Source organism: Puma concolor, chromosome A1 (genome assembly GCF_028749965.1).
Source record: "Puma concolor isolate L17-30 chromosome A1, mPumCon1.1.hap2, whole genome shotgun sequence".
Classification (NCBI taxonomy): Eukaryota; Metazoa; Chordata; class Mammalia; order Carnivora; family Felidae; genus Puma; species Puma concolor.
In genome coordinates this window covers 158,297,842-158,369,930 of record NC_141667.1, presented here as the reverse complement: position 1 = coordinate 158,369,930, position 72,089 = coordinate 158,297,842, and the positions used below count along the sequence as shown (strand labels likewise).

At 36.6% G+C, this 72,089-nt stretch overlaps 1 protein-coding gene and 1 pseudogene across 1 annotated transcript; one reads left to right on the top strand and one right to left on the bottom strand.

Moving 5' to 3' along the window:
- Positions 1-22,744: 22,744 nt before the first annotated feature.
- Positions 22,745-33,233, bottom strand: LOC112856828 (ADP/ATP translocase 2 pseudogene; annotated as a pseudogene).
- A 13,636-nt stretch (positions 33,234-46,869) lies between these two features.
- LOC112856829 (olfactory receptor 2T2-like) lies at positions 46,870-47,775 on the top strand. Its single transcript, XM_025920137.2, has one exon. The coding sequence runs from the start codon at positions 46,981-46,983 to the stop codon at positions 47,773-47,775; it is 795 nt and encodes a 264-aa protein (XP_025775922.2). The 5' UTR covers positions 46,870-46,980.
- Positions 47,776-72,089: the final 24,314 nt, after the last annotated feature.

Genomic DNA, 72,089 nt, shown 5'->3' with positions numbered 1-72,089 from the left:
TTCATTTTCTTTGAGTAAATGCCTAGTAGTAGAAGTATTGAATCATATGGTATTTCTATTGTTAATTTTTGAGAAACCTCCATAGTGTTTTCCACAATGGTTACAACAATTTGCATTCCCACAAGCAATGTACAAGAGTTCCTTTTTCTCCACATCCTTGCCAACATTTGTTATTTATTGTCTTGTTGATTCTAGCTATTCTGACAGGTGTAAAGTGAGATCTCCTGTGGTTTTATTTCCATTTCCCTGATAATTAATAATGTTGAGCTTGTTTTCTTGCATCTGTTGGCCATCTGTATGGTTTGTATGTCTCCTTTGGAAATATGTCTATTCAGGTCCTCTGCTCACTTTTATTCACATTATTTCCCCCCCTGGTGTTCATTTGTATGAATTTTTAAATATATTTTGGATAGTAACCCCTTAATAGATATATCATTTGGAAATATCTTCTCCCATTCAGTAGGTTGTTTTGTTGATGATTTTCTTCACTATTAATTTTCTGTAAAATTTTGGTGTAATTCAAATAGTTTAATTTTGCTTCTGCTCCCTTCTCTGAAAAAAGTCCCTATGCTGATTTCAAAGAAATTATTAACTATGTTATCTTCTGGGAGTTTTATGGTTTCATATTTCATACTTAAATCCTTAATCCATTTTGACTTATTTTTTGTGTGTTGTGTAAGAAAATTGTCCAATTTCATCCTTTTGCATTTAGCTGTCCATTTTTTCAAGCACCATTTATTGAAGAGACTGCTTTTTCCCTATTGTATATTGTTGCCTCCTATGTCATAGATTAACTGACCATGTAAGCATGGGCTTCGTTTTGGGTTCTCTATTCTGGCCCATTGATTTATGTGTCTATTTGTGTACTAGTACAATTCTCTTGATTACTACAGCTTTGTAAAGTATCGTGATATCTGGGATTGTGATGGACCCAGCTCTCTGCTCTTCATTCTCAATTTGCTTTGACTACTCAAGGTCTTTTGTGGTTCCATGTGAATTCTAAAATTATTTGTTATATATCTGTGAAAAATGTTATTGGTGTTTTCATAGGGATTATATTAAATCTGTAGATTGCATTGGGTAATATAGTAGTTTTAACAGTAATACATAAGCATGTAATATATTTTCATCTGTGTCATCTTCAACTTCTTTCATCAATGTTTTATACTTTTCAGAATATATAGGTCTTGCACCACTTTATTTAATTTTATCCCTAGATATTTTATTCTTTTGGGGGAAATTGTAAACAGAATTTTTTTTTAATTTCTCTTTTTACCATGTCATTACTATGTTTAAAGACCCAATTAATTATTGTGTATTAATTTTGTATCCTGAAACTTTAATGAATTAATGTATCACTTCTAATAGTGTTTTATTTAAGTTTTTAGGGTTTTCTATGTATAGTATTTTGTTATCTACAATCGATGGCACTTTAACTCCTTCATTAACAATTCAGATAACTTTTATTTATTTTCTTGACTGATTGTTGCAACTAGTAATTCTAGAACTATGTTGGAAAGAAGGTGGCAAGAGTGAGCATTTTTGTCTTTTTCTTGATGTTTAAGGAAAATTTCAGTTTTTAACAATGGTATATGATGTTAGCTGTCTTGCTGTTGTTGTCATTATATACTTGTTTCTTTTTGTATATGGCCTTTATTATGTTGAGGTATGTTCCCTCTAAACCCACTTTGTTTAGTTTTTATTATGAATGAATGTTCTATTATAAATGAATTTTTGTTAATTTTTTTCTCTGAACTTACTGAGATGATCACATGATTTCTATTCTTTGTTTTGTTGATGTAGTATATCACATTGACTGATTGCAAATACTGAACAATTGGTCCATCCTTGGTATACATTTCACTTGATCATGGTGAATTATCACTTTAATGTATTGTTAAATGTGATTTGTTAATGTTCTGCTGAGGATTTTTGCTTCTGTGTTCAATTGGGGTATTGGCCTATATTTTTCATATTTTGCAATGACTTTGTCTAGTCTTGGTATTAGGGTAATATTGGTCTAACAGAATTAATTGGAAGTTTTATAGTTTTATTTATTTATTTATTTATTTATTTATTTTAATATGAATTTTATTGTCAAATTGGTTTCATACAATACCCAGTGCTCAAACAGGTGCCATCTTCAATACCCATCACGCACCCTCCCTTCCCTCCAACCCCCCCATTAACCCTCAGTTTGTTCTCAGTTTTTAAGAGTCTCTTATTTTTTTTTTGGCACCATCCCTCTCTAACCTCTTTTTTTTCCTTCCCCTCCCCATGGGTTTCTGTTAAGTTTCTCAGGATCCACATAGGAGTGAAAACATATGGAATCTATCCTTCTCTGTATGACTTATTTCACTTAGCATAACACTCTCCAGTTCCATCCATGTTGCTACAAATGGCCAAATTTCATTCTTTCTCATTGCTACGTAGTATTCCATCGTGTATATAAACCACAATTTCTTTATCCATTCATAGGTTGATGGACATTTAGGCACTTTCCATAATTTGGCTATTGTGAAAGTGCTGCTATAAACATTGGGGTACAAGTGCCCCTATGCATCAGCACTCCTGTATCCCTTGGAGAAATTCCTAGCAGTGCTATTGCTCAGAGATATGGTAGATCTATTTTTAATTTCTTGAGGAACCTCCACACTGTATTCCAGAGTGGCTGCACCAGTTTGCATTCCGACCAACAGTGCAAGAGGGTTCCTTTTTCTCCACATCCTCGCCAGCATCTATAGTCTCCTGATTTGTTCATTTTAGCCACTATGACTGGCATGAGGGGGTATCTGAATGTGGTTTTAATTTGTATTTCCCTCATGAGGAGCAACGTTGAGCATCTTTTCATGTGCCTGTTGGCCATCTGGATGTCTTCTTTAGAGAAGTGTCTCTTCATGTTTTGTGCCCATTTCTTCACTGGATTATTTGTTTTTTGGGTGTGGAGTTTGGTGAGCTCTTTATAGATTTTGGATACTAGCCCTTTGTCTGATATTTCATTTGCAAATGCCTTTTCCCATTCCGTTGGTTGCCTTTTAGTTTTGTTGATTGCTTCTTTTGCAGTGCAGAAGATTTTTATCTTCAATAGATCCCAATAGTTCATTTTTGTTTTTAATTCCCTTGCCTTTGGAGATGTGTTAAGTAAGAAATTGCTGTGGCTGAGGACAGAGAGGATTTTTTCCTGCTTTATCCTCTAGGGTTTTGATGGTTTCCTGTCTCACATTTCAGGTCCTTCCTCCATTTTGAGTTTATTTTTGAGAATGGTGTAAGAAAGTGGTCTAGTTTCAACCTTCTGCACGTTGCTGTCCAGTTCTCCCAGTACTATTTGGTAAAGAGACTGTCTCTCTTCCATTGAATATTCTTTCCTTCTTTGTCAAAGATTAGTTGGTAATATTTTTGTGGGTCTAATTCTGGGGTTTCTATTCTATTCCATTGGTCTATGTGTCCGTTTTGTGCCAATACCATGCTGTCTTGATGATGACAGCTTTGTAGTAGAGGCTAAAGCCTGAGATTGTGATGACTCCCGCTTTGGTCTTCTTCTTCAATATTACTTTGGCTCTTTGGGGTCTTTTGTGGTTCCACACAAATTTTAGGATGGTTTGTTCTAGCTTTGAGAAGAATGCTGGTGCAATTTTGATTGGGATTGCATTGAATGTGTAGATAGCTTTGGGTAGTATTGACATTTTGACAATATTTATTCTTCCAATCCATTAGCATGGAATATTTTTCCATTTCTTTATATCTTCTTCAGTTTCCTTCATGCACTTTCTATAGTTTTCAGCATACAAATTTCTACATCTTTGGTTAAGTTTATTCCTAGGTATTTTATAGTTCTTGGTGCAATTGTGAATGGGATCAGTTTCTTTGTCTTTCTCTTGCTTCATTTTTAATGTATAAGAATGCAACTTATTTCTGTACATTGATTTTGTATCCTGAGACTTTGCTGAATTCATGTATCAGTTCTAGCAGACTTTTGCTGGAGTCTATTGGGTTTTCCATGTATAATATCATGTCATCTGCAAAAAATGAAAGCTTGACTTCATCTTTGCCAGTTTTGATGCCTTTGATTTCCTTTGTCGTCTGATTGCTGATGCTAGCACTTCCAACACTATGTTAGACAACAGCAGTGAGAGTGGACATTCCTGTCATGTTCCTGATCTCAGGGGAAAGCTCTCAGTTTTTCCCCATTGAGGATGATGTTAGCTGTGGGCTTTTCATAAATGGCTTTTATGATGTTTAAGTATGTTCCTTCTATCCCAACTTTCTCGAGGGTTTTATTAAGACAGGATGCTGAATTTTGTCAAATACCTTTTCTGCATCAATGGAGAGGATCATACGGTTCTTTTCTTTTAGTAATGTGATGGATCACATTGATTGATTTATGAATGTTGAACCAGCCCTGCAGCCCAGGAATGAACCCCACTTGATCATGGTAAATAGTTCTATTTTGTATGTTGCTGAATTCGATTTGCTAGTATCTTATTGAGAATTTTTGCATCCATATTCATCAGGGATATTAGCCTGTAGTTCTCTTTTTTTTGCTGGGTCTCTGTTTTAGGAATCAAAGTATTGCTGGCTTCATAGAATGAGTCTGGAACTTTCCCCTCCCTTTCTATTTTTTGAAACAGCTTGAGAAGGATAGGTATTATCTCTGCTTTAAATGTCTGGTAGAATTCCCCTGGGAAGCCATCTGGTCCTGGACTTATTAGTTGGGAGATTTTTGAAAACTGATTCAATTTCTTCACTGGGTATGGGTCTGTTCAAGTTTTCTCTTTCTTCCTGTGTGAGTTTTGGAAGTGTGTGGGTGCTTAGGAATTTGTCCATTTCTTTCAGGTTGTCCAGTTTGTTGGCATATAAATTTTCATGGCATTCCCGTATAATTGCTTGTATTTCTGAGGGATTAGTTGTAATAATTTCATTTTAATTCATAGTTTTATCTATTTGGGACATCTCCCTTTTCTTTTTGAGCAGCCTGGCAAGAGGTTTATCAATTTTGTTCATTTTTTTCAAGAAAACATTGGTTTCATTGGTTTTATTGATCTGCTCTACAATTTTTTTTAGATTCTATATTGTTGATTTCTGCTCTGATGTTTGTTATTTGTCTTCTTCTGCTGGGTTTTGGGTGTCTTTGCTGTTGTGCTTCTATTTCCTTTAGGTGTGCTGTTAGATTTTGTATTCGGGATTTTTCTTGTTTCTTGAGATAGGCCTGCATTGCAATGTATTTTCCTCTCAGGACTGCCTTCGCTGCATCCCAAAGCATTTGGATTGTTGCATTTTCATTTTCATTTGTTTCTGTATGTTTTTACATTTCTTCTGTAATTGCCTGGTTGACCCATTCATTCATTAGTAGGGTGTTCTTTAACCTCCATGCTTTTGGAGTTTTTCCAGACTTTTTCCTGTGGTTGATTTCAAGCTTCATAGCATTGTGGTCTGAAAGTATGCATGGTATGATCTCAATTTTTATACTTATGAAGGGCTGTTTTGTGACCCAGTATGTGATCTATCTTGGAGAATGTTCCATGTGGACTCTAGAAGAAAGTATCTTCTGTCGCTTTGGGTTGCAGGGTTCTAAACTTATCTGTCAAGTCCATCTCATGCAGTATATCATTCAGGGCCCTTGTTTCTTTATTGATCCTGTGTCTAGATGATCTATCCATTGTTGTATGTGGAGTATTAAAGTCCCCGCAATTACCACATTCTCATCAATATGGTGGCTTATGTTTGTGATTAATTGTTTTTTATATTTGGGACTCCAGTTTTCAGTGCATAGACATAATTGTTAGCTCTTCCTCATGGATAGACCCTGTAATTATTTTATAATGCTCTTCTTCATCTCTTGTTACAGCCTTTAATTTAAAGTCTAGTTTGCCTGATATATGTATGGCTACTCTGGCTCTCTTTTGACTTCCAGTAGCATGATAGATAGTTCTGCATCCCCTCACTTTCAATCTGAAGGTGTCCTCAGGCCTATAATGAGTCTCTGGTAGACAGCAAATAGATGGGTCTTAGTTTTTTATCCATTCTGATATCCTATGTTTTTTGGAGCATTTTGTCCATTTACATTCAGTGTTATTATTGAAAGATATGGTTTTAGAGTCATTGTGATGTCTGTAGGTTTCATGCTTGTAGTGATGTCTCTGGTACTTTGTGGTCCTTGCAACATTTCACCCACAGAATCCCCCTTAGGATCTCTTGTAAGGTTGTTTTAGTAGTGATGAATTCTTTCAGTTTTTTTTTTTTGTTGGGAAGACTGTTATCTCTCCTTCTATTCTGAATGACAGACCTGCTGGATAAAGGATTCTCTGCTGCATATTTTCTTTGTTCATCACATTGAAGATTTCCTGCCATTCCTTTCTGGCCTGCCAAGTTTCAATAGATAGGTCTGCCACTAGTCTTATGGTTCTCCCTTTATATGTTAGAGCGTGTTTATCCCACCTGCTTTCACAATTTTCTCTTTATCCTTGTTTTTGCCAGTTTCACTATGATATGGCATGCAGATCAATTGAAGTTATGTCTGAAGGGAGTTCTCTGTGACTCTTGGATTTCAATGCCTTTTTCCTTCCCCAGATTAGGGAAGTTCTCAGCTATGATTTGTTCAAGTACACTTTCAGCCCCTTTATCTCTCTCTTCCTTTTTGGAATCCCTATTATGTGGATATTGTCCCATTTGATTGCATCATTTAGTTCTGTAATTCTCCCCACATACTCCTGGATTTTTTTATCTCTCTTTTTCTCAGCTTCCTTTTTTTCCATAGTTTTATCTTCTAATTCACCTATTCTCTCCTCTGTCTCTTCAATCTGAGCTATGGTCACCCCCATTTTATTTTGCACCTCGTATAGCATTTTTAAGCTCCCCTGACTATTTCTTAGTCCTTGATCTTTGTAGCAATAGATTCTCTGCTGTCCTCTATACTTTTTTCAAGCCCATTGAATAATTTTATGATTATTTTTCTAAATTCTTGTTCTTTTATATTGCTTAAATTGTTTTTGATGAATTTGTTAGCTGTCACTACTTCCTGGAGTTTGTTTTGAGGAGAATTCTTCCGTTTTGTCATTTTGGATAGTCCCTGGGGTGGCGCGGAACTGCAGGGCACTTCCCCTGTGCTGTCTGGAGTAACTTGTGTTGGTGGACGGGCTGCACTCAGACCTAATGTCTGTCCCCAGCCCACTGCTGGGGCCATAGGCAGTGATGTGTACCTTATCTTCCCCTCTCCCAGGGGCAGGACTCAACTGTGGAGTGGTGTGGCCCCTGTCTGGGCTACTTGTACACAGCCAGGCTTGTGGTTCTGTTTTGATGGGATCTGGCATATTAGCTGGGGTGGATCTACAATATGCACAGGAGTGGGCGGGGCAGGGTTAGCTCACTTTGCCATAGGTGTCCCCAGCAGGAGGGGCCCTGCTGCACTGGGAGGGAGGCAGACCATTCAGAGAGATGATCCACAGAAGCACAGCTTTGGGTGTTTGCGCAGTGCAAACACGTTTGGTGAGGGAACTGGTTTCTTTTGGAATTTTGGCTGCAGGATGGGAGAGGGAGATGGCGCTGGCCAGTGCCTTTGTTCCCTGATGAGCTGAGCTCTGTCTTCCAGGGTTCAACACCTCTCCCTCCTAGTGTCCTTTTGCCCTCCTGTTCTCTGAGAAGAGTTGTTGACTTATAACATTCTAGATGTTAAGTCCCAGTGGCTGTCAGAACTCATGCATTCCAGCCCCGCTGGTTTCCAAGCCAGACTTCGAGGGCTCTGCCTTGCTGGGCGGGCTGCCCCTCCACCGCCCTGGCTCCCTCCAGCCAGTCGTGCAGGGTGCACCACCTCTCCACCCTTCCTACCCTCTTCAATGGGCCTCTTGTCTATGCTTGGCCCCAGAGACTCCATTCTGCTAGTCTTCTGGTGGTTTTCTGGCTTATTTAGGCAGATGTGGGTGGAATCTAAGTAAACAGCAGGATGCGGTGAGCCCAGAATCCTCCTATGCCGCCATCTTCTCTCCACTCCTGAATTTGGAAGTTTTAAGTGCTTGGTATAATTTACCAGTGAAATCAATTGATCCTGGGCTCTCATTTGTCAGGAGGTTCTGTGTTTTAATTTTTTTTTTTTTTTTTTTTTTACATTTTGAGTATACTTGACACAATGCAACATTATGTCATGTGTACAGCATAGTGATTTGACAAATTTATATATCATGTTATGGTCACCATGAGTGTAGCTACCATCTGTCCCCATACATTGCTATTATGGTATCATTGACTAAACTCCTTACATCATGCATTTTATTCCCATAATTTATTCATTTAATAACTGAATGCATTCATTCATTTAACCAATACCCTGCTCCACCCATGTTAAAAATAGAATTACTGTATGATCCATTAATATCACTATTTACTCAAAGAAACAGAAATACCAATTTGAAAAGATACTTATGCTCCTGTATTTATTTCAGCATTATTTACAATAGCCAATACCTGGAAGCAACCTAAGTGTTTGTCAACAGGCTAACCAATACCATATCTACCTTATCTAGGTTGCTATATATATATGTGTGTGTGTGTGTGTGTGTACATACATATATATAGAGAGAGAGAGAGTGAGAGAGAGAGAGAGAGAGACAGAAATAACAATTTGAAAAGATATATGTGTGTATATATATATATATATACCCAGACAGGTTTTGTTTTGATTACTGATTCAATTTAATTGCTAATAATTAGTCAATTCAAATTTTCTTGCTGTTCAGTATTGGAAGATTGTACCTTTTTTAAAGGGATTTATCCATTTAGTTTGGGTTATCAAATGTGTTTCCATATGCTATTTCCTAGCAGTCTCTTTGAATTCTTTGTATTTCTGTGGTGTTGTTATTTCTTAGCTTTAGTTTCTGATTTTATTTATTTCTATTCTCTTTCTTTCTGTCTCTGTCTCTCTCTCTCTGATGGATGTGATTAAAGTATTAACAATTTTGTTTTTCATTTCAAAGAACAAGCTTTTGTTTACATTGATTTTTATAAAAAAATCATTTCTGCTCTGTAATTTATTTTTTTCCTTGTACTGACCTTGGATTTTGTTTGTGTTTTTCTTTTTCTAGTTCTTTTAGGTGTAAGGTTATATATTCGAGATTTTTCTTGAGGTATGCTTTACCACTATAAATTTCTTTCTTAGAATGCCTTATGCTCTCTCTTCAAAGTTTTGAACATCATGCTTTCGTTTTCATATATCTCCATGCGTTATTTTTAAAATTCATTGATTTCTTTTTGAGCCATTGGCTATTTAGGAACTTATTTAACATTCATGTGTTCTTATTTTCATTCCATTTTTTTCCTCATGATTGATTTCTAGTTTCACTCTTTTATTGTTAAAATAAATGCATAATATGATTTCAACCTTTTAAAATTTATTGAGGCTTGTTCTATAGTCTAATATGTGGTCTATCCTTAAGAATGTTTTTTGTGCACTTAAAAATATGCCTTCTATTGCTTTTGGAGAGAATAATCTGTATATATCTGTTAAGTTTTTCTGATCTAATGTGTCCTTCAATGACACCGTTTCCTTATTAATTTTCTACCTATGTAATCTATCCACTTATGTAAGTGGGGTGTTAAAGTCAACTAATACTTTGTATTACTATAAATTTCTCAATTTATGTCTGCTAATATTTGCTTTGTGTATTGAGGTACTTCAGTGTTAAGTTCACAGATATTTAAAATTTTAATATCCTTTGGTTTGATTGGCCACTATATTATTATGTAATGACATTCTTTTTCCATTTTTATAATATTTTGTAAGCTGTTTTGTCTAATATAATGATCACTACCATGGCATTTTTAAAATTTCTATTTATATGGTAACGTTTTTTCAATTATTTCATTTTCCGTCTTTAGGTTTCTTTAGATCTAAAGAATTTTATCTTGTAGGTCACATACAGATGTGTCTTGTTTTTTATCCATTCTGCCATCCTGTCTTTTGATTAGAACATACAGACCATTTACATTTAAACTAATTATTGAGTTGGAGATATGATGGTGGAAGACTAGGACAACCCTAAGTTTGCCTCTTCCCTCAAAAACAGCTAAACAAATATCAAATAATTCTGAACACCCGAGAAATGGATTATAAGTCTCAGAGAACAAAGCTGTGCATCGACAAACCAGAAAAGTGACCTGTGGAATATAAGAACTGCATAGACTTTATGGGAGAAAAGAGCTGTAGGGGCTTCCCAAAGGAGGGAGCACTGGTTGAGGTGGGAATAGTGAGAGAGAAGGAAGAGAGAGAGAAAAAACATAGGGAGAAAAGAATGAAAACATGCACAGGTGAGGGCACAAGATAACTAGTCCTCAAAACCTTCGATGGGGAAGAAGAAGAGGGTTACAACACCATCAGTTTTGTATAAATGCCAGAGTGCTGAGTATCAGTTTTAATAGCCTGTAACATTGCCAGGTTCATGCTTTGGGAGCTGAGTAGTACTCTGGTGGGAGAGTAGAGAGGAGTCCTATCAGCAGGCAGCCAAAGGATCCCCAGGGTCAAAAAAGAAGAAGAGATTCCCTTGCTTGGAGTGCATTTAGGAGAGGTGATACAGCCTGTCCACAGACAAAGAAGCCTGCAGGCACTATAGAACTATGCCACTAATCACTATAGGACCAAAGTCACAGATGCCAGTAATCCCTGGTTCTGGCTGTGTGTTGCAATTTACCATAAATTCTGATCCAGTATTCAGTCATATGGCTGTCTTTTATGAAAAGCCAGGACTGGTCACAATGCAGGGTGACTCCCCCTCAAAAAAACAGTTCAGTACCAGTTGCAGGAGTCTCTGAATCGTGGGGTTTTGAAACACACACTCTCCTGAGGTAAAACACAGGAGTGCTGCACCAGTTGGCAGGTGGACAGCTCAGACACAGACAAGGTAAAGTCAGGGATCTGCTGGAAACCAGGGAAAAAGGAGTCACAGTATGTGAGTCTCTGAAGCCTAACTAAAGTGGGGTGGCATGCATTTCCTGCTCCCTAGATGAGATAACAGGATGGAGCCATTTTTCCTCTGCACACACTACCTCAGTGAGCTAAACAGAGACACCAAGAGGAGAACTGAGCTGCTACACCAAGGTCCTCATCCCCTGCACCCTGTAGGCACATCTCCACTACTGCAACTGCACCTGAGAATAAGAACAGTAGGCTCCACTCCCAAAAGACCAGCATGAACCCACTGCCCACACCAAGTCTATGGATCATAGAGAACTGCAAAGCTTCTGCTCCAGGGGAAAAAAAAGATCTACCATTCTTTGCGGTTTTTTGTTTATTTGTGTGTTTTCTTGTTTTGTTTTTCTCTTTGTTTTTGTTTTGTTTGATTGATTGATTCATAAGGAGGATTTTCCAATTTTTATATATTTTTTTAATTTGAAAAGTTTTTTAATTTTAATTTTTTTTTCATTTTTTCTTTCTTTCTACCTTTTTTTTTCTATCAATTTTCTTGTAACCAAACACACACCTAGAATCTAGCTTCCCTTATATATTTTTTATTTTTTATTTATCTTCAATTTGTTATTTTAATTTCATTATTTTTCTTTTTTTTCTTTTTATTCAACATGACAAGAGAGAGGAATTATCGCAAAACAAAGAACAGGAGGAAATGACGTCCAGGGCCTTAATCAATACAGATGTAAGTTGTCTGAAATAGAATTTAAAACAATAGTTATAAGGATGTTAGTTGGGCTTGAAGAAAGCATACTGCAGCGATAAAAGAATAAAACCTAGGCAGGCCAAAATTAAAAATGTAACTGAGGAGTGTCTGGGTGGCTCAGTCAGTTAAACCTCCAACTTCAGCTCAGGTCATGATCTCATGTCTTGTGGGTTTGAATCCTACATCAGGCTCTGTGCTGACAGCTCAGTGCCTGGAACTTGCTTTGGATTCTGTGTCTCTCTCTCTGCTCCTCTCCCATTTGTACTCTGTCTCTCTGTCTCTCAAAAATAAATAAATATTATTTTTTAAATGCTATAACCAAGATGCAATCCTAAATGAATGCTATAATAATGAGGATGGATGAAGCAGGGGAGCAAATCAGTGACATAGAAGATAAAATTATGGAAAATAATAAAGCTTAAACCAAAGTCATACTTGCAAAATCAGTGACATTAAAATATAATAATATATCATAGGAGTTCTAGAAGATGAAAATAAAGAAAGAGGGGCAAAGGTTTATTAAAAAAAAATGAGACCTACAGACTTCTTAATCTGGGGAATGAAATGGACACCAAATCCAAGAAACACAGAGAACAACCATTAAATTCAAGAAAAGCCAATAGTGGCCAAAGCATCTCATAGTCACATTCACAAAAACACAGACAAGGGAAGGATCCTTAAATCAGAAAAAGAAAAAAGTCCTTAACCTATAAAGGAAGAGAGATCAGGTTCACAGAAGTTCTAATCAAATAAACATAGTGGGCTAAAAAGCAGGTAGAGCAGAATACTTTCAACATGCTGAATGGGAAAATTCTTTATCTAGCAAGGCTATCACTCAGAATAGAAGGAGAACTAAAGAGTTTCCCACATGAACAAAAACTAAAGCAGTTCATGACCACTAAACCAGCACTGCAAGGAATTTCAAAGGGAACTCCTTGAGTGGATAAAAGAAAAGACCAAAGCAACAAAAACTGGAAAGGACCAGAGAACATCACCAGAAATACCAATTCTAAAGATAATACATGACACTAAATTCATATCTATCCAATAAAATGTATAAGGTATCAGAATGGGTTTTTGTTTTTTGTTTTTTAAATATCCATTTATACCCCCTGCAAGAGGCTAATTTTAGACATAAAGTCACCTGCAGATTAAAAATGAGAGAACGGAGAACCTTCTACCATGTTAATGGATGTCAAAAGAAAGCAGGAGTAACCACACTTATATCAGTCAAACTACATTTAGCTCTTTAAAATATTTATTCATTTTTGAGAGACAGAGTGTGAGCACGGAAGGAGCAGAGAGAGAGGGAGACACAGAATCTGAAGCAGGCTCCAGGCTCTGAGCTGTCAGCACAGAGCCCAATGTGGGGCTTGAACCCACAAACTGTGAGATCATGACCTTAGCCAAAGTCAGACTCTTAACTGACTGACACACCCAGGCATCCCAAGACAAACTACATTAAAAAAAAAAGTCTGTAACAAGAGATGAAGAAGGGCATTGTATCATAACTAAGGTGTTTATCCGTTAATGAGGTCTAACAATTATAAATATTAATGCCCCAATGTGAGAGCACCCAAATATATAAAACAATTAATAACAAACATAAAGAAACTCATTAATAATAATACAACTATAGTAAGGGACTTTAAAGTGCACTTACAAATCTGGAAAGGTCATCTAAACAGAAAATCAACAAGGTCCAAGACTAGACCAGATGGACTTAACAGATATATTCAAAACATTCCATCTTAAACTGGAAGAATACACATTCTTTTCAAGTGCAAATAGAAAATTTTCCAAAATAGATCAAATACTGTGTCACAAATTAGACTTCAAGCAGTACAAAAGACTGAGATCATGCATAATATTTTCAGACCACAGCACTATAAAACATGAAGTCAATCACAAGAAAAAAAAATGGAAAGATCACAAATACATAAAGGTTACAGAGCATCCTACTAAAGAATGAAGCAGTTAACTTGGAAATTAAAAAAAAAAAAAGAATTAAAAAAATACATGAACGCAAATAAAAATTAAACACAAAAATCCAAACCCTTTGGACTGCAACAAAGGAAATCCTACGAGGAAACTATAGTACAGTCCAAGCCTGTCTTAAGAAATAAATAAGGTCAAACTACACAATCTAACCTTAAACCTAAGGGAGCCAGAAAAAGCAACAAAAAAAGGCTAAAGCCAACAGAAGAAGGGAAATAATAAAGATTAGAGCAGAAATAAATGACAGAAAGAAAACAAACAAACAAAAAAAAACACAGTAGAATAGATCAATAAAACTAAGATCTGGTTCTTTGAAAGAATAAACAAAATTGATAACCCCTTAAGAAGACTAATAAAAAAAAAATAGAGAAAGGACCCAAATAGATAAAATGATGAATGAAAGAGAAGCAATCACAACAGGACAGCACAGAAATACTAACAACTAAAATAAAATAGTATGAAAAAATATATGCCAACAAGCTGGGCAATCTGGCAGGAAATAGACAAATTCCCAGAAATTTACAAACCACCAATAATGACATAGAAAGTTATAGAAAATTTTAACAGATTCATAACGTGCTAAGAAATTGGATCAATAATCCCAAATCTGCATTCAAACAGAGGTTCTGGGCCAGATGGACTCCCAGGAGAATTCTACCACACATTTAGGAAGAGTTAAAAGCTATTCTCAAAATAGTGCGAAAGATAAAAATCTACTAAAAAACTCCAAACTCAGTCTATGAAGCCAACATTACCTTGACTTCAAAAGACCCCACTAAAAGACCCCACTAAAAAGGAGAATTATAGGTCAACATCCCAGGTTAAACTGGACAGAAAAATATTCAGCAAAATACTAGCAATTCTAATTCAACACTACATTGAAATAATTATTCAATATGATCAAGTTGGATTTATTCCTGTGCTGCAGAGTTGGTTAAACATTCACAAAACAATCGATGTGATAATCCACATAAAAAAATGATGAGAATAATAAGATTCTTTAAATAGATGAAGCACTTGACAAAATATAGTATCCATTCTTGATAAAAATCCTCAACAAAGGAAGGATGGATAGAATATATATCAACATCATGAAGACCATGTACAAATAACATACAGCTAATATCATCCTCAATGGGGAAAAAGCTGAGAGCTTTTCCCCTACATCTAGGATGGAGACATGGATGTCCATGCTCACCATTACTATTTAATATAGTACGGGATGTTGGGGTGCCTGGGTAGCTCAGTCAGTTGAGCATCCAACTTCAGCTCAGGTCATGATCTCAAGGTCTGTGAGTTTGAGCCCTGCATCAGGCTCTATGCTGACAGCTCAGAGCCTGGAGCCTGCTTCAGATTCTATGTCTCCCTCTCTCTCTGACCCTCCCCCATTCATGCTCTGTCTCTCTCTGTCTCAAAAATAAATAAATACTAAAAAAACAATATAGTATGGGAACTCTTGGCCTCAGCAAAAAACAAAAATAAATAAAGACCATGCAAATCAGTAAGTACCAGAGTCCAGCTCCAGCAGGTCGAGGGGTTCCTGAAGGATGAACGACATCAGTGAAAAAGTGAAAATAAAACAAAACTAAAACTAAAATAAAAATAAAAAACTAAAATAAAAAAAAGAAAACTAAAATAAAAATGGACACTGACAACAACAGTGTGTTGAACTGGACCATTTATTGTAGGAAACGTGGCATTATATATGCTAGTGATTTCCTTGTTACATACGTCATCTATGTTTTTCTAACATTACCCAATTCTAATTGTTCCTTTGTATAATCACCCAATAAGGAATAACATGATTGTTGTGTCATAATGTTCCCTCCTGCCGTTTGCTTATTGATTAATTTCTTTTATTGTTTTTATTATGTATCTATGTTTATCTATAATTTATAAAGTATTTGCTTTGCTGTTTTCATGAAAGGTCATTTATGTCTTAACACCTCAAGTGGAACAGTTACAGGGACATGACCTCTTAGTTGTTTCCCTGAACCATCATGGTTTTGGAGAACAAAAGTGTTTGCCTGGGTCCGAGGTGCCAGGAGGGGGGCCAAGAGGGCCTTAGAAACCCACGTCTTATACATTCTCAGAGAGACAATGCACCTAGGAACCAATGAACCATTCTGTACTTTAACCGACTAGGTTCAATCATTATCTGGAATGCCTCCTGGGGGCCAAGTGGGCCTAGGGGTCAGAGTGACCTGTGTCCATAGATACCCTCCTTAGTTACCAGAGTGGGGCTTTTGGATCCATATGTCTCTCCTTCGTTGGCTGCCTTTGCTGGCAAATGCATGAGACTCCTGCAAGTAGAGGAGTCTCCATAGGGAATGGCAAGGGCTAAACGTAAGGCCACACGATTTCTTGTGGAACCTTATTTTCTTCCTAATGGTTTTTTCCCAGGGGGCCTGCCGAGGGCAATTCCCCAACAGACAATACCCCAGGTACTTTTAAGGCCAAAAAAGCAGGAGTACAAGAAGCTTCACTGTCAGTGGGCCGCCCTGCAGTCACCAATCCGTCCACAGCCCGGGCCCTGCCATTCAGGCTGGGATAGCTTGGCTTCCAGCAAGTAAGAAATAAGTCAAGCATTCACTATTTTCAGAGGACATGATACTATATATAGAAAATGAAAACACTCCACCAAAAATCTGCTAGAGTTAATACATGAATTCAGCACAGTCGAAGATATAAAATCAAGATGCAGAAGTCTGTTGCATTTCTATACAACAATAAAGCAGCAGTAGAAAAAGAAGTAAAATAATTGATCCCATTTGAAATTGCATTGAAAATCAGAAGATACCTAGAAATACACTTCATTAAGAGATAAAAGAGCTATACTCTGAAAACTATGAAAGAAACTGAAGAGGACACAAAAAATGGAAAAGCATTCCATGCTTGTGGATTAGGAAGAAAAACATTGCTAAAATATCTACACTACCCAAAGCAATTGACACATTTAACGCAATCCCTATAAAAATACAAATGGCACTTTAACCAGAGCTAAGAACAAACAATCCTGAAATTTTTGAGGAGCTACCAAGACCCAAATACCCAAAGTCACCTTGAAAAAGGAAAGCAAAGTTGGAGACATAACAATTCCAGACTTAAAGTTATATTACAAAGCTGTAGTAACAAAACAGTATGGTACAGGCATCAAAACAGACACAGATATCAATGAAACACAATAGAAAGCCCATAAATGGACACACAAGTATATGCTCAACTAATGTTGGGCAAAGCCAGAAAGAATATTCAATGGGAAAAACACAGTCTCTTCAACAAATGGTGTTGGGAAAACTGGACTTGCAGAAACTGGATTACTTTCTCTCTCCCTCTCTCTGTCTTTCTCTTTTCTTTTCATTTATTCTTTTAAACTCAGGTTAGTTAACATCCCTGTGTAGTATTGGTTTAATGAGTAGAACTCAGTGTTTTATCACTTACATATAACACCCAGTGCTTTTCCTTTCTCTATACACAAAAATATATACAAAATGGATGAAAGGCCTAAATGCAAGATAGGATATCATCAAAATTCTAGAGGAGAAAACAGGTAGTAAATTCTTTGACCTTGACCACAGCAACTTTTTACTAGACACATCACTGAAGACACAGGAAACAAAAGCAAACATAAACTATTGGGACTTCATCAAAATAAAAATCTTCTATACAATGAAGGAAACAACAAAGCTAAAAGGTAGCCCAGGGAATGAGAAGTTATATTTGCAAACGACATATCTGATAAAGGATTAGTATCCAGAATATATAAAGAACTTATCAAACTCAATAACAAAAACAAAAACAAACCAAGAAAAAAAAAATAAAGAAGAAAAATCCAGTTAAGAAATAGGCAGGGGCACTTGAGTGGCTCAGTTGGTTAAGCATCAACTTAGGCTCAAGTCATGATCTCACAGTTCATGGGTTCAAGCCCAGCATTGGACTCTGTGGTGACAGCTCAGAGCTGGGAGCCTGCTTCAGATTCTGTATCTCCCTCTATCTCAGCCCTCTCCCTCTCACACTCTGTCTCTCTCTTTCTCTCAAAAATGAATAAATATTAAAAAAATAAATAAAAAAAGAAATAGGCAGAAGACATGAATAGACATTTTTTTCCAAAGAAGAAGTACAGATGGATAATAGGCACATGAAAAGATGTGCCATCAGTGAAATACAAATCAAAACCATGATGAGATACCACATTACACCTGTCAGAATGGTTAAAATTAATAACACAAGAAATAACAGGTGTTAATGAGGATATGGAGAAAGAGGAACACTCTTGCACTGTTGGTGGGAATGAAAATTGGTACAGCCACCCTGGAGAACAGTACAGAGATTCCTCAAAAAACTGAAAAATAGAATTACTCTATGATACAGCCATCACAGTATTAGATATTTACCTAATGGAAACAAATCTATAATATCTAATGGGTACATGCATCCCAATGATTCTAGCAGCATTGCATTATCAACAGTAGCCAAACTATGGAGAGACCCCAAATGTCCTTCAACTGATGAGTGGATAAAGATGTGGTATATGTATATACAGTGGAATATTACTCAGCCATCAAAAATAATGAAATATTGCCATTTGCAATGCCTTCGATGGGGCTATAATGTATTATGTTAAGTGAAATAAGTCGATCATAAAAAGACAAATACCATATCATTTCATTCATATGTGGAATTTAGGAAACAAAACTTATGAACAAATGGGAAGTAGGGGGTGGAGGAACAGAGAGGGAAACAAATTGAGGGTTGTTGGAGGGAGGTGGATGGGAGCTGGGCTAGATGAGTGATGGTATTTAATGAAGGCATTTGTTTTGAGTGATGGTATTTAATGAAGGCATTTGTTTTGATGAACGTTAGGTGTTGCATGTAAGTGATGAAAACTGAACCCTACCACTGAAACTAAATTACACTGTATATTATCAAACTAAATTTTCTATTAATGAAAAAAAAGAAATTTAAGGAGGCACAGTGAAATGAAAACATACCCATTTTCATGAATCAGAAAAATTAATATTCATACAATATCCATAGTATCTAATATCACTGTAAATTTAATGTAATCTCCATCACAATTTTAAAGCCCTCATTCACAGAAATTAAACAAAGCAAAAGAATGAAAAAATGAACCTAAAATTTGTGTGGAACCAAAACCCCCAAATAACCCAAGCATTTCTGAGAAAGAACAATGTTGAATGGATTGCAGTTGTTAGTTTCTAACTACTACAAATCTATACTAAAAACAACAGTATGATATTTGCATAAAAATAGACATATTGACCAATAAAATGGAATTGAGAGCCCAGATATGAACTTTGCATATGTGTTCAACTAATATTTGACATGTGAACCAAGAATGCTCAACAGTGAAAGAATATATTCTTCAATAATTGTGTTGGGAAAACCAGGTATCTACATGCATTAAAAAAAAAAAAAAAAAACTTTGGACGCTTATTTTACACTTCTTATGAGAATTAGCACAAAATTGTTTTCAGATTTAAACAAAATCTCAAACCATGTCTTAGAAAAAAAAGGAAAAAATATATACTTGCCCTTAATCTTGGCAATGATTCTTTGTATATGACACTAAAAACACAAACAACAAATGAAAAATAAATAAAATGGTACTGCATGTAAGTAAAAACTTTTATGTAGGAAAAGAACCAACAAAATTAGAAGGTAACTGATAAAATAGGAGATGGTATTTGCAACTCTACCTGATAGCAGGTTAATATCCAAACTATAAAAAGAACACTGAAGAAGTCCAGTCCATGATGGCAATGTCAGAAGATCCTTAATTCATCTCCTTTATGAACACATAAAATCAACACCTATCAACACTGTAATTCCTCCAGAAGAAGAATTGAGGAGTGACTGAACAACTTCTAGACAACAAAAGGTAAGAGAGATTAAAGGATAAAATGGCATGAGAAACAGAGACACCAAGGGAAACCTGTCACACCCCAGATGCTGTGAACTGCAGTGGAGAAGGATAGTACTGAAGGATTATGAACAGATTTGCCTACCCTGGGGCACAGGGAAAAAGCCCCAGTTTAAAGCAGCAAGTAGTATAAAATAGATTAAGCAGTAGAATTATGCCACATGGCAGAGCAGCTGCTAGAACTCTCTCTGAATCCTAAGGACTGTTGAGTGCCATGGTTTATGTTCCTTTTTTATCTTGAAAACATAGATTGGAGAAAGGTCTGTATGCCATAGCTGACCTATTGTCTCAGTGAGCTCCAGACCAAGAACCCACAATAGCCCCAGAAATTCCACCACAGTAGCCCTAGGGTGGTGCTTCCTGGGACACCTCTGGTCATCATTCACTATAGCTCCAGCCATTATGCCAAGGTAATGCAGGTGTAAAGCACCCTGGAAAACTCCAGGCCTGGATCACTTTAGCTTCAGCTGGCTTACTAGGGTAATAATCCTTGTTCAGAGCATTCTGGGGTCTCACCTGCTTTGGCTCAAGTCACCCCAACAGAGTATCCCCGTTGGGAACACTCCAGAGATACTGGCTTACACCCACTTCAGCTTTACCTGTCTTGTCATGGTTCCATCAGTGTGAAGAATCCCAGGTCACACCACATTGTACCCACTTAAACTTCAGATATTCTTCCAGAGCATCAATTGCATGGAGAGTCCAGGGGCCTCACCAACCTGTGAAACCTGTGCCCACATCATCTTTAATTGCCTGTCCAGTGTGTCCCTTGTTTGGCGCACCCCAGGACTCCCAGACTATTCCATACTTCAGCTGTAGTCAACCCACAAAGTCACCCTCTTGGTGGAGAGTCTTTTTTTTTTTTAATTTTTTTTCAACGTTTATTTATTTTTGGGACAGAGAGAGACAGAGCATGAACGGGGGAGGGGCAGAGAGAGAGGGAGACACAGAATCGGAAACAGGCTCCAGGTTCTGAGCCATCAGCCCAGAGCCTGACGCGGGGCTCGAACTCACGGACCACGAGATCGTGACCTGGCTGAAGTCGGACGCTTAACCGACTGCGCCACCCAGGCGCCCCGGTGGAGAGTCTTAAAACATGCAAGCTTATACCCACTTCGGTCTCATATATCTGCCAAGAAACCCTCTGACATAGAGACTAGGGTTCCCCTGGCTTACACACACTTCACCTTCAGCTGTCCTGCCATGACATTCTCTACATAGACAGTCCAGGAACCACAAAAGCCTGGGCCCACTTCAGCTTCAGCTGTCCTTCCAGTGTGCTTTCTGTGTGTAGAGATATGGGACCCCTTTGACCTAAACCCACCTCAGCTTTAGATATTTTGCCACAGTGCCCACTGCATATAAAGACCTGTGATCCCCTGACTTGCACCCACTTCAGTCACAACTGTCCAAGACCAAGATAAAAGAAATGAAATGGAGATAATTTGTGTAATAAAGAGTTTAAAATAATGATCATAAAGATGCTCACTGGGCTATAAAGAAGTGTTGAGAACACAGTGAGAAGTTAAAATAAAGATTAAAAATATATTAAAAAGAACCAATCAGAGTTCAAGAATACAACAATTGAAATTATAGAAATTAATAGAGGGAATCAACAATAGATTAGAGGATTCAGAAGAATGGACCAGTGATCTGGAAATAGTTATATATATATACAGTTTTATATATAATCATCTATCATATATAATTTATTATTTATATTATGACCATAGATGGATTGTGTATATATATATATATATATATATATATATATATTTTGTATACATACAAATAATTTATATATATATACATATATGTATATATGTATATATATATGTATATATATATTGATTTGGTCTTTAATATGGACCATATCTCTCTGTCTCACCATTTTGCCTGACTTTCTGGTTTCCCCCCTCCCTCTGGGTTATACAGAAGAGGTATTCCTCCTACAACTGAAGGAATGGTCTTGTTTATGGTCATCCCATGTTTAGATTGTGTGTGCTTGGTGAGTTTTGCTGGTTGTGTGGAGATATGGCTGGCCTGAGTTGAAAGTAATGGAGCTTTCCATACTGAGGTCATCCTGGTGGAATGGCTGAAGCTGAGATCAATGTGGACTGGAATGGTACTGATGTTTGCTACACAAAGGGTTCTCAGTCAGGTCAGTTGTGGCTGAAGTAGGTTAAAGCCAGGGGATTCCAAGTCTTTATATATAGTGAGAACTGTGGTAGAACATCTGAAGGTGATGTGGGTTTAAGCCAAGGGGATCCCAGATTTCTACACACAGAAACACAGCTGTGGCCAAAGTGGGTACAGGCCTTTGTGGTACTTGGACTGTCTATGCAGATAATGTACTGCATAAAGCTCAAGTGTGTGCAAGCCAGGGGGGACCCTGGTCTCTATATCAGAGCACTTCAAATTGATATTGTTGTATCCTTTGGGTAAATAACTAGTAGTGCAATGCTGGATCATAGGTAGTTCTATTTTTAACTTTTTGAGGAAACCCCATACTTTTTTCCAGAGTGGATACACCAGTTTTCATTCCCACCAACAGTATAAGAGGGTTCCCCTTTCTCTGCATCTTCCCCAACACCTGTTGTTTCCTGTGTTGTTAATTTTATGCATTCTCACAGGTGTGTGGTGACATTTAATCATTGATTTGTATTTCCCTGATGATTAGTGAATTGGACATCTTTTCATGTGTCTGTTGGCCATCTGTATGTATTTGTAAAAATGTCTACTCATGTCTTCTGCTCATTTTTCACCTGGATTATTTGTTTATTTATTATTTATTTGTTTAATATGAGAGAGACAGAGAGGGAGGGAGGGAGGGAGGGAGAGAAAGAGCATGGGAGGGGGAAGGGAGAGAGAGAGAGAGAGAGAGAGGATCCCAAGCAGGCTCCATGATTACAGTTTAGAGCCCAGTATGAGGCTTGATCTCATGAACCATAAGTAATGACCTGAGTGGCAATTAAGATTCAGATGCTTAACCAGCTGAGCCACCCAGGCAACCCTTAATGCTTCCCATTTTCAACCTGTAAATACTTGTTATTGACAAATAGCACTCAACAGTCTGTCAAGTATGCTCAAGATATGTTATATAATACAGTATACCTATTCACAGGAGGGGGCGTGATTAGGAAATAACTTATGGGAACTTATTGATATAATCACACAAGACAAGCACAAAGCGCCACCCATGCCTCTGAAAACATTGGACCATGCACCCTTTAAAAAAGTTTTTGGACAGGGCGGAGTTGTAGGGAAGATGGCGGCGTAGAAGGACGCTGGGCTCACCGCGCGTCCTGCTTATCACTTAGATTCCACCTACACCTGCCTAAATAACCCAGAAAACCACCAGAGGATTAGCAGAACGGAGTCACCGGAGCCAAGCGCAGACGAGAGGCCCACGGAAGAGGGTAGGAAGGGCGGCGAGGCGGTGCGCGCTCCACGGACTGGCGGGAGGGAGCCGGGGCGGAGGGGCGGCTCGCCGGCCAAGCAGAGCCCCCGAGTCTGGCTTGCAAAAAGCGGAGGGGCCTGACGGACTGTGTTCCGACAGCAAGCGCGACTTAGCGTCTGGGAGGTCATAAGCTAACAGCTCTGCTCAGAAAGCGGGAAGGCTGGAGGACAAAGGGAAGGAGAGCTGCTGAGCCCCCGGACGACAGAGCTCAGTTTGGTGGGGAACAAAGGCGCTCGCCAGCGCCATCTTCCCCGCCCATCCCCCAGCCAAAATCCCAAAGAGAACCAGTTCCTGCCAGGGAACTTGCTCGCTCCACGCAAACACCCAACTCTGCGCTTCTGCGGAGCCAAACCTCCGGCAGCGGATCTGACTCCCTCCTGCTGCCACAGGGCCCCTCCTGAAGTGGATCACCTAAGGAGAAGCAAGCTAAGCCTGCCCCTCCTGCCCCTGTGCACCTTGCCTACCCACCCCAGCTAAGACGCCAGATCCCCAGCATCACAAGCCTGGCAATGTGCAAGTAGCCCAGACAGACCACCCCACCCCACAGTGAATCCCGCCCCTAGGAGAGGGGAAGAGAAGGCACACACCAGTCTGACTGTGGCCCCAGCGGTGGGCTGGGGGCAGACATCAGGTCTGACTGCGGCTCCGCCCACCAACTCCAGTTATACACCACAGCACAGGGGAAGTGCCCTGCAGGTCCTCACCACGCCAGGGACTATCCAAAATGACCAAGCGGAAGAATTCCCCTCAGAAGAATCTCCAGGAAATAACAACAGCTAATGAGCTGATCAAAAAGGATTTAAATAATATAACAGAAAGTGAATTTAGAATAATAGTCATAAAATTAATCGCTGGGCTTGAAAACAGTATAGCTGACAGCAGAGAATCTCTTGCTACAGAGATCAAGGGACTAAGGAACAGTCACGAGGAGCTGAAAAACGCTTTAAACGATATGCATAACAAAATGGAAACCACCACGGCTCGGATTGAAGAGGCAGAGGAGAGAATAGGTGAACTAGAAGATAAAGTTATGGAAAAAGAGGAAGCTGAGAAAAAGAGAGATAAAAAAAATCCAGGAATATGAGGGGAAAATTAGAGAACTAAGTGATACACTAAAAAGAAATAATATACGCATAATTGGTATCCCAGAGGAGGAAGAGAGAGGGAAAGGTGCTGAAGGGGTACTTGAAGAAATAATAGCTGAGAACTTCCCTGAAGTGGGGAAGGAAAAAGGCATTGAAATCCAAGAGGCACAGAGAACTCCCTTCAGACGTAACTTGAATCGATCTTCTGCACGACATATCATAGTGAAACTGGCAAAATACAAGGATAAAGAGAAAATTCTGAAAGCAGCAAGGGGTAAACGTGCCCTCACATATAAAGGTAGACCTATAAGACTCGTGACTGATCTCTCTTTTGAAACTTGGCAGGCCAGAAAGAATTGGCACGAGATTTTCAGTGTGCTAGACAGAAAAAATATGCAGCCGAGAATCCTTTATCCAGCAAGTCTGTCATTTAGAATAGAAGGAGAGATAAAGGTCTTCCCAAACAAACAAAAACTGAAGGAATTTGTCACCACTAAACCAGCCCTCCAAGAGATCCTAAGGGGGACCCTGTGAGACAAAGTCCCAGAGACATCACTACAAGCATAAAACATACAGACATCACAATGACTCTAAACCCATATCTTTCTATAATAACACTGAATGTAAATGGATTAAATGCGCCAACCAAAAGACATAGGGTATCAGAATGGATAAAAAAACAAGACCCATCTATTTGCTGTCTACAAGAGACTCATTTTAGACCTGAGGACACCTTTAGATTGAGAGTGAGGGGATGGAGATCTATTTATCATGCTACTGGAAGCCAAAAGAAAGCTGGAGTAGCCATCCTTATATCAGACAAACTAGACTTTAAATTAAAGGCTGTAACAAGAGATGAAGAAGGACATTATATAATAGTGACAGGGTCTATCCATCAGGAAGAGCTAACAATTATAAATGTCTATGCGCCGAATACCGGAGCGCCCAAATATATAAAACAATTACTCATAAACATAAGCAACCTTATTGACAAGAATGTGGTAATTGCAGGGGACTTTAACACCCCACTTACAGAAATGGATAGATCATCTAGACACACGGTCAATAAAGAAACAAGGGCCCTGAATGAGACATTGGATCAGATGGACTTGACAGATATATTTAGAACTCTGCATCCCAAAGCAACAGAATATACTTTCTTCTCGAGTGAACATGGAACATTCTCCAAGATAGATCATATACTGGGTGACAAAACAGCCCTTCATAAGTTTACAAGAATTGAAATCATACCATGCATACTTTCAGACCACAATGCTATGAAGCTTGAAATCAACCACAGAAAAAAGTCTGGAAAACCTCCAAAAGCATGGAGGTTAAAGAATACCCTACTAACGAATGAGTGGGTCAACCAGGCAATTCGAGAAGAAATTAAAAAATATATGGAAACAAACGAAAATGAAAATACAACAATCCAAACGCTTTGGGACGCAGCGAAGGCAGTCCTGAGAGGAAAATACATTGCAATCCAGGCCTATCTCAAGAAACAAGAAAAATCCCAAATACAAAATCTAACAGCACACCTAAAGGAAATAGAAGCAGAACAGCAAAGGCAGCCTAAACCCAGCAGAAGAAGAGAAATAATAAAGATCAGAGCAGAAATAAACAATATAGAATCTATAAAAACTGTAGAGCAGATCAATGAAACCAAGAGTTGGTTTTTTGAAAAAATAAACAAAATTGACAAACCTCTAGCCAGGCTTCTCAAAAAGAAAAGGGAGATGACCCAAATAGATAAAATCATGAATGAAAATGGAATTATTACAACCAATCCCTCAGAGATACAAACAATTATCAGGGAATACTATGAAAAATTATATGCCAACAAATTGGACAACCTGGAAGAAATGGACAAATTCCTGAACACCCACACTCTTCCAAAACTCAATCAGGAGGAAATAGAAAGCTTGAACAGACCCATCACCAGCGAAGAAATTGAATCGGTTATCAAAAATCTCCCAACAAATAAGAGTCCAGGACCAGATGGCTTCCCAGGGGAGTTCTACCAGACGTTTAAAGCAGAGATAATACCTATCCTTCTCAAGCTATTCCAAGAAATAGAAAGGGAAGGAAAACTTCCAGACTCATTCTATGAAGCCAGTATTACTTTGATTCCTAAACCAGACAGAGACCCAGTAAAAAAAGAGAACTACAGGCCAATATCCCTGATGAATATGGATGCCAAAATTCTCAATAAGATACTAGCAAATCGAATTCAACGGCATATAAAAAGAATTATTCACCATGATCAAGTGGGATTCATTCCTGGGATGCAGGGCTGGTTCAACATTCGCAAATCAATCAACGTGATACATCACATTAACAAAAAAAAAGAGAAGAACCATATGATCCTGTCAATCGATGCAGAAAAGGCCTTTGACAAAATCCAGCACCCTTTCTTAATAAAAACCCTTGAGAAAGTCGGGATAGAAGGAACATACTTAAAGATCATAAAAGCCATTTATGAAAAGCCCACAGCTAACATCATCCTCAACGGGGAAAAACTGAGAGCTTTTTCCCTGAGATCAGGAACACGACAGGGATGCCCACTCTCACTGCTGTTGTTTAACATAGTGCTGGAAGTTCTAGCATCAGCAATCAGACAACAAAAGGAAATCAAAGGCGTCAAAATTGGCAAAGATGAAGTCAAGCTTTCGCTCTTTGCAGATGACATGATATTATACATGGAAAATCCGATAGACTCCACCAAAAGTCTGCTAGAACTGATACATGAATTCAGCAAAGTTGCAGGATACAAAATCAATGTACAGAAATCAGTTGCATTCTTATACACTAACAATGAAGCAACAGAAAGACAAATAAAGAAACTGATCCCATTCACAATTGCACCAAGAAGCAAAAAATACCTAGGAATAAATCTAACCAAAGATGTAAAGGATCTGTATGCTGAAAACTATAGAAAGCTTATGAAGGTAATTGAAGAAGATTTAAAGAAATGGAAAGACATTCCCTGCTCATGAATTGGAAGAATAAACATTATCAAAATGTCAATACTACCCAAAGCTATCTACACATTCAATGCAATCCCAATCAAAATTGCACCAGCATTCTTCTCGAAACTAGAACAAGCAATCCTAAAATTCATATGGAACCACAAAAGGCCCCGAATAGCCAAAGGAATTTTGAAGAAGAAGACCAAAGCAGGAGGCATCACAATCCCAGACTTTAGCCTCTACTCCAAAGCTGTCATCATCAAGACAGCATGGTATTGGCACAAAAACAGACACATAGACCAATGGAATAGAATAGAAACCCCAGAACTAGACCCACAAACGTATGGCCAACTCATCTTTGACAAAGCAGAAAAGAACATCCAATGGAAAAAAGACAGTCTCTTTAACAAATGGTGCTGGGAGAACTGGACAGCAACATGCAGAAGGTTGAAACTAGACCACTTTCTGACACCATTCACAAAAATCAACTCAAAATGGATAAAGGACCTGAATGTGAGACAGGAAACCATCAAAACCTTAGAGGAGAAAGCAGGAAAAGACCTCTCTGACCTCAGCCGTAGCAATCTCTTCCTCGACACATCCCCACAGGCAAGGGAATTAAAAGCAAAAGTGAATTACTGGGACCTTATGAAGATAAAAAGCTTCTGCACAGCAAAGGAAACAACCAACAAAACTAAAAGGCAACCAACGGAATGGGAAAAGATCTTTGCAAATGACATATCGGACAAAGGGCTAGTATCCAAAATCTATAAAGAGCTCACCAAACTCCACACCCGAAAAGCAAATAACCCAGTGAAGAAATGGGCAGAAAACATGAATAGACACTTCTCTAAAGAAGACATCCGGATGGCCAACAGGCACATGAAAAGATGTTCAGCGTCGCTCCTTATCAGGGAAATACAAATCAAAACCACACTCAGGTATCACCTCACGCCAGTCAGAGTGGCCAAAATGAACAAATCGGGAGACTATAGATGCTGGAGAGGATGTGGAGAAACGGGAACCCTCTTGCACTGTTGGTGGGAATGCAAATTGGTGCAGCCGCTCTGGAAAGCAGTGTGGAGGTTCCTCAGAAAATTAAAAATAGACCTACCCTATGACCCAGCAATAGCACTGCTAGGAATTTATCCAAGGTACACAGGAGTACTGATGCATAGGGGCACTTGTACCCCAATGTTCATAGCAGCACTCTCAACAATAGCCAAATTATGGAAAGAGCCTAAATGTCCATCAACTGATGAATGGATAAAGAAATTGTGGTTTATATACACAATGGAGTACTACGTGGCAATGAGAAAAAATGAAATATGGCCTTTTGTAGCAACGTGGATGGAACTGGAGAGTGTGATGCTAAGTGAAATAAGCCATACAGAGAAAGACAGATACCATATGGTTTCACTCTTATGTGGATCCTGAGAAACTTAAGAGAAACCCATGGGGGAGGGGAACAAAAAAAAAAAAAAAGAGGTTAGAGTGGGAGAGAGCCAAAGCATAAGAGACTGTTGAGAACTGAGAACAAACTAAGGGTTGATGGGGGGTGGGAGGGAGGAGAGGGTGGGTGATGGGTACTGAGGAGGGCACCTTTTGGGATGAGCACTGGGTGTTGTATGGAAACCAATTTGACAATAAATTTCATATATAAATTAAAAAAAAATTAATCAGTTCACAAAAAAAAAAAAAAAAAAGTTTTTGTTCCTTCATCATTAGAAATCTTCCCCCAGCAGTCAAGCATTCCTGTGTACATGATATTAGTTTCTTTGTGCTCTGAATGCATCATCATTCAGCGACAAACCTGTCAAATGGATAAGATATCAACCTAGCAACCAATGTACATACTGTGGAATAATCTAACTGATGAAGATGTGTGTATTCTTAGGATCTGTGATCATTCCCTTTGTAGTGTCATAGAAACCAAAGTAGGCAGCTTGGTAGATGACAACACCTTGAACCGATACATTAAAGCCTTGGTACATACCCTCCATCCCATCAGATCTATAGATCTTAACCAGGCAGTCACCAAGGCCTCTGGATTCCCTTTCAGCTCCAATTTTTCCCACATAAATTTCTAGAGGGGAACAGACAATATCAAGAGGATACACAAAACACAAGGGTATGGCTCCAGCGACACCAACTGATGACAGATTCACTGCAAAGTGAACAAAACTGGTTTTCTTGTCCACACTACCCAGGAAGATCTGCTTGTATTTATCTTTGAAGGCAAAGTTGAATGCCTGGGTGGGTAAGTATCTTATGACATTGATCAGGTTATCACAACAGAAGGACAAGAATCTCTGCTTCCTGGGGATATAAACCACACAATTTATAATATGCTGTATTGCTTATCATATAATTTCAATCATATATGAAATTTAAGAAACAAAGCAGATGAACATAGGGGGATGGAAGCAAGAATAAGATAAAAACAGAGAGGGAAACAAACTGTAAATGACTTTTAAATAAGGAGAACACACTGAGAGTTGTTGTTGGGGTGTTCAGCGGGGGGATGGACTAAATAGAAAATTGACATTAAGAAGTACACTTGTTGGGATGAGCACTGGGTGTTATACGGAATTGATGAATTACTAAATTATATTTCTGAAATCATTTTTACACTATATGTTAGCTACTTGGATTCAAATTAAAAAAATAAGAATAAGAAGCAAGAAAAATCTCAAATAAATAACTTCACCTTACATGTAAAGGAGCTAGGAAGGGAAGAATATATAAAAACATCGAACCAGCAGGAGGAAGGAAATAATAAAGAATAGAGTAGAAATAAAAGATATAGAAACAAGAAAAAATAGAACAGATAGCTCAGTGAAACCAGAAGCTCGTTCTTTGGAGTGATCAACAAGATTGCTAAACCTCTATCCAGACTCATAAAAGAGAGAGAGAGAGAAACAGAGAGAAAGACAGATACAGAGAGAGAGGATTCAAATGAACAAAATCACTAATAAAAAAGGAGAAATAGCAACCAACATCACAGAAAAATGAACAATTGTAAGAGAATATTATGAACGAGTATATGCCAACAAATTAGACAAACTAGAAGAAATGTATAAATTTCTATAATACTATAACCTACCAAAATTAGAAAATTTATATAGACTAATTACCAGCAAGGAGATTGCATCAGTAATCAAATAACTACCAACATCAACAAAAAAAGTCCCAGACAAGATGACTTCACAGGTGATTTCTACAAAACATTTAAAGAAGGATTAGTGATATCTATAGCAATCAAAACATCCAAAAAATAGAAGAAGGAAAGATTTCAAATTCATTATTTGAGGCCAGTATCACCCTGATACCAAAACCGGATAAAGACACAACAAAAAGAACCACAGGTCAATATCAGTAATGAACATGGATGCAAAAATCCTAAAAAAATTATAGCAAAAGGAATCAACAATACATTAATAAAATAATTCATCATGATCATTGGGACTTATTTTCAGGACACAAGTATGGATCATTATCCACAAATCAATGTGATACAGTACATCAATGAGAGAAAGAATAAAAACCATATGATTATTACAATAGATTCAGAAAAGATTTTTGACAAAGTGCAACATCCATTCAATGTAAAAACCCTTAAGAAAGTAGATTTGGAGGGAACATACCTCAACATAATAAAGGCCATACATGAAAAACTCACAGTGGATATTTTACTCAGTGGAGAAAAGCTGAGAGCTTTTCCTCTTCAGTCAGGCACAACACAGGGATGTCCACTCTCACTGCTTTTATTCAACATAGTACTGGAAGTCCCATCCAGAGTAATTAGACAATAACAACAACAACAACAAAAATAAAATAAATCAAATTATAAGGAAGAAGTAAAATTTTCACTATTTGTAGATGGCATAATACTATATATAGAAAACCAAAAGAAAGAAACAAACCACAGGAACTTACAAATGAATTCAGTAAAGTTGCAGGATATAAGATCAATGTAAAGAAATTCATTGAAATTCTATACACAAACAATTAGGTAATAAAAATATAAATTAAGAAAACAATTTCATTTACAATTGCACTCAAAACATGCTGAGGAATAAACCCAACCAAAGAAGTGAAATACTTGTACTCAGAAAACTATGAAACAGTGATGAAGGAAATTGAAAAGGACACAAACACCAAAACATGACACACATTCCATGTTCATGGATTGGAAGAACAAATATTGTTAAAATGTCTGTACTACCAAAACCAAATAGCACTCTACTCTGTGGCATTAAGTATTGCCAAATTATTACACAGTCATTACCAACATTAATCCCCAAGTCTCTTCTGATATTCTCAAACTGAAATTCTGTGTCCATTAATCAATAACTTTCTATTTCCTTTTTCCCCCAGCCCCTGGCAAGCGCCATTCTATTTTCTGACTCTATAAATTGTACTACTCTTCAGATAAATAGAATTATATAGTATTGTATGTGTGTGTATGTGTGTGTGTTCTGTAACGTGTGTCAGAATTTTCTTCCATTATAAGACTGAATAATATTCCTTCCCATGCATATACACAGTTTACTCATTAACTCATTCCATCTATGGACATTTGTGTTGTTTCCACTGCAGTTGTATATGCAGGTATCTATTTTATGGGATTTTTTTTAATAAAAGATGTTATTTTATTTTGATGAGGTAAGCATATACAGCATAAAATATAGTCATTTACACTAAATTTTGCTCGCATTATGTAAAAGAAGTATATGTGTTCTTTTTAACAGTTTATTTTATTTTTTAGTAATCTCTACATCCAACATGAGACTTGAGCTCACCACCCCAGAGTAAGAGTAACATCCTCCTCCAATTGGGTCAGTCAGGTGTCCCAGAGGTATATGAGTTTTTATAGAATAATTACAATAATTCACATGAATTTCTAGTTATGAAATGCAGTTTCTTATGTTATTCCTATTTGTGGTTAAGTATATTATAAAATATGAAATAAATAGATCCTAAGTTTTCAAATAATGTGTGGTATCTATACATTTCCTTTATGTATTTTAGGTGAAATAAATTATAGAAACAGTCATTATAATCTTACTGATTATTTAGAGTGTGAATAATGTTTATAGTACTTAATGGAAAATAAAATAATTGTGTCAATTAAATAAAATGAGTGGTAGATATTTATATTTTCCCAAGATGTGATAATATTTATTTGTTTAATAAATTCCTATTTTTATTTTTGTAGTACACAACTAAAACTATTTGCCACAAATTGGAATGTATATAAACCTACACAAATAGGATTCCAAAGGATAATTTCTAACAAAATTGACTATAGATACAAAGTGTAGTGTAGTAATTTGTGTGGTGTACACAAAGTGTAGTAATTTAAAATGAGGAATCAACTTATCCTTCATTTAAAATATCTACAATGGAATTAAATAGAATAATGAAAACTGAGCATTGACTAGTGTGGCAATGTGAAAATTTAATGCTTTAATTTTTTTTTTCATTTTTGCTATGGTTTGGCAACATTAGAGATTTTTTTGTCTCTTTTCTGTTTCCATAGTATTTCTCTTACAATGGTGCTAAAACTGTTATACTGTTACTTTAAACCACAAATTCCTCTCTTGTCAATGCTGTTAAAGGCACAAATACATTGTCTACTTTTTCTCATAGAGTAATCATAGAATATTTAGGAGGCTGTCTATAATTTTCCCTTCTATATTTTTCTGATCCCTGTTGCCATTAGTGAGTATTAAAATTATAAGTCTTCTTCCCCAGGATACTGGGAAGATTAATCAATGTTTTCTGTAAAAAATAAAATAGGAACCCCTAAGTCATTTATTTGACTATTGATAAATTAGTACAAAAATTGTAATTTGATTAAACTGTCCTTCACTTTATTGCTTCAGATTGTAAGAGAGATAACATAGTAAATTTTATATTTAAAACTGTATAGAGGGTTTCGTATAACTGAAGATTTTCTGGAGTTCAAAATTAAAAATAAAATACTAAATATTAATTTGTTAGTGTGACCTACTCACACAAAAATGATAATTCCCAACAGGCTGGATCTGCATCACCTTTGAGCAGCATTATCCTAAACATCTTTTCTTGTCTGGCAACATCAAACTTGTTCATATTAGTGTCCAGAATAAACTATTCAAGGGCATGGTCTATTGACATCTTTTGCTAAAAATACTTTTTTTTCTAATAATATGCTAGTGCCTCATAAGTATTACTCTTGAGGTGCCAATGATGTTTAATTTTTAAGGATTTTAGAGATTTCAAGAACTTAAATATACTTTCCTCTTCCCTTTCAGAAAGCTGTGGTTCATTAAAATAAGAGATAATCATTTACAAGGAAAAGTAAAGTATACATAAATGGTCTTGGAAAGGAACGTGATTTAAAAATATATTAAAGTGTAGATCTATCTGGTTCTGGAATTACTTGTTTAAATTTTGCATGGTAAAATTCAGCTTTTTTCTTTTTTTGAACTTATTAGCTTCAGTTTGTTTCTATATATATTATATTTTATAGTTTATATGTTTGTTTCTATCTAAGTAATAAAATATATGATTACAAAAATACAAGCTACAGCAGATTGAATTTATTATGCCAATCACTTTGCAATTTGATTCTATACTGGCTGGCTTTTTATCAATTTGTTGTTTATTTTTTTCAATTTCCAGGAAATCTTTAGCTCTTGGGTTACTTTTTACCACTCTTGTGACCTTGACTTTCCTGTGTAAATATAAGTATCACTTTCCACATTTGTGAGATTAATTCCCTTCACCCGTTTTCCCACCCCCGAACACTTTTCCTTCTGAAAACTACCAATCTGTTCTCTGTATCTATGAGTATGATTTTGCTTTGTTTGTTTGTTTTTGATTCCACTTTATAAGAGAAATCACATGGTGTTGTCTTTCTATGACATTTTAATAAAAATAATGATCTGAGGTCTATTTATGTCATCTCAGATGGCAAGATTTTCATCATTTCTTATGTTTAAGTAGTATTCCATTGTGCTTGTGTGTGTGTCCCATATCTTGCTTATTATGAATAATTTGACACTATGCATAAGGATGTACATATCTTTTTAGATTGGTGCTTTGTTTTCCTCAGATAAATACGCAGAAGTGGAAGAGCTGGATCATATGGTAGTTCTGAGACAGAACAGGGCAGGGAGAAGGGAATTAACTCCTGTAAAGCCACTGGTCTGAGGCAAGGGTTAAAAGTTTCCTTATACTTAGAGATAAATACCTTCTGGGAAAGATACCAAGTGAGAAATAACAGCTATCAAGCAGTAATTGTTGTCTGGGCAAAATTAGAAGTGACAATTTAAAGACCACTTTCACAAGCATTTCTATTTTCCAGGAGCCATAAACAATGTTGACCATGAAGAAAGGCATCCTGTGATTGTCTTATGTCCACTAACAAGTAACAACTATGAGATAATGACTGTAGGACTGAAGAACACTTCCTCACTCATTGTCTCTAGCCCTTTGAAAAAGGTCCTTTAAAAGACTTACAAACTAACCCTTCCAAGAAGTGACATTCCTCTTTCTCTTCCACTCCCTTGTATTCAAGCTATCTCTAATAAACTCCACCCCTTTTATTTCTCTTCAAAGTTCACTTTTTAAAATTTTTATTTATTTTTGAGAGAGAGAGAGAGAGAGAGAGAGAGAGAGAATGAGCAGAGGAGGTGCACAGAGAGAGGCACAGAAGATCTGAAGTGAGTTCTGTGCCAACAACCAGAGAGTCTTAATGCAGGGATTGAATTCACAAACCGCAAATCATAACCTGAGCTGAAGTCTCTCACTTAACTGACTGAGTCACCCAGGTTTCCCCAGCATTCATTTCTATGGCAGTGAGACTCAAGAACCTGGTTCTTGTAGGTTGTTGTGCTGGGTGTGGTTTTTGGAGAGATCACGTGTCTGATTCTCCTACTCACCTTGTTACAGTGCTTTTACCCTTTGATGTAAAGTGACCTGTTAAGTTAGTTTTTACTGTTTTTTTCCAATGGAAAATTTTCCATATGATACTGTAGATATTGGTGTGTCCATGGAGGAGGTGAGTTCAGGGTCTTCGTATGCTGCCATCTTGGATGGCCTTCCTTATTGATATTGTTTGTATATATTTCTTGAATGTACTTACAACAAAAGAGCTTACTATAAAATAATTGATTCTTTTACTTTTTTATCCTTTTAAGTAGTTCGTTCATGAGTATTATTGTAATTTCCTCCAATTTATGATGAATTTATCACTCATCATGGAAAAATGGAATAATTGTGTGTATAATAATTAAAATTATATATATATATAATTTATTATATAATACAAATTAAGATACATAATTAATTAATTAATACATGCATGCACTATTTTTGTGCCAGTACCTACTGGTTTGATTACTACAGCTTCGTAATATAACTTGAAGTCTGGAATTGTGATGCCTCCAGGATTGGTTTTCTTTTACAAGATTGCTTCAGCTATTTGAGATCTTTTATGGATCCTTACATATTTTAGAATTGTTCTAGTCCTGTAAAACTCTTGTTGGTATTTTGATAGGGATTGCATTAAATATGTAGATTGTTCTGGTCAGTATAGAAATTTTAACAATATTTGTTCTTCCAATCAATGAGTATGGAATATCTCCCAGTTCTTTGCATTATCTTGAATTTCTTTCATTGTATTTTATATTTTTTAATGTTTATGTCTGAGAGACAGAAGAGCAGGGGAGGGGCAGAGAGAGAGAGAGAGGGAGAGAGAGAATCTCAAGCAGGCTCCAAGCTCTTCAGCTCAGAGCTTGACAGAGGGCTTGAACCCAGAAACTGTCAAATCATGACCTGAGCCGAAATCAAGAGTCAGATGCTTAAGGGCGCCTGGATGACTCAGTTGTTTAAGTGTCTGACTACAGCTCAAGTCATGATCTCATGGTTCATGAGTTCAAGCCCCAAGTTGATCTCTGTCCTGACAGCTCAGAGCCTGGAGCCTGCTTCACATTCCATGTCTCCCTTTCTCTTTGTTCCTCCCCCAATCATGCTGTCTTTCTCTCTGTCTCCTAAAAATAAATATTAAAAAAAAGAGTCAGGGGCACCTGGGTGGCTCAGTCGGTTAAGCGGCCGACTTCGGCTCAGGTCATGATCTCACGGTCTGTGAGTTCGAGCCCCACGTCAGGCTCTGTGCTGACAGCTCAGAGCCTGGAGCCTGTTTCAGATTCTGTGTCTCCCTCTCTCTGACCCTCCCCCGTTCATGCTCTCTCTCTCTCTGTCTCAAAAATAAATAAACGTTAAAAAAAAAGAGTCAGATGCTTAACTGAGTGAGCCATCCAGCTGCCCCCATATTTTATAGTTTTCATTGTACAGGTCTTTCCCCACTTTGGTTAGTTTATTCCCAGGTATTTTATTGTTTTTGGTGCAATTGAATCCTTAATTTCACTTCATTACTAGTATATAAGAATGCAACAGATTTCTGTACACTTATTTTTTATCCTGGGACTTCACTGAATTCACTTATCAGTTCTTGTAATTTGCTGGTGGAGTCTTTTGAGTTTTCTATATATAGTAATATGACATCTGCAAATAGAGAAAGGTTTTCTTCTTGCCTACCAGTTTGGATACCTTTTATTTCTATATATTCTCTAATTGCTATTGCTAAGACTTCTAGTATTTTGTTGAATAAAATTGGCAATAGTGTACATTCTTTGTCTTATTCTTGACGTTAAGGAAAAAGTTCTCAACTTTTCACTATTGAAAATGAGGTTGATGTGAATTTTTCATCTAAAGCTTTTATTATTGAGGTATGCTCCCTCTAGTCCTACTTTTCAGAGGGTTTTCTTTAACACATAAATGAATGTAATTAGCCAAATGCTTTGTCTTCATCTAATGAAGTTAACATATGATTGTTTTCCTTTCTCTCATTGATTTGACTTATCACATTAACTTTTTTTATGAGTATTTAACCATATTTACATCCCAGGAATAAATGTCATTTGATCACAGTGTATAATTTTCAAAGTATTGTTGGGTTCAGTTTGCTAATATTTTGTTGAGGATTTTTGCACCTATTGTCATCAGGGTTACTGGACTCTGGTTATTTTATTTTTTAATGTCCTTATCTGGTTTTTGTGTCAGGTTGAATATGGCCTCATAGAATGAATATAGAATTTTTCCTTCCTTTTTTATTTCTTGGAATAGTTTGAGAAGAATAAGTATGTGCTTTTCTTTAAATATTTGGTAGATTTCATCTATGAAGCTGTCTAGACCTGAACTTTTGTTTGTTCAGTGTTTTTAATTACTGATTGAATTTCGTTAATGGTAATTGGTCTGTTTAAATTTTCTATTTCATCATGCATTAGTTTTTCTTAGGCGTTTGTTTACAGGAATTTATCCATTTCTTCTAAGTTGTCCAATTTGTTGGCATATAGGTTTTCATAACATTCTGTTACAATTGTTTGTATTTCTGTGGTGTTATTTCTCCACATTCATTAGTAATTTTATTTATCTCACCATTTTTTTAATGAATCTGGCTAAAGGTTTATCAATTTTGTTCTTGTTTTTAATGTTTACTGAGAAAGTGAGACAGAGAGAGAGAGAGAGAGAGAGAAAGCATGAGTGTGTGAAGGGCAAAGAGAGGGAGAGAGAGAATACCAAGCTGCTGACTCCACACTGTCAGCATATAACCAGACACAGGGCTCAAACTCATGAACTCTGAATCATGACCTGAGACAAAATCAAGGGTCAGAAACTTTACTGAATGAGCTCCTGGCACCCCTATCAATTTTGTTAATTTTTCAATAAACCAGCCCATGGTATCATTGATATCCTTTATGTTTTTAGTTGTATATACCTTATTTCTGCTCCAATCTTTATTATTTACTTACTTTTTCTGTGTTTGGGTTTTGTTTGTTCTTTTTTCTAGCTTCTTTAGGTGTAATGTTAAGATGTTTATTTGATGACAGAAAAACTATGCAGCCAAGAATCCTTTATCCAGCAACTCTGTCATTCAGAATAGAAGGAGAGATTAAGGTTTTACCAAACAAAAAAACTGAAGGAATTAATCCCCACTAATCCCGCCCTACAGGAAATCCTAAGGGGGATTCTGTAAGTGAAATGTTGCATGGACCACAAAGTGCCAGAGACATCACTACAAGCATGAAACCTACAGACATCACAATGAGTCTAAACCCAAATCTTTCAATAATAACACTGAATGTAAATGGACTAAATGCTCCAACCAAAATACATAGGGTATCAGAGTGAATAATAAAACAAGACCCATCTATTTGCTGTCCATAGGAGACTCAGTTTAGACCTTAGGAAACCTGCAGAATGAAAGTGAGGGGATGGAGAACTATCAGTCATGTTCCTGGAAGTCAAAACAAACCTGGAGTAGCCATACTTATATCGGACAAACTAGACTTTAAATTAAAGGCTGAGAGGCGCCTAGGTGGCTCAGTTGTTTGAGCATCCGACTTCAGCTCAGGTCATGATCTGGTGATCTGTGAGTTCGAGCCCCGTGTCGGGCTCTGTGCTGACAGCTCAGAGCCTGAAGCCTCTTTCAGATTCTGTGTCTCCCTCTCTCCCTGACCCTCCCCTGTTCATGCTCTGTCTCTCTCTGTCTCAAAAATAAATAAACGTTAAAAAAGATTTTAAAAAAGGCTTAACAGGGTGCCTGGGTGGCTCAGTTGGTTAAAGGTCCAACTTCAGCTCAGGTCATAAACTCATGGCTTGTGAGTTCATGCCCTATGTCGGGCCCTGAGCTGACACCTCAGAGCCTGGAGCCTGTTTCATGCTCTATGTCTCCCTCTCTCGCTGCGCATTCCCCACTTATACTGTCTCTCTCTGTCCCTCAAAAATAAATAGACATTAAAAATATTTTAAAAATAAAATAAATACATTAAAGGCTGTAACAAGAGAGATTAAGAAGGGCATTATATAATAATTACAGGGTCTATCCATCAGGAAAATTTAACAAATATAAATGTCTATGTGACAAATACAGGAGCCTCCAAATATATAAAACAATTAATCATAAACATAAGCAACCATATTGATAAGAATGTGGTAATTGCAGGGGACTTTAATACTCCACATACAACAATGGATAGATCATCTAGACAGAGGATCAATAAAGAAACAAAGGCCCTGAATGATACATTGGATCAGATGGACTTGACAAATATATTTAGAACTCTGCATCCCAAGGAACCAGAACATACTTTCATCTCGAGCGCACATGGAACATTCTCCAAGATAGATCACATTCTGGGTCACAAAACAGCCCTTCATAAGTATGAAAGAATTGAGATCATATCATGCACACTTTCAGACCACTATGCTATGAAACTTGAAATCAACCACAGGAAAAAGTCTGGAAAACCTCCAAAAACATGGAAGTTAAAGAACACCCTACTAATGAATGAATGGGTCAACCAGGCAATTAGAGAAGTAATTAAATATATTGAAACAAATGAAAATGGAAATACAACAGTCCAAACGCTTTGGGATGCAGGGAAGGAAGTCTTGAGAGGAAAATACATTGCAATCCAGGCCTATCTCAAGAAACAAGAAAAATCCCGAATACAAAATCTAACAGCACACCTAAAGGAAATAGAAGCAGAACAGCAAAGACACCCAAAACCCAGCAGAAGACAAATAACAAAGATCAGAGCAGAAATAAACAATATAGAATTAAAAAAAAAAAGTAGAGCGGATCAATGAAACCAAGAGTTGTTTATTTGAAAAAAATAAACAAAATTTATAAACCTCTAGCCAGGCTTCTAAAAAAGAAAAGGGAGATCACGCAAATAGAAAAAAATCACAAATGAAAATGGAATTATTGCAACCAATCCCTCAGAAATACAAGCAATTATCAGGGAATACTATGGAAAATGATATTCCAACAAACTGGACAACCTGGAAGAAATGGACAAATTCCTAAGAACACACACACTTCCAAAACTCACACAGGAAGAAATAGAAAAAATTGAACAGACCCATAACCATCAAAGAAATTGAATCAGTTATCAAAAGTCTCCAAACAAATAAGAGTCCAGGACCAGATGGCTTCCCAGGGGAATTCTAAGACATTTAAAGCCAATATAATACCTACCCATCTCAAGCTCTTCCAAAAAATACAAAGGGAAGGAAAACTTCCAGACTCATTCTTTGAAGCCAACATTACTTTGATTCCCAAATGAGACAGAGACCCAACAAAAAAGAGAACTACAAGCCAATATCCCTGATGAATATGGATGCAAAATTTCTCAACAAGATACTAGTAAATTGAATTCAACAGCAAATAAAAACAACTATTCACCATGATCAAGTGGGATTCATTCATATGCTGCAGAGCTGTTCAATATTTGCAAATAAATCAATGTGATACATCATATTGATAAAAGAAAAGATAAGAACCATATGATCCTGTCAATCTATGCAGAAAAAGCATTTTACAAAATTCAGCATCCTTTCTTAATAAAAACTCTCGAGAGAGTAAGGAAAGAAGGAGCATACTTAAACATTGTAAAAGCCATTAATGAAAGTCCACAGCTAATACCATCCTAATGGGAAAAAACTGAGAGCTTTCTCCCTGAGATCAGGAACACGACAGGGATGTCCACTTTCACCACTGTTGTTTAACATAGTGTTGGAAGTTCTAGCATCAGCAATCAGACAACAAAAGGAAATCAAAAGCATCAAAAATGGCAAAGATGAAGTCAAGCCTTTACTTTTTGCAGATGACATGATATTATACATGGAAAACCTGATAGATTCCATGAAAAGTCTGCTAGAACTGACACATGAATTCAGGAAAGTCACAGGATACAAAATTAATGTACAGAAATAAGTTGCATTCTTATACACTAACAATGAAGCAACAGAAAGACAAAGAAACTAATCCCATTCACAATTGCATCAAGAAGCATAAAATACCTAGGAATAAACTTAACCAAAGATGTAGAAATTTGTATGCTGAAATATAGAAATTGCATGAAGGAAATTGAAGAAGATATAAAGAAATGGAAAAACATTTCATGCTAATGGATTGGAAGAATAAATATTGTCAAAATGTCAATACTACCCAAAGCTATCTACACATTCAATGCAATCCCAATCAAAATTGAACCAGCATTCTTCTCAAAGCTAGAACAAACCATCCTAAAATTTGTGTGGAACCACAAAAGACCCCAAAGAGCCAAAGTAATATTGAAGAAGAAGACCAAAGCGGGAGTCATCACAATCCCAGGCTTTAGCCTCTACTACAAAGCTGTCATCATCAAGACAGCATGGTATTGGCACAAAACGGACACATAGACCAATGGAATAGAATAGAAACCCCAGAATTAGACCCACAAATGGGTCTTCCCCATTTGGAATGGGTATTCCAAAGAATAGTCATTCTTTGTTCCTTCCTTCTTCCCTTTTATGATCTCAGTGTCATGAATTCAATACCTGCATTGGGCTTTGCACTGAGGGTGAAGCCTGTTAAATACATACATACATACATACATAAATACAGGAAAACAATGCCAAAAATAAAAACAAACATTGCAGTCAATTAGAAGCTGTTCTTTGGAAAGAATCTGCCCATACATTGCCTTACTTAATGACCTCTACTCTGACATGACACTACTACCTATTTACATACTCAGAAAATTTTCTTTTTTATCCACAATCAATAGTCTTTATGGCAGGATCCATGGTAAATAAAAAGTCTATTCTCGCTACTATGAAACACTCATAATTATTTTATTTTCATTAGATACATTGACATCCTAGATGTGTACTTAGCTGTTTTTCATATTTAATCCACTCTGCAAAGTTAACAAAATTAAGAATGGCAGAAGTGTAGATGTTATTTCAAAGACTAGCATGGTTAAGGACAGGGACACAGTATAGTCACAAGAAAGATTAAATAGAATTGTGGCAAAAAATATTATGTAGATAAGCTTGTACATATAAGAAAAAAGCCAGGTGTGTGCATTTATTCAATAGTCTATACATCTATAATGTGTAATTTAGGGTGTACAATTGGTTTTCCATGAGGTACTGTGAAATATTATAGGAATAATTCCAATAATATATCTCCAGGTCCTTTGGGGGAAGCCAGTAGTAGATTTATATCATATATTTTTGGATTATATATTTTAAATATAAAGTTGCTAAAGATATTACTCAAGACTATCTCATTCTCTTTATTAAAAAATAAAATTTCTATGCTTCTATTACCTGCACCAGTTCTGCAAATGAGTGAGAAAAGAATTGGATCTTATAAATAATGGACAGTTTCCTGCAGGACAATTGCCAGAGGTGAATTCATTACAAGATATCCATATATGAAACTCTAACTTCCTAGGACTAGGGAAAAGAGACTTCCCCTGCTGGCAAGGCAAGATCAGTGGGATTTTGGTGTTCAAGGTATTTAGATTTTTTAATGTACTTGGATGTCTCAATTTCAATTTGTCTTTTTTTTTAACGTTTTATTTATTTTTGAGACAGAGAGAGACAGAGCATAAACGGGGGAGGGCCAGAGAGAGAGGGAGACACAGAATCTGAAACAGGCTCCAGGCTCTGAGCTGTCAGCACAGAGCCTGACGCGGGGCTCGAACTCACAGACCGTGAGATCATGACCTGAGTCGAAGTCAGATGCTTAACCGACTGAGCCACCCAGGATCCCCTCAATTTGTCTTTTCAATCAGTGTCCAATATTGCATAAGTCTTATTGAGGAAGTAAATTCAGCTTGTTTTATACTTTAGGCCATCTCTGTAACAGGATATTTATTCTCTTTTGTTCACAAATCCTTGCCTCAAGAAAAAAATATTTTTGTTCCAGGATAGTCATTAAAGTTCTTTGGTTGTCTGACCCTTTGATTAAAGGACTGAGTTTGTCATTTCCTTCTTACAATTGAATTTCTAAAATCAAAACAATATACTCCAGTTCACAAAGAGTGGGTTCTTTATTTCTACCATAATTTTTCCTATAGGAGTAAGAATTTCATCCCAAATTTTACTTTTGTCACAATTGATTTTCACCAATTACTAGTGATGATTCAATTTTTTTTTTGTCACAGTATACTCTGGAATAGTAGTGTCCAGTTTTTTACTGATAACTATTATATCATATTTCATCTAATCAGATTAGATGATCAATTTCAGATTCCTGTCTTTGAGGTTCTTCTTCCTAGGGACACCTTTTGGTAACAAATATTGTGAAACTGCAATATTCTGTAAACAAAATCCATTAATGGTTTACCCAGCGTAATTGATTTTACCATAATGATTTAGATGCTTATTTGTACTTTATAAGGGCTGGTAGAGTGAAGGCTATATTTGGGTGGTGTTGATAAGTCACCTGGAGGCTGCTGCAAATCTCAGGATGTATGTGATCTCCCACTGATGGTTTGACTTCTAGCACCAATGTAGTATATTTCCTAGAAGCTCACCTGGAAGCTGATTTAAAACTTACATCTGCCTACACATCTGTTTTTCTCAAAGAGTAACTCCATTTATTTTCTTATATTTTCCACATCATGTGTATATCCCTGTCATTGGTAAATGCTAGTCATGAACCATACAAACAATGGGGTTCTGGGAGATACAAATTCGAGGTTTCTTTTGCCATGAAACTAAGATAAACTTGGGAAGAGAATGCCCACCTCACAATAGTTACTACAGCATATGAAAATGGTCACTTCTGTTATAAGTGTGACTTTTAGATTTTATGTTTTAATGAAAATGATTTAATAAAACGTTTTTATAATATGCCCAATTATCTCCAGCGATAAGCAAACCAGATAAACCCTTAATTTTTTTCAAAAATTATAAAGCATTCTTGTACATGTGCTATTTTAAAACCCCATGGAAACTGAAAAAAATAAAGCTGAATTTAACAGAAAAAGGATAATTTTATTCCAAAATTGTTTTTGCATTCTGCATTTCATTTAGTAGCAATAGTGTTGATACTTATGTTTTATTTATTTTTTCTTAATGTTTTGGTAACTTTGAACAGTGAACTCAGCTGTGAAAGGAGAGATGGACTACTTTTTCATTATATGATTGTTGTAATGAATTGAGAGTGTGTTAAAGTCCCTCTAAAATGTTAATTTCTAATACTTTTGGATTTTAACAGTGTATTGCGTCTTTCTAAGTAGAATAAAAAAAAACATTAAACCTTCAGTGATATTAAAGTTACATGGTTATAAAATGGGTATGATCAGAGGCACTGAAGTAGTATTATGCACAGTGCCTGACTTATGGGGACATAAGAAAGTCTAAGGATTTAATATATATGTAAAGTACTTAAAACTGGCTGGCACATAGAAAGTCATCAGTAAATACTAACATTAGCTTGAATTTTACAGAAGCTCACAATTACAAAAATCCTTGTCTCACCTTAAAATCAAAACTACATCAAATTAATTTCATCTTGTGACCTAATCTCAATGAACATCACCACGTGACCTATTTCTCCCCAGTAACCGAATTTATCCAAATGTATCATTTCCAGGTCAAGTTCAATTTATGAAAAAGTATTATGTATTCCTTCTTCCTCTATACACAGAAAATAAAATGGGAATCATTTTGGAATTATGATGCTCAGGGAAATTTAGTGAAATATATGTAATTATGGGACACCTGGGTGACTCAGTTAGTTAATCATCTGACTTTAGCTCAGGTCATGATCTCACAGTTCTTGGGTTTGAGCCCTGCATTGGGCTATCTTCTGTCAGCACAGAGCCTGCTTCAGATCCTCTGTCTCCCTCTCTCTCCCAGCCCTTCCCCCCTCACAGTTTCTCTCCCTCTCTCACTAAATAAACACTTTTTAAAAGAGAGGGATATATGTAATTACATCATAAATGTACAAAAAACACAAGGGTAGGTGTATGTTTCTTGTTGAAAAAGACTCAGGAAATATGGTATTAATGCATGGAGTCACACATATAATTTATTAAAAATACATGTTGAAGCTTTCAGAAAGGGGAAAAAAAAGAATCTACCATCTGAAGGGTAGTAGATAAAAAAAATGGTAAATGGAGCAATGCCTCTGAATTTCAGAAGGAAACTGGGTATTAACCTTGAATCAAATAAAAAATAAAGAGAAAATGAAGAGGTTTTTACACATACATGGACCAAAAATATTAACCTGCTATGAAGTTATATTAAGAAGCTCTGTGAAAATGTTTATTAACAAAATGAGATGAAGCCTGATGTATTATGAGTGGTGGCCCTGCTCGAGTTTGGTTAGTTGATAATCTCAATTGATAATATCTAAAGTTGGTAAACCAAGAAATAACAGTACTAGCATTAATTTAGACATGTGTCATAAATACAGTATAAATAGCTAAAAGAATTTTAAGTGGTTGGTTTTGAAAAGGAGAGGTTGGAACAAGATCATCATTGTTTCATTATAATAGGTTTAGAATTTGAAGTTTAAATTCTGTACATGAGTACCTCAATAAAAAAAACTATATTAAGTTTTAGTTCTATAAAAAAATACATGTTGAAATTTATACAAATCTCTAATTTGTCTATTTGATATTTAACAGAAGGCAAAATACAATTATATATGACAGGTCAAATCATACTGCTAAAAATATTTATTCATAAAGTTCAAACTCAACTCCATAGGGAAACTTTTAGTATTTCCTGTGTGTCTGGCACTATTCCAAGTGAATTGTTGTCATCAATGAACTTGATAAGGTTTTGTGAGCAAAACCCTAAGCATTCATTCCTTTATTATCCCATTTTATACATGAAGAATCAAAGGAAATAGAAGTTAACATATCTGAGGTCACTAAAAATGGTGAAGTCAGGAAAAAAAGTTCACTTGCTTTGAATTCTAAAAGACAACTATTCTGTATCAACAACCATTAAATTATGAACAGGGATTTCAACATGGCAATTTTTAAATTATCGAGGTGGAGACATGTGGTGCTGATAAACAAATGATTATGCAAATAAATTATATTTGTTTTTAAGGGACCACACTTGTTTAATTGGGGTATTTGAAGGACAATGGAATAAATGTGTGTGTTACTCTGTACCTAAGGGAACAGAGAGGCAAACAAGTGAAATTTACCCTAAGGACAGTGCACATAGATTTTTAATTTCACACAAATCTCTGTTGTAGAGAGATTTTTTTGGGAGGCTATTTAACCTCCTTAGCTCGTTGGTAATGCATGGTCCTGGCAACAAGGGAAGATTAATCACTCTGGATAATTTTGTTCATTCACATAGACATCTTTCTGGTGATATTCAGAGGAAAAAATTAATAAAAGGTAATCATTTCTATGTAGTATTTCAGAAAAAATAGATTCACTTGATACCAAAAATTAATTGAATATTAGGTTTTATGATGACCAAACATTATACTGCTTAGGTGAGAAGTTACTTTATTCAACATTATCAGTCTTGCCTTTTCAACACAACTACAAGTAACATTAAAAAATAATATATTTACATATTTAATTCAGTATAAATATTCATGAAATTGAACAGTACTTTACTAGTTTTATGTATTTACCACATGTCTGATATCATACATTCTTAAGAAATATTCAATAACAAGAGAAGTAAAACTGGGCTAAGACAATGTTTAAATTAAATTTTATATAAATATATTTGATACTGCAAGACTAAGGGATACAATGGAATTAAGACATTGTAAAATGAGGGTGTTACCAAAATGGATAGAGGGTCTAAATATATTTGTAAATTCTATCCAGGGTAATGGATTCAGAAGGAGAGAATGGAAGGATGGATCAATAGAACCACTGGAACTGGTTTTATTCTTTTGGGGCTGTTTCACCACATCCAGGCCCCAAAGGTTCTCTTCACTCTCATCTTCCTGGTTTTCCTTGCAGCCCTTGTTGGAAATGTAATGATGATGATTCTTATTTGGTTTGATTCTCGCCTCCATACTCCTATGTATTTCCTTCTCAGTCAACTCTCCTTGATGGATCTTTTATATAGCTCTACTTTTGTCCCAAAGATAGCCATTGACTTTTTGTCTGGAAGAAACAGCATTTCCTATATTGGTTGTGGAATTCAGCTTTTCCTCTTCATGACTATTGTGGGAGCAGAGTGTCTTCTTCTGGCAGTAATGGCTTATGACCGTTATGTAGCTATATGCCGCCCCCTCCATTACTCAGTACTCATGTGCCCCATAGTCTGTGCATTCATGGTGACTGGCACATGGCTAAGTGCACTTCTCAATGCCTTAATCCATGTTATCTATACTCTGAGTCTCCCTTACTGTGCTTCCAGGGAAATCCATCATTTCTTTTGTGAGATCCCAGCACTCCTGAAACTCGTTTGTGCTGACACTTCTCTTTATGAAAATGGCCTTTTTGTCAGTGGTGTTCTCTTTCTCCTTTTGCCAATATCTGCCATCATGGCCTCTTATGGCCAGATTGTTTCCACTGTTTTGGGATTAAGAGCAAACTTGGGGACAAGAAAAGCTTTGGCAACCTGTTCTTCTCATATGATTGCGGTGTCTCTCTTCTATGGAACAGCCATCATCAAATATTTTCTCCCCAAAGCCTATCACACTGCTGAGCAGGACAAAGTGGTCTCTGTCTTCTACACTATCCTTACCCCCATGCTCAACCCCCTCATCTATAGTCTACGAAACAAAGAGGTGGCTGGAGCTCTCAGGAAAGTCCTGGGAAGATGATTACCTTAATAAATTGATAAATGTTGATAATAGTAGATGAAATGACAGATCTTGTTTGCAGAAGGATATTACTACAACAGAGACAGGCAATATACAGAAAGTAAATGCTACTTGTCTGTAGACACTTCATGGGCAATTTCACTCTATCCTTGGCACACTGCTAATGGAGCAGAGCACTGTTATGCCTCATATAATCTTTCAAATTCATTAAGCAAAATGCTTTAAGTTAGAAATAAACCAGTCAGCAATCAATATAAAACATAGCTGTTTTTATTGTCTTTATTTTTGTATTAAACAAAAGGAAAATGTGGACCCCATGTGACGCTGACCCCATACTAAGTTTTATACTAATTCTCCCTAAAAATATTAACATTGTGAAACCCTTTCTTATGCATGTGTACTATGATAAAATTTTTGTTTTGAAGCATAGGGAAAGAATGAGAGAGACAGTGTCAAATCAAGAAACAAAATTTTTTTTTTTTTTTTTTTTTTTTTTTTTTTAATTTTTTTTTTTTTCCAACGTTTATTTATTTTATTTTTGGGACAGAGAGAGACAGAGCATGAACGGGGGAGGGGCAGAGAGAGAGGGAGACACAGAATCGGAAACAGGCTCCAGGCTCTGAGCCATCAGCCCAGAGCCCGACGCGGGGCTCGAACTCCCGGACCGCGAGATCGTGACCTGGCTGAAGTCGGCCGCTTAACCGACTGCGCCACCCAGGCGCCCCAAGAAACAAAATTTTAATTATAGAGGACAAACAGGTGGTTACCAGAGGGCAGGAGGTGGGGGGATGGGTTAAATAGATGATGGAGATTAATCAGCATACTTGGGGTGATGAGCACAGGGTGATGTATGGAAGTGTTGAATTACTATATTGTATACCTGAGACAAATATAACACTGCATGTAAACTAACTGGCATTAAAATAAAAATTTAAAATAAAAAAAGAATCCTGTTTTGGATTTTTTTTTTCATATTGCTTTTGCCCAAGTATTATTTCAGGTCTTCATATTTTCTTATATATTTAACTGGTTTATTATATTTAATTAATGCATTATTTTTTATTTTTTAATTCAAGTATTACAAATAGTGTTATATTAGTTTCAGGTGTATCATTTTTTAAATATATGATTCCAGGCATGATTTTTAAAAATATTTATTTATTTATTTTTTGAGAAAGAGAGAGAGTGAGCAGGGGAGGGATAGTGAGAGAGGGGGGACAGAGTTTCTGAAACAATCTCTGTGCTGACAGCAGAGAATCTGATATGAGCCTCAAACTCATGACCCGTGAGATCATGATCTGAGCAGAAGTCAGATGCTTAAACAACTGAGCCACCCAGGTGCCCCCAGGTGTATCATTTTTAACAATTTACTTAAAAAGATCCCCTCATTATTTCTCTTATGCCTTAATCCTATTGCCATAAATTACATGTTTGAATTACTATAACTTTGTAACAAAGATTTTTCTTACCCCTTCATAATGTTTGAAAACCCATTTAACTATTGTTTAAAATTAGAAGTTGTCACATACAAATATAAATGTTAATAGAAAAATCCCTAGGTTTTGAAACAAGGGATCTATATTTGTCCATGGACCATCAGATGAAACTAACTACCCCTATGTTCTTCAGTCAGGAAATCAAGTGGCTTTCTATCATTGGCCACCCTTCTCATATGTACATTTTTATTCATGTGTTAGCAAACAGAGTTTTCTAGAGCTAAGTTTGCTATAAATTTTATAGAGAAATATTTACTATTTCCTTAGTAATAATTAATAAATATATATAATTATATATATACAATTAATATATATGTTGAATGGTAACATATATACAATATAAATGTTTTGATACCTACATATGGAAGGGTAAAGTTTTACATAAATTTATAATCCACTCACCATTGTGAATTCTTTCTTGCTTTGCTTATTTTGTCCAATTGGTTAATTTAAAAACGTATTTTAATTATATTTTACCAATAGTGAAAAACTTTTAAAATACATTTTCTACATTTTAAAGTTGTTTTCTTTGTTCTTAATCTTCATTGTTGAGTGTTCATACTTTTTGACTGAGAAAATATTTTTCCAGAAATGAGCATATTAATTTTTTGTCTGCCAAATGAGAATAGCATTTATTATTTCCTGCTGCCTTATTGTATTTCATGTGTCAAAATTCAGGAATACAGGAACAAAAGTATTAGATGACTAAACTAGTAAATCATAAGAGTATATTGTGCATATGAAAATAGTTTGTAAACTGGGAACCCTCAAACCAATGGTGGAATGAGACTCACATGTATATTGTTATAAGAAAGCTTATAGAGTGAGAATATTTATAATAATTGGTTATAATATTAGAGCTTCCTCAGTAATAGATGATTGGTTAAAAGTGGTTGCTTCATGGGGTGCCTGGGTGGCTCAGTTGGTTAAGCACCAACTCTTAATTTCGGCTTTGGTCATGATCTCAGGGTTTGTCAGTTTGCCACCCATCTTGGGCTCTGCACTGACAGTGTGGAGTCTGCCTAGGATTCTTTCTCCCTCTCTCTTTGCCCTTCCCCCATACTCTCTGTCTCTTAAAATAAATAAATAAACTTTTTTTTTAAGTGGTTGCCTCATGTTAACATGTGGGAAAAGTTTGTTTCATCTATGATTTTCAGAGGAATTTATAAAAAGTGGTCCATGTTATGTTTGTGGGGTTTTTTTTTGCATAATAAATTAAATTTTGCTTGTATGGCTTAATTGGTTTTGTCTGCTCAGGTAATTTTCAAGTCTGGTATCTATTTGTGTTTGATTTTAGAAAAGGGTCAGATTCAAATATGGGCATTATGCCACCAAAAATTAATTTTCAGGTTATTACAAAGAAATAGATTATCTCTAGATAAAATCAATGTGTGCTCAAAGGATTCTTGCTCTATCCATAACTTAGATATAAAGAGAAAATATCAAATCCCAAGGAGATATTGCTGAAATTAAACTATCAGTTTATAATCACACTATAAGGTGAATACAAGGACAAATTGTATGCATTCATGCTTAATGGTGCAGACATTTAATTGTATTAAAATTATTGATGAATAATTATGCTTCAAGTCATATCATGTAGGACAACCAGAATATAATAAATCTTCAAAATGAGATTTATCTCTCTGTAAATCATTTTTTTTTAATTTTAAGGATTTTACTGATAAATTATTTGCGTTTTGTGATTCTTATTCTCTGAGTGCTGATAGGAATGCTTTTGTTCTTTATATTTCATTTTGTTTGTTTTGTTTCAAATATTGATTTGAATTCCAGTTAATTAACACACACTGTAATATTTATTTCAAGTGTTGAATTTAGTGATTCATCACTTACATACAGCACCCAGTGCTCATCACAAGTGTCTTCTTTAATACCCATCACAAATTTAACCCATTGCCCACCAAACACTCAAGAAACACTGTTTGTTCTCTACAGTCAAGAGTCTGTTTTATGATTTGCCTCTCTCTTTTCTCCCCTATGTTTATCTGTTTTGTTTCTTAAAGTCCACATATGGGTGAAATCCTATGGTATTTGTGTTTTTCTGACTTATTCTGCTTAGCATAGTAGTATCTATCTCTATGCATGTTGTTGAAAATTGAAAGATTTCATTTTTTATGCCTGAGCAATATTTCACTGCATGTGCACGCAGGTGTGTGCATAGGCAGAAGACATGAATAGACATTTTTCTAAAGAAGACATACAGATGCTTAAGAGACACATGGAAAAATTCTCAACATCACACATTATCAGCGAAACACAAATAAAAAGTACAATGAGATATGACCTTACATCAGTCAGTTGCTAAAATTAACAACACATGAAAAAACAGATGTTAGTGAAAATGCAGGGAATGGAGAATCCTCTTAAAGTGTTAGTCAGAATGCAAACTGGTGTAGTCACTCTGGAAAACAGTATGGAGGATCCACAAAAAGTTAAAAATAGAACTACCCTACATCCAGAAATTCCACTACACTGTATTTCCCAAAGGAAACAAAAATATTGATTTGAAGATGCTCATGTACCCCAATGTTTATAGCAGCACTATCAACATAGCTAAATTATGTAAAGAGACCAAATGTTTATTTTCATCTTATAATATGCTATTTATCTAGGTACAGTTTGACTGAGTCCCACTTGTTTTTATATATTGTTTGAACTCTTTAGTCCTTATGTATGTAACTATTACATTAAAAGTTACTATACTTTTACCCAAAGGATACAAAAATACTGGTTCAAAGGGATACATGCACCCTGATGTTTATGGCAGCTTTGTCAACAATAACCAAATTTAGGAAATATTCCAAATACCCATCAACTGATAAATGGATAAAGAAGTTGTAGTTATTCAGTGATTAAAAAAAAATGAAATCTGGCCATTTTCAATGACACACGTGAAGCTAGAGACTATTATGCTATGCAAAGTAAATCAGAGAAAGACAAATACCATGATTTCACTCACATGTGGAATTTAAGAAACAAACAGATGAACATAAGGGAAAGGAAAAAAACAAGAAAGAGAGACAAATCATAAAAGAAACTCTTAACTATAAGCACATTATCTTCATCTATTCATCAGTTGATGTACATAAGCAACTAATACCTAGGCAAGGCAAAAACAACACAGAAAAAAAAGAACAAATGAATGAATGAATGAATGAATGAATTAAAATAAAACAGAAAGAAAGAAAAAAACCCACAAAACTATATGCCAATTTCCCTGATTAATATTGAGATAAAATACCTCAAAAATTATTAACAAACACACATTAAAAAATTCGTTAAAAGTATTATTCACTAAAATCAAGTGGGACTTATTCCAGGGATGCCAGAATGGCTAAGTAATCACAAATAAATGTGATATACCACATCAATAAAACAAAGGATAAAAATTATATGATCAACAGATTCAGAAAAAGAATTTAACTAAACTCAACATATGTTCATGATTAAAACTCAACAGAGTTGGCTTAGTGGGAATAAACCTTAACATAGTAAAGGCCATATATCTGAGACCACAACTAACATTTTACTCAATAGACATAAACTGTGAGTTTTCCCAGTAAGGTTAGGAATTAAGACAAGGATGTCCATTCTTGCCACTTTCATTCAACAGTACTGGAAGCTCACCACACAAATCAGATATGAAAAATAATTTAGACCATACACATTGGTAAAGAAAATGTTAAACTGTTACTATTTGCAGATAACATAAAAACTTCAACAAATAACTGCTAGAAGTAATGAAATAGTTTAGTAAAGTTGCAATACCACACACAGTACACGCTAATAATAAAGTAGTAGAAAAAGAAATTAGAAAACAATTTAATTTAAATCCGCACCATCCCAAATAAGACTAATAGGAATAAACTTACCAAAAGAGATAAAATATCTGTACTTGGAAAAGTATAAAACATTGATGAAAGAAACTGAAGATGACACAGACAAATGGAAAGATATTTAATGCTCAAGTTGTGACAGAATTAAAGTCTGTATAACATGAAACAATCTACAGCAACAATGCAATACCTATGAAAATACCAACAGCATTTTTCACAAAAATCAAACAAATAACACTAAAATTTTCATGGAACCACAAAAACTCCGAATAACCAAAGGAATCTTGAGAAAGAAAAACAAAACTCAAGGTAACACAATTCCACATCTTAATATATGCTACAAAGCTATAGTGGATAAAACAGTGTGGCGGTGGCACAAAAATAGACACAATGAGTGAAAGGGAGTAGGAGATACAGGCTTCCAGTTATGTAATAAATAATTTAAATAAAAGGCACACTAAAATAATATAGCCAATGACATTGTAATAATGTTGTACAATGAAAGAATTTACATACTCTTCTGGTGAACAGAGCGTAACATTTAAACTTATTGAATCAGCATGTTATATACTTAAAATGAATGTAACACTGAATGGAAACTACTCTCAAGTAAAAAAAAAAAGACAGAGATCATTAAAAGTTTAAAAATAATAAGTAAAACTCTACATTGTATATAATAAACTGACTTTATAAAGTTGCAACTAATTTCAAATCAAAGGGATAATGATATTTCAAGCTAGTGGTAATGAAAAGAGAGTTATACTAATTTTTGGAAAATACTTCAAACCAAAGAATATTACAAAGAGTCAAGGAAGGCATTACAAATGTTTTTAAAACAGATCAATTTTCCAAGAAATAACAGTCTTAAACACTTATCCACCTAACTGCAGAATTGCATATCCCAACCTGGTAAAACTGAAAGAAAAAGAAAAAAAAAATGGAGACAAATTCTGGTAAGACTGCAAGGAAAACTAAACAAATTCTCTATTATGGTTGAAGTATTAAACACTACTCTTTCAATAAACAGATAAAGCAGATAGAAAATCAATTAGAATGTAGGTGACCTAAATGCCACCAATAAAATTGATCTCATTGTTATTTATAGGATATTGAATAGATTAAATACCTATTCCTCTCAAACTCCTCCAACAATTTTTGAAAAGGAAGAATGCTCACAGAAACATTTTAATTAACCCACTATTACCCAAACCATACCAGAAGGCCACAGAAAAAGATAATTACAGGCCAATATAACTAATCAAAATGGATACAAAAAATGTTCAACAAAGTATTAACAAACTCAATTCAGCAAAATATTAAAGGGTCCACACCATGACCAAATGGGATTAATTCTGGAAATGTAAGTATGTTTCAGCATTTTCAGATCAATCAACAGGATACACCACATTAACAAAATGATGGCTAGACAGTACATGATAGCAGTTGAGTTGGCAGAGGAGAAGGGAGACACTAAGCTTGTCTTGTCCCTTGAACACAGCTATATAGTTGTCAAATCTTGTTGAACACACAAACAAAACAAAAACAAAAACAAAAAACAGCTGGAGGTCTGAATGAACAAACATTGCAAGACTTTATGTAGACAAAAGACCACCATTTGAAAGGTAGGAGATGCAGACAGTTTACCTGGAGACCTATTGTTCTGGGTCTGGCCATGGGGAGCAAGCCAGCTTAAGAAGCCTACCACAAATTAGTATAAGCAGCAGAGGTAAAATCTGAAGTTTTAGCAGTCCGCTACCCTGGGGGAAGCACCTAGCTTAAAGGTGTTCAAGTAGCAAAGCAGGGTACAATCCCAGGAGTGACAGGGTAATCTGAGGATTCCTTGGGTCACAAGAAAGACGGGTCATACCAAGTGCTGTCCTGTTTCCAGGAATAAGACAGAAACTCACTCCAGCTGAGGGTGCAAGCAAGGGTGCTCACTTTCCTTTTGACATAAACTCTGAACAGAAGTGCAGTCACACCACTGCTTTTTTTCATACAGTCCTGCAAAAGTATAGTAAGACCCTACCCCAGAGGAAGAGTGTGGGTCCACATGGTGGGTATTCCTAAAATTTGGAGTTTTGAGACTCAGTCATGTGCCTAAAATAAACACACACACACACACACACACACACACACACACACAAAACAAATGTGGACACAGTCTGGGTGAATGTGTGGTTCTGACAGAAACTGAGGACACAAGAAGGGTGATTGTTTTTCTGTAAGGTTTCACGGCACAGATATTCAGCTCCTGAGCTATAGAGCTGGACCAGACCACATTCATTCTGCTTTTCAGAGCTGAAAGGGCTTCAGGGAGCAAAACAACACCACTTATTGGAAACGGGAACATTTATGCCAAACCCCATTCCCCTGCACCCAGGAGGTGCATTTCCACTGAAATAGGTCAGCCTAAGAATGAACACAGCAGGCCCCTCTCCCTAGAAGACCAGCACAAACAAATCCTTTGCACCAAGTCCAAGATCATATTTCTGCTCTAGGGGAAATAGGATCTAACTTCCATTTTACTTATATATAAATTAAAAAATAGTAATAATAAAAGGGATGAAAGGAATTAAAAATAATACATGAAAAAATATTAAAAAGTGTATTTTTAATTTATTTTTTGTTTTATTTTATTTTATTTCATTTTATTTTACTTTATTTTTAGATCCAGATTCCATTATCTAGACCCAAACACCCAGGACCTAGTTTTTTGTTTGTTTGTTTCTTTATGTTTTTTGCTTGCTTGTTTTTAGTTTTTTTTTTTCCTTGGTCTGTGGGTTCTTTACTTTTTTTTTTTATTTCTTTGCTATATTCTTTTCTGGACAAAATGACAAATGGAGAAATTCACCCCAAAAGAAAGAAGAGGCAATAGAACTCATGGACAGGGATTTAATCAAGACTGACATAAGTTAGATGTCTAAACTAGAATTTAAAACCATGATTATAAGAATACTGCCTGGGGGCGCCTGTATGGCTGAGTCGGTTGAGCATCTGACTTCAGCTTAGGTCATGATTTCATGGTTTGTGAGTTCGAGCCTGCATCAGTCTAACTGCTGTCATCACAGAGCCTGCCTAGGAGTTTCTGTCTCTCTTCTCTGTGCTCCTCCCCCACTTGCACACTCTTTCTCAAAAATAAATACAAAATTAAAAAAGATATATAATACTGGCTCGAGTTAAAAACAAACAAACAAACAAACAAACACAGAAGACATCAGAGAATCTCTTTCTACAGAGATAAAAGAACCGAAATTTAGTCAGGCTGAGATAAAAAATTCTATAATCAAGATATAACCCCAAATGGATGTCATGACAGCTGGAATGGATGAAGCAAAGCAGTGAATTGGTGATATAGAAGATTATAGAAAATTATGAAAAATTATGAAATTAATGAAGCTGAAAAGAAGAGGGATACAAAAGCCAAAGATCACAATACAAGACTCAGAAACTCAGCAATGTATTAAAGAAGAATAACATTTGTATCATAGGAGTCCCAGAAGATAAAGAGAGAGGAAGGGACGGATGGTTTATGTGAGTAAATTACATCTGGGGAAGGACACAAACATCAAATCAATGAAGCACAGAGAACTCTCATTAAATTCAGCAGAAGTTGAACATCACCAAGACATATAATCAAATTCACAAAATACTAAGACAAGGAAATAATCTTGAAAACAACAAAGAAAAAAAAGTCCTTAAACAGCAAGGGAAGATACATCAGGCTCACAATGGATCTGTCCACAGAAACCTGGCAGGCCAGAAAGGAGTGGCAGATGTTTTCAACATGCTGAATGGGAAAAATATGCTGACAAGAACTCTTTATCCAACAACACTTTCATTCAGAATAGGAGAGATAAAGAGATTTCCAAACAAACAAAGACTAAAGGAGTTTGTGACCACTAAATTAACCCTGCAAGATATTTTAAGAGGGACTCTTTGAGTGGAGGAAAAAAAAAAAAGGACAGAGCAAAAGACCAAAAGCAACAAAGACTAAAAAGGACAAGAGAATATTACAAGAAACACCAACACTACAGGCAACACAATGATACTAAATTCATATCTTTCAATAATCATTTTGAATGTAAATGGACTAAATTCTCCAATCATAAGACATAGGGTATCAGAAGGGGAAAAAAAAAGATCCATCTGTATGTTGCCCACAAGACACTCATTGTAGACCTAAAGATACATGCACACTGAAAATGAAGGGGTGGAGAACCATCTATAATGCTAATTCACATCAAAAGAAAGCCAGAGTAGCCATATTATTTCAGACCAAGACTTTAAAACAAAGACTGTAACATGAGATAAAGAAGGTCATTATTTCATAATTAAGGGGCCTATCCATCAAGAGCTAAAAATTGTAAATGTTTAGGCCCCATCTTGAAGACCCCAAATGTATAAATCAATTAATAACAAGCATAAATAAACTTGTAAATAACAAACATTAATAATAACAACAACAACAACAGGCGACTTTAACACCTTACACTAATGGAAAGATTATCAAAGCAGAAAATCAACAAGAAGACAATGGCTTTGAATGACACACTGGAACAGATGGACTTAAAAGAAACATTCAGAACATTTCATCCTAAAGCAGCAGAATATACATTCTTCTCAAGTGCACATGGAATACTGAAGAATTCTACATTTAAAAAGAGTTAATACCTATTCTTCTCAAACTGTTCCAAATAAATAGAAATGTATGGAAAACTTCCAAACTCATTCTATTAAGCCAACATTACCTTGATTCCAAAACCAGACAAAAGCCACAGTAAAAAGGAGAATTACAGGCCAATATCCCTGATGAACTTGGATGTAAAACGTCTTAACACAATACTAGCAACAGTACATTAAAAGATATATTTACCATGATGTAGTTGGATTTATTCCTGGGCTGCAGGGCTGTTTCTGTATTTGCAAATCAATCAATGAGATACACTTAATAAAGAAAGGATAAGAACCATATGATCCTGTCAATAGAGGCAGAAAAAGCATTTGACAAAATATAGCATCCACCCTTGATAAAAACCCCAACAAAGTGAGGATAGATGGACCATTCCTCAACATCATAGAGGCAATATAAGAAAGACCACAGCTAATACCATTGTCAATGGAGAAAAACAGAGCATTTCCTATATGGTAAGGAACAGGACAAGGACGTCCACTTTAGCATTTCTATTTAACATAGTACTGCAAGTTACAGCCTCAGGAAGAAGACAAAAAAAAAAGTTTCCTCAAGAAAGTAAAAATAGAACTACCCTACAAAAAAACAGTTACACCGTTAAGTGTTTACCCAAAGGATACAAAATACAGATTTGAAGGGGCTACATACACCCTAATGTTTATAGAAGCAATATCAACAATAGCCAAACCATGAGGAGATCCCAAATCTCCCATGATGAATGGATAAAGAAAATATGGTGTATATATATGTTGTATACATAGATGCATATACATCTATGTACATATACATATACATACATACATACATACATATATAATGGAATAATAGTCATCAAAAAGAATGAAATCTTTCCATTGACAAAGACATAGATGGAACTAGAATATTTTATGTTAAGTGAAATAAGTCAATCAGTGAAAGACAAATACCATATGATTTCACTCATATGTGGAATTTAAGAAATAAACCTGATGAACATATGGGAAGGAAGGAAGAAAAAGAAGATAGGGAAAGAGACCACAGGAGACTTTTAACTATAGAGAACAAACTGAATGTTGATGGAAGGAAGTAGGTTGGAGATGGGCTAGATGGGTGATTGGTGTTAAAAAGGGCACCTGTTTTTTTTTTTTAATTTTTTTTTTCAACGTTTATTTATTTTTGGGACAGAGAGAGACAGAGCATGAATGGGGGAGGGGCAGAGAGAGAGGGAGACACAGAATCAGAAACAGGCTCCAGGCTCCGAGCCATCAGCCCAGAGCCTGACACGGGGCTCAAACTCACGGACCGCGAGATCGTGACCTGGCTGAAGTCGGACGCTTAACCGACTGCGCCACCCAGGCACCCCAAAGGGCACCTGTTTTGATGAACACTGGGATGTTTTATGTAATGATGAATCACTGAATTCTTCTCCTGAAACCAATATTGCACTTGATGTTAACTAACTAAGATTCAAATTTAAAAATAAAGAAAGTACATGATTATCTCAATAGATGCCAAAAATCAGTTGAAAAAAAATCAACATACATTTGTAATAAAAAAAAAAGTATTAACAAGTGGGTGTAGATGTAGCATACCTCAACATTACAAAGGCCATCTATTTCAAGTCCTTATCTAACATCATACTCAACTACAAAAAGGTGCAATGATTTCCATTAAGGTTAGGAACAAAATAAGGATGGTAACACTTGCCATTTTTATTCAATAGAATATTGAAAGTCCTAGCTAGAGTAACTAGGTTAGGTCAATAAATAAAAGGCATACAAATTGCAAAGAAGTAAATGAAACTGTCACTATTTGCAGATGACATAATTTTACATATAGAAAACTCTAAAGGCTCCATAAAAAAAATTAAAAAAAAACTTTTAGAAGTAATAAATTTTGGTAAAGTTACAGGATGCAAAATCAATATGCAAAAATCTGTTGAGGGGCCCCTGGGTGGCGCAGTCGGTTGAGCGTCCGACTTCAGCCAGGTCACGATCTCGCGGTCCGTGAGTTCGAGCCCCACGTCGGGCTCTGGGCTGATGGCTCGGAGCCTGGGGCCTGTTTCCGATTCTGTGTCTCCCTCTCTCTCTGCCCCTCCCCCGTTCATGCTCTGTCTCTCTCTGTCCCAAAAATAAATAAAAACATTGAAAAAAAATTTTTTTTAATTTTATCAAAAAGAAAAAAAAACTTTAGGAATAAATTCAACCAAGGAAATGAAAGACCTGTACAGTGGAATCTATAACACATTGGTATTATAAATTAAAGAAATTACTAGTAAATAGAAAGATATTCCATGCTCATGGATTAGAGGAATTGAAATTATTAAAATATCCATATTGCCCAAAGCAATCTATACAGTCAAATCAATCTCTATCAAAATTCCAATGTCATTCTTCACATAATTAGAACAAATAATTCTAAAATTCTATGGAAAAACAGATGATCCTTAATAGCCAAAATAATCTTGAGAAAAAAGGATTAAAGGCACCACACCCTTGATTTCAAATGATGTAATTGAAACAGGTATGGTATTGGCATAAATAGGTACGTAAAAGAGTAGAAAAGAATGGAGTTGAGAAATAAACACACACATATATTATTGTGACATAGGAACCAACAATATAAAATGGAGAACATTTCTCAACAAGAAATGATGCTTGGAAAATGGATAGACCTATGCAAAAGAATAAAATTGGACCAATATCTTAAACCATACACAAAATTTAATTGAAAATGGATTAATTATTGAATGGCTTATTGGGCCAACATGCGGAGAAGTAGGGGGATCTGTGCTTCCCACGTCTCTCAAACAAAGAAGTGTTGAAGCCAAATGACTTTGAACTCCAAGAGTCTGGGGGGAAAAGAGAATGAATCTACTTGGAAGAAAATGAGACAACTTTAGAAACCATAGGTGGGTGATAGCAAACTGGTGGAGATAAAACCAGCCACATAGGCATGGAGGGGAGGGATCCCCTTCTGCAGAGAGACAAAGGGAAGAAAAAGAGTGGCTGGGGAAGTGTAGGACTGTATCTTGAGAAGAGAAAAGCCTTGATCTGGGAGTGAGAAGGAGCCTATCTCTAACTGCAGGGCTTTCTTCAGACAGGGGCCGGCTCCCTGTTTGCACACCTGGGGAGGAGGGGAGTCAACTCTGGGTTCAGTGGTAGAACAGGGTCACAGTCCACAGAAGGAGAAAGCAGTCCCCTCCCTGGAGGGCAGTGCAATAGAACAAAGCCTGCCTGCATCTGCCACCCCTGGGTCCAGTGGCTAGGTTGAGGGCGCAGTCCACAGTAGTAGAAAGTGGCCCTTCCCTGGAGTCCTGTAGGGCAGAACAAAGCCTGCCTGTGTCTGCCACCCTCAGGTTCCATGGCTAGGTAAAGGGCGCAGTCCACAGGAGGAGAAAGTGGCCCTTCCTTGGGGCCTTGTGGGAAAAGACAAAGCCTGCCTGAATCCACCACCCCCTGGCTCAGTGGTGGGGTCATTGGTGCGGTTCTCAGCAGGAAAAGGTGGTCCTCCCCGAAGTGTGGTGGCACAAAGCCAGCTGAGACCACTTATCGAGCTTCACAGAGAGGCGCTTCTCCAGTACCAGAGTGCACAGAGCAGGACTTTGAATTCCAGACAAAAGCTGGGCCAGGGAAGTCACTGGAGTGAGAAGGACTGCCCCACCTGGACCCGCGACACAGTGAGGACAACTCAAAAGGACTCCACCTGGTCGTGGAGAAGAGACTGGGGGATGGCCATTTCCCATCCCCCACCACCACCATTTAGGAGGTGCCTCAGGGATCAGTCCTGGGGCCCATAGTGGAAGTGGGACCAACCTATGCCAAACCACACCACTCAGTGCTGGGTAACTTCATATCTGCAGGAACCAGATAGATGCTGTGCAACCAGATGGCTGCATCATCCAGCCCAGTGATGCTGCATAGCATGGATTAATTCCAGGACAATTCTTGTTACTTAAATATATTCTCCCTTCCTATCCCTTCCCTCCTCTAGGCTAGTTACTCTGGTTGTTGGTTTGTTTAAGCAGACATGTTTAATCAATTCCCTAGATACATGTTCTACATCTCATTCTGTGCTTTCCTTACTCTCTGGAATAATCAAGCCACATAATTTCTCTGTCTGGGTAACTTTATCTTAATTTTTTCCCTGGCCCCCTTCTTTATTTTCCTCTCTCTCTCTCTCTAGATTGAGCCATTTAGTCTCTATGCCCCATCAATGTTTATTTTCTCTTTGTCCCTGCCCCTGTCATTTCTCTGTATGTATGTGCTCTTCCATCAGCACTGCCTCCTCCCTTTTCTTTACTTGTAGTTGGTGTCTCTGTTTTTTGTGTGTGTGTGTGTTTTGGACTGTTTTGTGTCTGTGTGTGTGTGTGCGTGTGTTTTGTCCATTTGTTTGTTTTATGTGTATATATGTTTTTGTGTCATTGTTTCCTGTTTGTTTGTTTGCGTGTTTATTTTCTTTTCCAGGACTACTTCAAGAAACAAATCAAAACACACCTCATGGAGGGTCTGAAACATCACTACGAATAGAGAAATAAAATAACAAAAGGCACAACAACAGATAACAAGTAAAACTCTCTTAAAAACACCTGCTAAATTGCCAGGCCATGGACAGTGTGTGACCCTCTCTTTAATATAGCAGTGCTTACAGAGGCAGAGCACATAAGAAACTTTTAAAACTCATAAGGGACAGAAACTAGGCAAAATGACCAAATGGAAGAATTTCCCTCAAAAGAAATTCCAGGAAGAAGTGAGAGCTAAATAATTCATCAAAACAGATTTAAGAAATATAACTGAACAATAATTTAAAATAATGGTCATAAGATTAATCATTCGGCTTGAAAAAGGCATAGAAGACAGAGAATTGATTATTGTAGAGATCAAGGGACTAAAGAATAGTCATGATGAATTAAGAAATGCTATAAATGAGGTGCAAAATAAAATGGAGGCTGCCACAGTGTGGATTCAAGAGGCAGACAGGAGAAAGGTGAATTAGAAGATAAAATTATGGATGGGGCACCTGGGTGGCTCAGTCGGTTAAGTATCCAACTTCGGCTCAGGTCATGATCTCACGATTTGTGAGTTCAAACCCCACGTTAGGCTCTGTGTGGACAGCTCAGAGCCTGGAGCTTTCTTCAGATTCTGTCTCTCTGCCCCTCCCTTACTTGCTCTCTGTCTCTCTGTCTCTCTCCAAATATAAAAAATAAAAGAAATTTAAAAAATTTTAAAAAAGAAGATACAATTATGGAAAAAGAAGCTGAGAAAAAGAGAGATAAAAAAAAATCCAGGATCAAGAGGGGAAAATTAGAGAACTAAGTGATGCAATCAAACAGAACAATGTCCAGACCATAGGAATTCCAGAAAAAGTACAGAAATAGAAAGGGGCTGAAGGAGTACTTGAACAAATCATAGCTGAGAACTTCCCCAATCTGAGGAAGGAAATAGGCATTGATATCCAAAAGGCACAGAGAACTCCCTTCAGATGTAATATGAACTGATCTTCTGCACTTCATATCATAGTGAAACTGGCAAAATACAAGGATTAAACGAGAATTCTGAAAGCATGTAGGGATAAACAGTCCTTAACATGCAAAGGTATATACATAAGGGTAGTAGCAGACCTATCTACTGAAAATTAGCCAGCCAGAAATGAATGGAAGGAAATCTTCAATGTGATGAATAGGAAAATTATGCAGCCAAGAATCCTTTGCCATCAAGTCTGCCATTCAGAATAGAAGGAGAGATAAAAGTTTTCCCAAACAAACAAAAACTGAAGGAATTCATCACCACTAAACCTACAAGAGATCCTAAGGAAGATTCTATGAATGAAAGGTTGCAAAGACCACAAAGGACCAGAGACATCACTACAAGCATGAAACCTACAGATAACACAATGACGCTAAACCCATATCTTTCAGTAATAACACTGAATGTAAATGGACTAAATGCTCCAATCAAAAGACATAGGGTACCAAAATGGAAAACAAAAACCAAAACAAAACAAAAAACAAGACCCATCTATTTGCTGTCTACCAGAGGCTCATTTCAGACCTAAGGACACTTTCAGATTGAAAGTGAGGGGCTGGAGAACTATCAATCATGCAGCTGGAAGTCAAAAGAAAGCTGGAGTAGCCATACTTATATCTGATAAATTAGGCTTTAAATTAAAGATTGTAACAAAAGATGAAGAAGAGCATTATATAATAATTACAGGGTCTATCCATCAGGAGGAACTAACAATTATAAATGTCTATGCACTGAATTTGGGAACACCCAAATATTTAAAAAAATAATCACAAACATAAGCAATCTTATTGATATGAATGTGGTAATTGCAGGGAATTTAATACTCCACTTACAGCAAAGGGCAACTAATCTAGACACAGAATCAGTGAAGAAACAATGGGCCTGAATGATACATTGGATCAGATGGACTTGACAGATATATTTAGAACTCTACATCCCAAAGCAGCAGAATATACTTTCTTCTCAAGTGCAAATGAAACATTCTCCAAGATAGACCCCATTGCAGCCCTCAATAAATATAAAAGAATTGAGACCATACCATGCACACTTTCAGATCACAATTCTATGAATCTTGAAATCAACCACAGGAAAAGTCTGCAAAACCTCCGAAAGCATGGAGGTTAAACAACATCTTACCAAAGAATGAATGGGTCAACCAGGCAATTAGATAAGTAATTAAAAGGTATATGGAAACAATTGAAAATTACAGTACAACAATGCAAACCCTTTGGGATGCAGCAAAGGCAGTCCTAAGAGGAAAATACATTGTAATCGAGGCCTATCTCAAGAAACAAGAAAAGTCCAATACAAAATCAAACAGCACACTAAAGGAACTAGAAGCAGAACAGCAAAGCTACCCCAACCCAGCAGAAGAGAAATAATAAATATCAGAGCAGAAATAAATACTATAGAATAAAAAAAAAAAAACAGTAGAACAGATCAATGAAACTAAGAGTTGGTTTTTTCAAAAAATAAAGAAAATTAATAAACCTGTAGCCCGGCTTCTCAAATGAGAGATGAGAGAGGACTCAAATAGATAAAATCACAAATGAAAATGGATTTATTACAACTAAACCCTCATAAATATAAGCAATTATCAAGGAATACTATGGAAAATTATATGCCAACAAAATGGAGAGCCTGGAAGAAATGGACAAATTCCTAAACACCCACTCACGACCAAAACTCAAACAGGAAGAAGTAGAAAATTTGAACAGACCCATAACTAGTGAAGAAATTGAATCAGTTATCAAAAAATCTCCCAAGAAATAAGAGTCGTGGGCCATATGGCTTCTCTGGGGAATTCTAGCAGACATTTAAAGCTGAGTTAATACCTATCTTTCTCAAGCTGATCAAAAAAAAAAAAAAAAAATAGAAAGGGAAGGAGAACTTCCAAACTCATTCTATGAAGCCAGCATTAATTTGTTTTCCAAACCGGGCAGAGACCCAGCAAAAAAAGAGAATTACATGCCAATATCCCTGATAAATATGGATGCAAAAGTTCTCCGCATGATACTAGTGAATTTTCAATTCAACAGTAAATAAAAAGTATTATTCACCATGATCAGATGGAATTCATTCTTGGGCTGCAGGCCTGGTTCAATATTCATAAATCAATCAATACAATATATCACATTAATAAAATAAAAGATCAGAACCATATGGTCTTATCAATAGATGCAGAAAAAAACATTTGACAAAATACAACATCCTTTCTAATGAAAACCCTTAAGAAAGTTGTGATAGAAGGAATATACTTAAACATCATAGAAGCCATTTATGAAAAGCTCACAGCTAATATTATCCTCAATGGGGAGAATCTGAGAGCTTTCCCCCTGAATGAGGAACACAACAAGGATGTCCCCTCTCACCAGTGGTGTTTAACATAGTATTGGAAGACTTGGGATCATCAATCAGACAACAAAATGAAGCTAAAGGCATCAAAACTGGGAACAATGAAGTCAAATTTTCACTTTTTGCAGACGACATGATACTCTACATAGAAAACCTGACAGACTCCACCAGAAGTCGGCTAGAACTGATACATGAATTCAGCAAAGTTGCAGGTACAAAATTAGTGTACAGAAATTGGTTGCATTTTTATACACCAATAATAAAGCAATAGAAATAGAAATAAAGACACTGATACCATTCAAAATTGCACCAAGAAACATAAAATATCTAGGAATAAACCTAACCAAAATTGTTAAAGATCTGTATGCTGAAAATAATAAAAAGCTTATGAAGGAAATTTCAGAAGACACAAAGATTTTTTTTTTTTTAATTTTTTTTTAACGTTTATTTATTTTTTTGGGACAGAGAGAGACAGAGCATGAACGGGGGAGGGGCAGAGAGAGAGGGAGACACAGAATCGGAAACAGGCTCCAGGCTCTGGGCCATCAGCCCAGAGCCCGACGCGGGGCTCGAACTCAGGACCGCGAGATCGTGACCTGGCTGAAGTCGGGCGCTTAACCGACTGCGCCATCCAGGCGCCCCGAGAAGACACAAAGATTTTGAAAAACCTTCCATGCTCATGGATTGGAAGAATAAATTTTGTTAAAATGTCAATACTACCCAAAGCAATCTGCACATTCAATGCAATCCCAATCAAATTTGCACCAGCATTCTTCTCAAAGCTAGAATAAGCAATCCTAAAATTTGTATGGAACTACAAAAGACCCTGAAGAGCCAAAGTAATATTGAAAAAAACAAAAACAGGAGGCATCACAATCCCAGGCTTTAGCCTCTACTACAAAGTTGTAAGAATCAAGACAGTATGGTATTGGCACAAAAACAGACACAGAGACCACTGGAACTTAACACTTCTCCAAAGGCAAGGTAATTAAAAAGAAAAATGAACTATTCAGACCTCATCAAGATAAAAAGCTTCTGCACTGCAAAGGAAACAATCAACAAAACTAAAAGGCAACCGACGGAATGGGAAATGGTATTGGCAAATGACATATCGGATGAAGGGCTAGTATCTAAAATCTATAATGAACTCACCAAACTCCCCACCCGAAAAACAAATAATCCAGTGAAGAAATGGGCAGAAGACATGAATAGACACTTCTCTAAAGAAGACATCCAGATAGCCAACAGACACATAAAAAGATGCTCAATGTCAGTCATCATCAGGGAAATACCAATCAAAACTACAGTGAGATATCACCTCATGTCAGTCAGAGTGGCTAAAATGAACAGATCAGGAGACTGTAGTTGCTGGCAAAGATGTGGAGAAATGGAAACCCTCTTTCACTGCTGCTGGGAATGTAAACTGGTGCAGCCACTCTGGAAAACTGCAGAGGTTTTCCTCTGAACCTCCAGTGGATGTTCTTAAAAAATTAAAAATAGAACTATCCTATGACCCAGGAATAACACTGTTAGGAATCTACCCAATGCATAGAAGAGTGCTGATGCATAGGGGCACATGTACCCCAATGTTTATAGCAGCAATTTTGACAATAGCCAAATATGAAAATAGCCTAAATGTCCATCAACTTACAAATAGATAAAGAAAATATGTGTTTTTTTTTCAACGTTTTTATTTATTTTTTTTTGGGACAGAGAGAGAGCATGAACGGGGGAGGGGCAGAGAGAGAGGGAGACACAGAATCGGAAACAGGCTCCAGGCTCTGAGCCATCAGCCCAGAGCCTGACGCGGGGCTCGAACTCACGGACCGCAAGATCGTGACCTGGCTGAAGTCGGACGCTTAACCGACTGCGCCACCCAGGCGCCCCAAAAATATGGTTTATATGTACAAAGAATACTACTTGGAAATTAGAAAGAAAGAAATCTGGCTATTTGCAGCAATGTGGATGGAACTAGAGGGCATTATGCTAAGTGAAATAAGCCAGGCAGAGAAAGACAGATACCATATTTTTTCATGCATATGTGGATCTGGAGAAACTTAACAGAAGACCATGGGGGAGGGGAAGGGGGAAAAAAGTTACAGAGAGGGAGGGAGGCAAACCATGAAAGACTCTTAAGCATTGAGAACAAACTAAGGGTAGATGAGGGTGGGGGAGAGGAGAAAGTGGGTTATGGGCAGGGAGGAGAGCATTTGTTGGGATGAGCACTGGGTGTTGTATGGAAACCAGTTTGACAATAAATTATATTAAAGAAAAAAATAAAACTTGAATGTAGATTAGAACCCATAAAACTCCTGGAAGAAAACATAGACCATAAGCTCCTTCATACTGTGCCTGTCTATATACAGGCAAGAACAAAGTGAATGTAGAATCTGACTCAAAAGGCAATGGCAACAAAAGCCAAAATAAAGAAATGGGATGACATTAACCTAAAAAAAGATCTGCACCGTGAAAATATACATGAAAAATTAAAAGGCATCCTTCTGAAGGGGAGAAGATATTTTCAAATCAAAGATACAATAATGAGTTAATATCCAAAATTCAATTTGAAATATACAACTTAATAAAATAACAATCTAATTAAAAATGTACACATTATCTGAATAGACTTTCTTTTTAATTAGGAAGTCATACAAATGGTTAACAGGCACATGAAAAGAAGCCCAGTGTCACTAATCATCAGGGAAAATAAAATTAAATCCACAAAAAGGTATTAACTTTTGCATATCAGAATGGCTATGGCCAATGGGATAAGAAATAACAAATGTTGCAGAGGTTGTGGAGAAGAGGAAACTCTCATTCATTTTTAGTGGGAACAGAAACTGATGCAGCCAATATGCAAAACAACATCAAGGTTTGTCTCAAATTTCTCAAAACTTAAAAAAATGCCATATGAACCCATTATTTCAATTCTGAATATTTATCTGAATAAAATGAAAATACTATTTCAAAATGTTATATACAATCCTACATATTTTATAGCATTATTTAAAATAACCATGATATTGAAACAACCTACCTACTCATGAATGGATGAATGAATAAAGAATCTGTGGTATGCACACACACACACACACACACACACACACACACAGTGTGACATCTGCCACAACATGGATGGACCTAGAGTCTATTATGCTAAGTGAAATAAGCTAGATGGACTTCTTTTCACTCCTATGTGGATCCTGAGAAACTTAACAGAAGACCATGGGGGAGGGGAAGAAAAAACAAAGGTTAGAGAGGGAGGGAGCCAAAACATAAGAGACTCTTAAAAACTGAGAACAAACTGAGTGTTGATGGGGGGTGGGAGGGAGGGGAGGGTGTGTGAGGGGTATTGAGGAGGGCACCTGTTGGGATGAGCACTGGGTGTTGCATGGAAACCAATTTGACAATAAATTTCATTTTGAAAAAAAAAAATAAGCTAGATGGAGAATGTAAAATATGTGATTTTACTTATATGTGGAACCTATAAAACAAATCCAAAGAAAAATTTAAAGAAATACAAAATTAATAGATTGGAAAAGAGATTGGTAGTTTCCATAAGGGAGAGGGATTGGCTGAAATAGATGGAGGATCAAGGGATACAAATTTTCAGTTAAAAATCAATTAAGTCATGGGGATATAAGGTGACTATAGTCAAAATCATTGCATTACAATCTGAAACATACTCAGAAAGTAAACCTTAAAATTTCCCACAGCAAGAAAAAAATATAACTTTTTATTGTGACAGATGGTAACTAGATTTATTGTGGTTATCATTTCAAAATTTATGCAAATGTGGAATCATTATGTTGTATACCTGAAACTAATATAAAGTTGTATGTCAATTATATGGCACCAAAAATAATAAAATACTTCTAAATAAATTTAACAAATGGTACAAAAGATTTGTACACTGAAAACCATAAGATATATATGAAGGAAATAGAAAAAGATACTTACAATGGAAAGATATCCCATATTCATGGGTCATAAAAGTTAAAATTTTCTACATTAATATTATCCAAAGCCACCTATATATTTAGTGCCATCTATGAATATGTCATGCATAGATTTCATAGATTTAATCTCTATTGAAGTACCAGTGGCATATTTCACAGAATTAGAAAAAAGAATTATAACATTTCTATGGAATTACAAAAGACCCTGAATGTTTAAAGTAAATCTAAAGAAAGTTGTACAAAGATGGAGGCATCACACTACCTGATTTCAAACTAGTTTACAAAGTTATAGTAATCAAAACTAGATCGTACTGACATTAAGACGAACCCAAAATCAATGGAAACATAATTGAAAGCCAAGAAATAAACCCATGTGTATATGATTAACTAGTATTTGACAAGAGAGCCAAGAATACTTAATGAGGAAAGGGTAGTCTCTTAAATGATATTCTGAATCCTGGATATGCACACACAATTCAATTAAATTGGACCCCCATCTTATGCCACTCACAAAAATTAACTGGAAATAAATTAAAGATTTTAAGCTAACCTGAAACCTGAAACCATGAAATTCCTAAAAGTAAATAAAGCACCTTGACATTGATCTTGCCAAATTTGCTGGATATGGCACCAAAAGCATAAGAAACAATAGCAAAAACAAAGAGTAGGCCTGCATTGAACTAAAAAGTTTCTGAACCACAAAATAAAAATCCACAAAATTAAAAAGAAGCCTAGTGAAAAGAAACAGTATTTATAAACCATATATTTGCAGAGGAATTAATATGTAAAATCTATATAGTACTCCTGTAATGCAAGAGCAACGATACAAAATAGCCCAATTTAAAAATGACAAAAGAAGTGAATAGTCTTTTTTTCCTTGAGACGACATGCAAATAGCCAAAAAAGTACATCAACATGTAAATTTGAATTAAAACAAGAGTGGGATATCACCTTACACCTGTTAAAATAACTACCATCAAGCACATATAGCAAGTTCTGGCATTGGTATGGAGAAAAGGAAAACTTGTGCACCACTGATGGTAATGTAAATTGTTACAGCCACTATGAAAACAAGTATCGAGGGTTCTTAAATAATTAAAAATAAAACTATATGGGAAGATGGCTGCATAGGAGGATGCTAGGCTCACCGCGAGTACTGCTGATCCCTTAGATGCCCCCTACACCTGCCTAAATAACCCAGAAAACCGCCAGAAGACTAGCAAAAGGGAGTCTCCAGAGCCAAGTGCAGACTAGAGACCCACAGAAGAGGGTAGGAAGGGCAGAGAGGCGGTGCGCGCTACACGGACTGGCAGGAGGGAGTCGGGCTGAGGAGCGACCTGCCGGCCAAGCAGAGGCCCCAAGTCTAGCTTGCAAAAGCGGAGGGGCCAGAGGGAGTGTGTTCCGACAGCAAGCGGGACTTGACACCTGGAAGGTTATGAGCTAACAGCTCTGCTTGGAGAACTGGAGGGCTGGAGGACAACGGGAGGGAGAGTTGTTGAGCCCTGGACAACAGAGCTCAGCTTGGCGGGGAACAAAGGCACTCGCCAGCGCCATCTCCCTTGCCCGCGCCATCTCCCTCGCCCACGCCCCAGGCAAAATCCCAAAGGGAACCAGTTCCTGCCAGGGAACTTGCTTGCACTGGCAAACACCCAACTCTGTGCTTCTGCAGATCTGTCCCTCCAGCAGGTCTGATTCCCTCCCGGTGCCACAGGGCCCCTCCCGAAGTGGATCTCCGAAGGAAAAGCGAGCCGGACCTGCCCCCCCCCCTCCTGTGCACCTTGCCGATGCACCCCAGCTAACACCAGATCCCCAGCACCACAAGCCTGGTAGTGTGCAAGTAGCCCAGATGGGCCACGACACCCCACAGTGAATCCCGCCCCTAGGAGAGGGGAAGAGAAGGCACACACCAGACTGACTGTGGCCCCAGCGGGTGGGCTGGGGGCAGACATCAGGTCTGACTGTGGCCCCACCCACAAATGCAAGTTATTCAAGACAGCATAGGGGAAGTGCCCCTCAGTCCCACACCACTCCAGGGACTATCCAAAATGACGAAACGGAAGAATTCCCTTCAGAAAAACGTCCAGGAAATAACAACAGCCAATGAACTGATCAAAAATGATTTAAACAATATAACACAAAGTGAATTTAGAATAGTAGTCATAAAATTAATCGCTGGGCTTGAAAACAGTATAAAGGACAGCAGAGAATCTCTTGCTACAGAGATCAAGGGACTAAGGAATAGCCAGGAGGAGCTAAAAAATGCTATCAATGAACTGCAAAATGAAATGGAGACAACTATGACTCGGATTGAAGAAGCAGAGGAGAGAATAGGTTAACTAGAAGATAAAATTATGGAAAAAGAAGAAGCTGAGAAAAAGAGAGATAAAAAAATCCAGGAGTATGAAGGGAAAATTACAGAACTAAGTGATGCACTAAAGAGAAATAATATACGC

Coding starts and splice junctions, on each gene's coding strand:
- LOC112856829 (XM_025920137.2), top strand. CDS start 46,981: ATGATGATGATTCTTATTTGGTTTGATTCTCGCCTCCATACTCCTATG.